Source organism: Coregonus clupeaformis, chromosome 19, assembly GCF_020615455.1.
Source record: "Coregonus clupeaformis isolate EN_2021a chromosome 19, ASM2061545v1, whole genome shotgun sequence".
Taxonomy (NCBI): domain Eukaryota; kingdom Metazoa; phylum Chordata; class Actinopteri; order Salmoniformes; family Salmonidae; genus Coregonus; species Coregonus clupeaformis.
Window position 1 is genome coordinate 58,333,994 of NC_059210.1, and position 72,089 is coordinate 58,406,082.

The window sequence follows — 72,089 nt, forward strand, 5'->3', positions numbered from 1 at the left end:
TGTACCCGCTCCATAAGTAGAACCAAATCAAATGACCTCACTGCCTCCCTGGCTGTCTGATCGATCTTCTGACTTCCCCTCATGCTGTCAGACTCCTGCCTACAGTTGGAAACAATTTGTTATATTGTTGAATAAATGTGTTTCCGTGGAAGATACGAACACTCTCATTTCTAGGTATACTGATGATATAACCTCCTGAGTGGCGCAGTGGTCTAAGGCACTGCATCGCAGTGCTAACTGTGCCACTAGAGATCCTGGTTCGAATCCAGGCTCTGTCGCAGCCGGCCGTGACCGGGAGACTCATGGGCGGCGCACAATTGGCCCAGCGTCGTCCAGGGTAGGGGAGGGAATGGCCGGCAGGGATGTAGCTCAGTTGATAGAGCATGGCATTTGCAACGCCAGGGTTGTGGGTTCGATTCCCACGGGGGGCCAGTATAAAAAAAATATGTATTCACTAACTGTAAGTCGCTCTGGATAAGAGCGTCTGCTAAATTACTAAAATGTAATGTATATATATGAATACATTTTGAATGTCTTCCTGAGTCGATTTAGGGGTTGTGTCTTTCTACTGTAACTCTAACAACCAATGAGTAGACTTTCTATCCCCTCTGGAGTTGTGGACTATGGGGGGTGGTTACGTAATATGTGCTAGCCTGTAGTGCAGAGGACAAACCGGCATCAGAGCACACAGCTGCTATTATCAACACAATCTATGAATGAAGCAAATGACCTGGGAATTTCATGTGAACTTTGAATGAAAACGCATCATAAAAAGGTTTGCTGGGGTGGGGCTGTTCTCTTTCTGAGACTCTCTGTCCTCTTTCTCTTTTAGACGTTGACTATATGTTAAGATTCACATTGCCATGCTTGTGTATGAATCAACACAATTTACAAATGCACACACTATAACTCTAAAGATAGTTTTTAGTACAACTGAATTAATTTCAAAAGCTTAACATTGTCCCCTGTCAGTAGTCTGCAGTTCAGGACCATATTATAACTGTTCTCTTTTTCCATAGTTTACCAAAGTGAAGCGTTTCTTCCATGCCTGTCTTTGAAAATGATTTCCAACAGAGGAGGGGGATTAATATAGCTTAGTGTCTCTGCGGGCTTCGCAAAACTTTTCAGCCAGTCAAGTTTGGTGAATTAATGTAAATGGATGGTGTGAGCTCTGACAGCGAACAGCTTGGAATCTGGGCCATTGGTCTAAATTTGGGGGAGCCTGCTACACAAGCAGCCCCTGTCCAGTTCATTCTATCAGGGCTTCTCTCTCTCTCTCTCTCTCTCTCTCTCTCTCTCTCTCTCTCTCTCTCTCTCTGATGTCATGTCAGATGCAGTATATGAGTCAAAAACTGACATCCTTGGCAAAATCAATCCACTTAGAAATGAGATATTTTCCACACCTTATGCAAACATAGATACCGTAACAAACATAGCTAGATGCTTTGGCTTTCTAACGGCACTGTATAGGCTGGGGCCTGCTGTTGTTAGACGAAGGCTCAAATATGTACACTGCTCAAAAAAATAAAGGGAACACTAAAATAACACATCCTAGATCTGAATGAATGAAATAATTGTATTAAATACTTTTTTCTTTACATAGTTGAATGTGCTGACAACAAAATCACACAAAACTTATCAATGGAAATCAAATGTATCAACCCATGGAGGTCTGGATTTGGAGTCACCCTCAAAATTAAAGTGGAAAACCACACTACAGGCTGATCCAACTTTGATGTAATGTCCTTAAAACAAGTCAAAATGAGGCTCAGTAGTGTGTGTGGCCTCCACGTGCCTGTATGACCTCCCTACAACGCCTGGGTACGCTCCTGATGAGGTGGCGGATGGTCTCCTGAGGGATCTCCTCCCAGACCTGGACTAAAGCATCCGCCAACTCCTGGACAGTCTGTGGTGCAACGTGGCGTTGGTAGATGGAGCGAGACATGATGTCCCAGATGTGCTCAATTGGATTCAGGTCTGGGGAACGGGCGGGCCAGTCCATAGCATCAATGCCTTCCTCTTGCAGGAACTGCTGACACACTCCAGCCACATGAGGTCTAGCATTGTCTTGCATTAGGAGGAACCCAGGGCCAACCGCACCAGCATATGGTCTCACAAGGGGTCTGAGGATCTCATCTCGGTACCTAATGGCATTCAGGCTACCTCTGGCGAGCACATGGAGGGCTGTGCGGCCCCCCAAAGAAATGCCACCCCACACCATGACTGACCCACCGCCAAACCGGTTATGCTGGAGGATGTTGCAGGCAGCAGAACGTTCTCCATGGCGTCTCCCGACTCTGTCACGTCTGTCACATGTGCTTAGTGTGAACCAGCTTTCATCTGTGAAGAGCACAGGGCGCCAGTGGCGAATTTGCCAATCTTGGTGTTCTCTGGCAAATGCCAAACGTCCTGCACGGTGTTGGGCTGTAAGCACAACCCCCACCTGTGGACGTCGGGCCCTCATACCACCCTCATGGATTCTGTTTCTCACCGATTGAGCAGACACATGCACATTTGTGGCCTGCTGGAGGTCATTTTGCAGGGCTCTGGCAGTGCTCCTCCTGCTCCTCCTTGCACAAAGGCGGAGGTAGCAGTCCTGCTGCTGGGTTGTTGCCCTCCTACGGCCTCCTCCACGTCTCCTGATGTACTGGCCTGTCTCCTGGTAGCGCCTCCATGCTCTGGACACTACACTGACAGACACAGCAAACCTTCTTGTCACAGCTCGCATTGATGTGCCATCCTGGATGAGCTGCACTACCTGAGCCACTTGTGTGGGTTGTAGACTCCGTCTCATGCTACCACTAGAGTGAAAGCACCGCCAGCATTCAAATGTGACCAAAACATCAGCCAGGAAGCATAGGAACTGAGAAGTGGTCTGTGGTCACCACCTGCAAAACCAGTCCTTTATTGGGGGTGTCTTGCTAATTGCCTATAATTTCCACCTGTTGTCTATTCCATTTGCACAACAGCATGTGAAATGTATTGTCAATCAGTGTTGCTTCCTAAGTGGACAGTTTGATTTCACAGAAGTGTGATTGACTTGGAGTTACATTGTGTTGTTTAAGTGTTCCCTTTACTTTTTTGAGCAGTGTATATACCTATACTGTAACTTAACCACTTGTAATTGATGTGGTTCACATTCAACAAACACTAATCATTCCGTTTCAATAGTTTTTGAGGATTTCTATTATTTTTTTATTGAAAAAGACTAAACAAAATTGTCACAGACATAATAATAATATTATTATCAATAACTGCAATTTTAATATGTATCTACAATATAATTCACAAAATAAAAACATCTGTACAACTTCTGGTTTGTGCTGGACATTATAGGAAAGACTCTGATAGAAAAATAGACCCAAAAGAAGAAGATTAAAGGTACATAGAAGGGATGAATGAAACGGGGCCGAACCAGTGACTCTCCTGGCATCACCGTATGAGAACCCAATATGAAACGGGGCCATACCAGTGACTATCCTGGCATCACCGTATGAGAACCCAATATGAAACGGGGCCATACCAGTGACTAACCTGGCATCACCGTATGAGAACCTAATATGAAACGGGGCCATACCAGTGACTAACCTGGCATCACCGTATGAGAACCCAATATGAAACGGGGCCATACCAGTGACTAACCTGGCATCACCGTACGAGAACCCAATATGAAACGGGGCCATACCAGTGACTCTCCTGGCATCACCGTATGAGAACCCAATATGAAACGGGGCCGAACCAGTGACTAACCTGGCATCACCGTATGAGAACCTAATATGAAACGGGGCCATACCAGTGACTATCCTGGCATCACCGTATGAGAACCCATTATGAAACTGGGCCATACCAGTGACTAACCTGGCATCACCGTATGAGAACCCAATATGAAACGGGGCCATACCAGTGACTAACCTGGCCATACCAGTGACTATCCTGGCATCACCGTATGAGAACCCAATATGAAACGGGGCCATACCAGTGACTAACCTGGCATCACCGTATGAGAACCCAATATGAAACGGGGCCGAACCAGTGACTCTCCTGGCATCACCGTATGAGAACCCAATATGAAACGGGGCCGAACCAGTGACTATCCTGGCATCACCGTATGAGAACCCAATATGAAACGGGGCCATACCAGTGACTATCCTGGCATCACCGTATGAGAACCCAATATGAAACGGGGCCATACCAGTGACTAACCTGGCATCACCGTATGAGAACCCAATATGAAACGGGGCCATACCAGTGACTAACCTGGCATCACCGTATGAAAACCCAATATGAAACGGGGCCATACCAGTGACTAACCTGGCATCACCGTACGAGAACCCAATATGAAACGGGGCCATACCAGTGACTCTCCTGGCATCACCGTATGAGAACCCAATATGAAACGGGGCCGAACCAGTGACCAACCTGGCATCACCGTATGAGAACCTAATATGAAACGGGGCCATACCAGTGACTATCCTGGCATCACCGTATGAGAACCCATTATGAAACTGGGCCATACCAGTGACTAACCTGGCATCACCGTATGAGAACCCAATATGAAACGGGGCCATACCAGTGACTAACCTGGCCATACCAGTGACTATCCTGGCATCACCGTATGAGAACCCAATATGAAACGGGGCCATACCAGTGACTAACCTGGCATCACCGTATGAGAACCCAATATGAAACGGGGCCATACCAGTGACTATCCTGGCATCACCGTATGAGAACCCAATATGAAACGGGGCCATACCAGTGACTAATCTGGCATCACCGTATGAGAACCCAATATGAAACGGGGCCATACCAGTGACTAACCTGGCATCACCGTATGAGAACCCGATATGAAACGGGGCCATACCAGTGACTATCCTGGCATCACCGTATGAGAACCCAATATGAAACGGGGCCGAACCAGTGACTAACCTGGCATCACCGTATGAGAACCCAATATGAAACGGGGCCATACCAGTGACTAACCTGGCATCACCGTATGAGAACCCAATATGAAACGGGGCCATACCAGTGACTAACCTGGCATCACCGTATGAGAACCCGATATGAAACAGGGCCATACCAGTGACTATCCTGGCATCACCGTATGAGAACCCAATATGAAACGGGGCCATACCAGTGACTAACCTGGCATCACCGTATGAGAACCCAATATGAAACGGGGCCATACCAGTGACTAACCTGGCATCACCGTATGAGAACCCAACATGAAACGGGGCCATACCAGTGACTAACCTGGCATCACCGTATGAGAACCCAATATGAAACGGGGCCATACCAGTGACTAACCTGGCATCACCGTATGAGAACCCAATATGAAACGGGGCTATACCAGTGACTAACCTGGCATCACCGTATGAGAACCCAATATGAAACGGGGCCATACCAGTGACTAACCTGGCATCACCGTATGAGAACCCAATATGAAACGGGGCCATACCAGTGACTAACCTGGTATCACCGTATGAGAACCCAATATGAAACGGGCCATACCAGTGACTAACCTGGCATCACCGTATGAGAACCCAATATGAAACGGGGCCATACCAGTGACTAACCTGGCATCACCGTATGAGAACCCAATATGAAACGGGGCCATACCAGTGACTAACCTGGCATCACCGTATGAGAACCCAATATGAAACGGGGCCATACCAGTGACTAACCTGGCATCACCGTATGAGAACCCAATATGAAACGGGCCATACCAGTGACTAACCTGGCATCACCGTATGAGAACCCAATATGAAACGGGGCCATACCAGTGACTAACCTGGCATCACCGTATGAGAACCCAATATGAAACGGGGCCATACCAGTGACTAACCTGGCATCACCGTATGAGAACCCAATATGAAAGGGGCCATACCAGTGACTAACCTGGCATCACCGTATGAGAACCCAATATGAAACGGGCCATACCAGTGACTAACCTGGCATCACCGTATGAGAACCCAATATGAAACGGGGCCATACCAGTGACTAACCTGGCATCACCGTATGAGAACCCAATATGAAACGGGGCCATACCAGTGACTAACCTGGCATCACCGTATGAGAACCCAATATGAAACGGGGCCATACCAGTGACTAACCTGGCATCACCGTATGAGAACCCAATATGAAACGGGGCCATACCAGTGACTAACCTGGCATCACCGTATGAGAACCCAATATGAAACGGGCCATACCAGTGACTAACCTGGCATCACCGTATGAGAACCCAATACACACAAACTCTGTCATGGGGATACAGTGTATCTGACCTCCATGGACATTTAGCAGACGCTCTTATCCAGAGCGACTTACAGTTAGTGCATACATTATTTTTTTATACTGGCCCCCCGTGGGAATCGAACCCACAACCCTGGCGTTGCAAACGCCATGCTCTACCAACCTAGCTACATCCCTGCCGGCCATTCCCTCCCCTACCCTGGACGACGCTGGGCCAATTATGCGCCGCCCCATGGGTCTCCCGTTCGCGGCCGGCTACGACAGAGCCTGGATTCGAACCAGGATCTCTAGTGGCACAGCTAGCACTGCAATGCAGAGCCAAGTGTTCTTTATTACCTACATTGTCTTATATATAATCTTATACACATTTTCTTATTAAGAATTTGCTACTAATAAAAAACAAAACATTTGTATTTGCATGTGTGTTTGCCTATATTAATGACATAGACAATAGAAAGTGACACTTTTGAGCAAGTTGCAAACAATTTCCACACTAAATGTACATTCGGAGTACAGTTTGTGCATGTCTACGGTAACAAATTGTGAAGAATAAAAAGCCAGAATAAAAAGCTCCATATTTTTGTACGACTATAACTTGTCTAGTGCGTGTGCATTAGTGTGTACGTTTGTGTGCCTGTGTGCGTGAACACATTTCGGTCTGTCTGTTCAGCTTTTATGTGCCGCACTGTCTGTGTCTGAAAGATAAGAGACCTTGTCCGCCTCATACTCTATGCACGATGCCTTAAAGCAATGTGACAACACAAAGTGCTGGTCCTTTCAGAGTTGACAAAACAACAGCTCTGCTCCCTCTTCACAAGACCCATCACACACTAGTCTTCCCAGACCTAGAGTAACAGCACTGAACATAGTTAACATTGTGGGAGGTAACCCGTCTGCCTAAGGAGACTAATCACACACAGCAAAGTAAGGTTTGTAATGTCCCCAGTCAGACAAGGCCAAAACACTGATCTAAATACACAGTAGTAGTCGACATTATATGATAACAGAAGGTTTCAAATCAACAACAACTAAAAAGAACAGATGGTTATGGTTGTCTTTCATTTATGTACATTTGGCTTCACGCAAAAAGGTTTCTACTGTCAGTGTCATGGAATGGGGGATTCTCTTGAAGAGGAAAGTGCACCGTAACTTTGGATAACTGTTAACACACTGATAGAATCAGGTCTTTCTACATGGTTTTGAATTAAATAAGTACCTCTCCATTTTTACTTTTATTCAAAATGGATACTTTTAATAGACAAATAATACATTTAGGCTCCTACGTTTCATTCTAACCATACAATATGGAACTTAGCAGCACGTTATTACCTACATTCATCTGCCCACTCCCTTCCAGCTTTCTAGCTCAGGGTGTCTGGATCCTGAGGGGTCTGGCCTGACACACAAGCCCAGGCTGACGTACAGAAGGAGACCGAGATGATGTCATAAAAGATGGGAGCCAAGTGTTCTAATCTAATTCATTCAGGTCCATAGATGTGGTATAGGAGTCAATGGAATGCAGACGTGTTCGTGAGAGTCTCCTCTTTCCACAGTTGGGTCATATTAGTGTGTAGCCCAAACGGTTCGGACACTACAGACAGAAGTTGGCACATCAGCGTTACTGACTTCAGACGAGTCCCGTGGGGCTTGTAGAGCAGAACAGAGAACACCATCGTTTTTCCATAGAGTGGTTATATTAGTTTGGAGGCCAAACCATTCGGACGCTACAGACGTTTTTGTGAGAAGACCGATTTTCGGTCAAGCAAAAAATATATCTCTAGTTTAAAGTGACAGATTTTGATGGGGATTTTTAAAATTATGTTACTTAGATTGACGCACGGGTGAACTACTTAGATTGATGCAAGGATTAAGTCAGATTTTGATATATTTGGCTGTTGTCACGGATTCAGCCGAGGCTGCTCCTCCTCCTTGCTCGGGCAGGCTTCGGCGTTCGTCGTCCCCGGAGTACTAGCTGCTACCGATCTATGTTTCTGTGTTTGTCTTGTTTGGTCTTTATTGTTTACACCTGTTTCCCATTATGTTACATTGTATTCCCTTTTAAAACCCCTGTCTCTCATTGTTTGTTGTGTGTGATTGTTTTCCGTGAGGTCGGCAGTTGCTGTTGTATGCGAGTATTGTTCCTCCCTGTTAGGAGGTTTTGTTTTGTATGTTCATTACTGTGCAAGTAAAGTACGTCTGCCAGTAGCTCGGTGTCCTGCGCTTGACTTCGTTCACCGCATACACGTCACCTTGACAGAATCACACACCACACATGGAGTCAGCAGGAGCGACGGTGCCAGCTGGATCAATGGAAGAACGCGTCGAACAACAAGCGGCCATGATCCAGGCTCTCAGCACCGCCATGGAACGGGTGGTGAGCACTATGGAGCGATGGGAAAGAGGGGGTCTGCCTACACCTCCTCCGACGATACCACCACCATCGGCTATGCCCATCGCTTTACCTCTGGGGTTCAGTGGGATTCGGCTCTCGCTCCCGAGGGCTTATGATGGCACAGCTGCCGGGTGTCAGGGTTTCCTGCTCCAGGTTGAACTCTACCTGGCAACCATCCACCCTGTGCCCTCGGGATACGAGAGCGTGTCCGCCCTCATCTCCTGTCTGTCCGGCAAGGCGCTGGAGTGGGCCAACGCCGAGTGGGGGGGAATAGACGCCACTACTGTCAACTATGCAGAGTTCACCCGCCGCTTCAGGGCAGTATTCGATCATCCACCAGAGGGTAAAGCGGCGGGTGAGCGTCTATTCCACCTCAGACAGGGGAGGAGGAGAGCACAGGAGTTCGCACTGGACTTCCGGACACTGGCTGCCAACGCGGGATGGAATGAGAGGGCCCTCATCGACCACTACAGATGTAGCCTGAGGGAGGACGTGCGTCGGGAATTGGCCTGCAGGGACACCAACCTCAGCTTCGACCAACTGGTGGACATGTCAATTCGCCTGGATACCCTGTTGGCTACCCGCGGACGTCCGGATTCAGGGCCGTCCATTCCATCCCCCAGCACTTCCGAGCCGACCCCTATGGAGCTCGGAGGTGCTGGTGCTAGGGAGACCAGGAGAGAGACCAGGAGAGAGGCCGTCCCCTGCACCAACTGTGGCCGCAGAGGACACACTGCTGGTCGGTGCTGGGGAGGGTCTCCTAGGAATCGAGGCAGTAGGCAGCGCACTGATGAGTCATTCCAGGTGAGTAGGCACCCAACTCACCCAGAGCTCTCTGTTGCGCATATGTGTATTAAAGTTGTGTTTCCCGAGGTTTCTCCTCATTCCCAGCATAAGGCGCTAGTAGATTCAGGCGCAGCTGGGAATTATATTGATCGCCAGTTCACCTATAAGTTAGGGATTCCTATTGTACCAGTTGATGTGCCCTTCCCCATCCATGCCCTAGATAGCCGCCCTTTGGGTTCAGGATTGATTAGGGAAGTCACAGCGCCTCTCAGGATGAAAACGCAGGAGGGCCATGAGGAGATAATTTGTTTGTTTTTGATTGATTCTCCTGCGTTTCCCGTGGTGTTGGGGCTTCCCTGGTTAACATCTCATGACCCCAACATTTCATGGCAACAGAGGGCTCTCAAGGGATGGTCTGATCAGTGTTTCGGGCGGTGTGTAGGTATTTCTGTAGGGGCAACGACGGTGGAAAGCCCGAATCAAGTTCCCACCATGCACATTCCACCTGAGTATGCCGATTTGGCACTCACCTTCTGTAAAAAGAAGGTGACTCAATTACCACGTCATCGACATGGGGATTGTGCGATAGACCTCCAAGTAGGCGCTGCGCTTTCTCGTAGTCATGTGTATCCTCTGTCTCAGGAGGAGACGGCGGCAATGGAGACATATGTCACCGAATCTCTGAGACAGGGATACATACGGCCGTCCACTTCCCCTGCGTCATCGAGTTTCTTTTTTGTGAAGAAGAAGGATGGGGGTTTACGCCCTGTATTGATTACCGTGGTCTCAATCAGATCACAATCAAATACAGCTATCCTCTCCCTCTGATTGGTAGTATGACGGAGTCATTACACGGGGCGCGATTCTTCACAAAATTGGATCTCAGGAGCGCGTACAACCTGGTGCGCATTAGGGAGGGAGATGAGTGGAAGACAGCATTCAGTACCACCTCGGGTCACTATGAGTACCTCGTCATGCCACACGGTTTAATGAATGCTCCTTTAGTCTTCCAATCGTTTGTGGACGAGATTTTCCGGGACTTGCATGGACAGGGTGTAGTGGTGTATATTGATGACATTCTAATATACTCCGCCACACGAGCCGAGCATGTGTCCCTGGTGCGTCGGGTGCTTGGTAGACTGTTGGAGCATGACCTGTATGCGAAGGCGGAGAAATGTCTGTTCTTCCAGGAGTCCATCTCCTTCCTGGGACATCGGTTGTCCGCGTCAGGGGTGGAGATGGAGATTGACCGCGTTTCTGCCGTGCGTAATTGGCAGACTCCCACCACGGTGAAGGAAGTGCAGCGGTTCTTGGATTTTCCCAATTACTACCAGAGGTTTATCCGGGGCTTTGGACAGGTAGCAGCTCCCATTACCTCCCTGCTAAAGGGAGGTCCGGTACGTCTGCAGTGGTTGGCTGAGGCGGACAGGGCTTTTAGACATCTGAAGGACCTGTTTACCTCGGCTCCGGTGCTGGCACATCCGGATCCCTCTTTGGCGTTCCAAGTTGAAGTTGATGCGTCCGAGGCTGGGATCGGTGCTGTACTGTCTCAGCGCTCGGGTACGCCACCAAAACTCTGCCCCTGTGCTTTCTATTCTAAGAAGCTCAGTCCGGCGGAGCGCAATTATGACGTGGGGGACAGGGAGCTGTTAGCTGTGGTTCAAGCCCTGAAGGTGTAGAGGCATTGGCTTGAGGGGCTAAACACCCTTTTCTCATTTTGACTGACCATCGTAACCTGGAGTCCATCCGGGCAGCGAGGAGACTGAACCCTCGCCAGGCAAGGTGGGCTATGTTTTTTACCCGATTTGTATTTAAGCTCACCTATAGACCAGGGTCACAGAACGCTAAGGCAGACGCCCTGTCCCGACTATATGACACAGAGGAGAGGTCCATTGAGCCCACTTCCATACTTCCGGAGTCTTGTCTGGTGGCACCGGTGGTGTGGGAGGTTGATGCGGACATCGAGCGGGCGTTACAGTCGATCCTACTCCCCACAGTGTCCAGAGGGTCGGAAGTACGTGCCGCTCGAGGTTCGTGATCGATTGATATATTGGGCTCACATTTCACCCTCCTCTGGTCATCCTGGTATTGGTCCTTAGTGGGAAGTACTGGTGGCCCACTTTAGCTAAGGACGTGAGGGTTTATGTTTCCTCCTGCTCGGTGTGCGCCCAGTGTAAGGCGCCTAGACACCTGCCCAGAGAGAAGTTACAACCCCTACCCGTTCCACAACGGCCGTGATCTCACCTATCGGTGGATTTTGTCACGGACCTTCCCCCCTCCCAGGGGAACACGACGATCTTGGTCGTTGTGGATCGGTTTTCGAAGGCCTGCCGTCTCATTCCTATGCCAGGTCTCCCTACAGCCCTACAAACTGCTGACGCCCTGTTTACACACGTCTTCCGGCACTACGGGGTACCTGAGGATATAGTGTCTGATCGAGGTCCCCAGTTCACCTCTAGGGTCTGGAGGGCGTTTATGGAACGTCTGGGGGTCTCGATTAGCCTTACCTCAGGTTTTCACCCGAGAGTAATGGGCAGGTGGAGAGTGTGAACCAGGATGTGGGTAGGTTTCTGAGGTCCTATTGCCAGGACCGGCAGGGGGAGTGGTCGGGAAATATCCCCTGGGCAGAGATAGCCCAAAACTCACTCCGCCACTCCTCCACTAACCGTACGCCTTTTCAGTGTGTGCTAGGTTATCAGCCGGTCCTGGCACCTTGGCATCAGAGCCAGATCGAAGCCCCTGTGGTGGACGAGTGGTTTCGGCGCTCGGAAGAAACCTGGAACGCTGCGCATGTCCATCTGCAACGGGCTATCAGGCGGCAAAAGGCGAGCGCCGACCGCCACCGCAGTGAGGCTCCGGTGTATGCACCGGGAGATCGGGTCTGGCTCTCGACCCGAAACCTGCCCCTTCGACTGCCCTGCCGGAAGCTGGGTCGGCGGTTTGTGGCGCCATTTAAAGTCCTGAGGAGATTGAACGAGGTATGTTATAGGTTACAACTGCTCATTAATTACCACATGAACCCCTCGTTCCATGTGTCTCTCCTCAGGCCGGTAGTAGCTGGTCCACTCCAGGAGAGTGAGGTACGAGAGGCTCCTCCGCCCCCATTGGACATCGAGGGGGCTCCGGCGTACTCAGTCCGTTCCATCTTGAATTCGAGGCGTCGGATGGGGGGCCTGCAGTATCTCGTAGAGTGGGAGAGATACGGGCCGGAGGAACGGTGCTTGGTCCCTAGGAGGGACGTCCTAGATCCCTCCATGTTGAGGGATTTCCACCAGAGTAATCCGACTCGCCCTGCTCCGCGTCCTCCTGGCCGTCCCCGAGGCTGGGGTCGGCGCACGGCTGGAGCCGCGTGTCAAGGGGGGGTACTGTCATGGATTCAGCCGAGGCTGTTCCTCCTCCTTGCTCGGGCAGGCTTCGGCGTTCGTCGTCCCCGGAGTACTAGCTGCTACCGATCTATGTTTCAGTGTCTGTCTTGTTTGGTCTTTATTGTTTACACCTGTTTCCCATTATGTTACATTGTATTCCCTTTTAAAACCCCTGTCTCTCATTGTTTGTTGTGTGTGATTGTTTTCCGTGAGGTCGGCAGTTGCTGTTGTATGCAAGTATTGTTCCTCCCTGTTAGGAGGTTTTGTTTTGTATGTTCATTACTGTGCAAGTAAAGTACGTCTGCCAATAGCTCGGTGTCCTGCGCTTGACTTCGTTCACCGCATACACGTCACCTTGACAGCTGTTTTCGTAGAAGTCATAGAAGTTTAGAAGAAGTGACTGCTAAATGCTAACTCCCGTTCGAATAAGTTGGTAAGCATAGCTAGCATACCGAAATAGGTGGTGGTAGTCAAAATCGTTTTTTAACTGTAATGCAGTTGATTGGTAATGATGACATGAACATGTGTTGGGGTTGACATCCATACAAACATTATATTCTGATTTTTACTTCAACATAGTGTGAAATACAGTGCCTTCAGAAAGTATTCACACACACCCCTTGACCTTTTCCACATTTTGTTGTGTTTACCCTGAATTTTAAATTGATTACATTTTGATTTTGTGTCACTGGCCTACATACAATAACTCATAATGTCAAAGTGGCATTTTTAACAAATTAATAAAACTTGAGTCAATAAGTATTCAACTTCTTTGTTATAGCAAGCCTAAATACAGTGCCCACCATAATTATTGGGACAACTAAGCATTTTTTCGTCTTTTGGCTCTATACTCAAAAAGTTTGGACTTGAAATCAAACAATGAATATGAGGTTAGAGTGCAGACTGTCAGCTTTCATTTGAGGGTATTTTCATCCATATCGGGTGAGCCGTTTAGAAATTACTGCACTTTTTGTACACAGTCCCCCCATTTTAGTGGAACAAAAGTATTGGGACAAATCGAATTACATGTGTATTAAAGTAGTAAAAAGTTAAGTATTTGGTCCCATCAAGCTTGTGACTCTACACATGTATTGGAAGAATTTGCTCATTAATTTGATTGTGTTTCAGATTATTTTGTGCCCAATAGAAATGAATGGTAAATAATGTATTGTGTCATTTTGGAGACACTTTTATTGTAAATAAGAATATAATATGTTTCTAAAAACATCCACATGAATGTGGATGCTAGCATGATTACAGATAATCCTGAATTAACTGTGAATAATGATGAGTGAGAAAGTTAGACGCATAAATATCATACCCTCAAGACATGGCAACCTCTCACCATCAGTGGAGGTTAGTATTTTTTGGGGGGTATGATATTTGTGCATCTGTAACTTTCTCACTCGTCATTATTCACAATTCATTCAGACTCACAGCTGTAATCGCTGCTAAAGGTGATTCTGAAATGTATTGACTCAGGGGTGTGAATACTTATGTAAATGAGATATTTATGTATTTCATTTTCAATAAATTAGCAGACATTTCTAAAAACATGTTTTCACTTTGTCATTATGGGGTATTGTGTGTATATAGGTGAGAGAGAACAAAATATTGAATCAATTTCGAATTCAGGCTGTAACACAACAAAATGTGGAAAAAGTCAAGGGGTATGAATACTTTCTGAAGGCACTGTACACCTATAAAAATTGCCTTGATGTAGGCAGATTTTGCTAGGGGGCAATGAGGAGACTCGGGAGCTTCCCCCCACGGCCCTTTCCCCCACGCGTATCCATGGCAATGCCATTGTTTTGGCCCAGTTCAATTGACCTCTTTAACGCATCTATTCAGTGGGAGTTCCGTTGAATGAAATCACTGTCTTATCCTTCTTCACCTCATCCTAGGTTAGCGTTTCACAAACTAGGGATCGCTACCCCATGTGTGGTTTCCTGATTTGAAAATGGGGTCATGAGAGAAACGGAAATAAAATAAACAACATCGCGCTAGGTTCACAGAACCGGGGTTAAGTCAGTAACCTCCATTTGCTGCTGGATGCGATTGTAATAAACAGAGTGGTTTGTGTTTTCTTCCTACAAATGAGGCTCTATCTTTTAACTGTTTAAGCTACACAATATTATGACCCCATCACTGAAAGATAAGACTCTCAGGAACACATCCTGTATGTGTCTTATGTTTCCCTCTGACCACAATCTGTGCAGGACTCATTATGACAGAGTGGACAAGACCAGGCATTAAATCAGACTGGGGGAAAATAACATAATCAATGATGATCTTTTCTACACAGAAGATCATACATAATTATTGCCTGATGATCTTCTGAACTTCCCAATACCTTTCTGATGCATTTCAGTCACTTGAAACTATACTTCCTTCAAAAGTACTGTCAGACTGATTTGTAATAGACTGTCATAGCCCACATTTAAAAAGTAAACATTGGCCATCGACTACATCACTTTTTTCACATGGTGGGGTCGTGAACAATTTTGGATATCAAAATGGGGTTGCGGGCAAAAACAGTTTGGGATCCCCTGTCCTAGGTACCCCTGGACCGTATTGCACATTAAAAAGTATTTCATTGAGATGTATCTTCATGCCGGTTTGAATGACACCTCTTGCCCTGTGAGCTGTTTTAAAGCCAAATCTCAAGTGATGGCTCACGTTACTGAGACTTGTGTTAAGGCTCACGTTGCAAAATGTGCTATACAGATGTAGGATCTTAACTTTGACCACTCTGTTGTTGCTGAGAATATTTATGCACTGGAGGAATGCAGATGAGCTTGCCGATTTACATACATTCACTGAAAACCTGCACTAACACACAGTTATATTAACAGTATTGCACTTTTCATGTAGCCTAACTTTAGCCAGCTAATAGCCTAACCACCGATCAAGCAACATTACATTGGTGGAAAATACTAAATGTTCAAATCCTGTTGCTGCAGGATTATTTTGCTGCGACAATACTGGTCAAATTAAGATCCTACATCTGTACTAAGACAACAAGAAGATGGACTGAAGCATAACGTACAGTACCACACTCATATGAGCTATGCAGCGCTAGATACACACATGCACAGATGCACGCACCACACACACACACCATAGATGGGGTTGTTTCCATCGAGGAAGACTACCTGTTTGAAAACTGTAGCCAAATTAGTGGTATTACATATAATCTTCAAAGATTATTTTCAAAGGGTGACAAACAAAAATATATACTTTTTGTACAGCGATTAAGCTGTGACATCAAACAGATTAAGCTGTGTATACTTTTAGATTGTCAAACTGTGCAACAGTAAAATGAAGAAAATAACTCCATTCTGTACCTACATCTCTTGGTATCTAACTGACACAATCTTTTACACCAAAATATTCTCTCTTCCCTTTGTTCTGGATAATATACATTACACTATCCCTCTTCAGCCACCATTAATTAGTCCAAGTAAACAAACACTAAGCTAATTCAAAATGGCCGCTGCAGCGGGGCAGCTCATATTTACAAAATATACAAAATGGGAACATCTCTTTGGTTGTAGCAGGTAGCGTTTACAGCGATTAAACTGTAGTATACTGTAGAATACTATACTCCACATTGTAGTATCCCACGATCGTGTAGTGCTTACTATGGAATTTTGTAGTATACTGTAGAAAACTATACTACACATTTTAATATCCCTCGATCATAAACTAGATTCAGCCGTGGGCTGATTTTTTCTTGAGCGGATGGTCGGGGGTCTGGAACATAATTACAAATAATTTGTAGACTGCAAAATATAAAGCCCAAAAATATATAATATTTGACTAAAACATAATAATTTCAAACCTTGCTTACATTTGTATACAATCACGTGTCTATTTTGCGTGGGAATAGTTGGGAACAGATTTCCCAAATAAAAATCACTGGGAACTGATTTCCTGGTGTTTTTACAGACTTTTATGTCCAACAATTAAAATTATAAATAATGAAAAATATATTAATTTCAATTTATTTTGCTCAGAAAACTTGTGGGGGCCAAATAAAGCCACCGGGCCACCAATTGAGGAACCCTGATGTAGTGCTTACTATATCATTTTTGAGTAGACTGTAGAATACTACAGTACACATTGTATTGGTATCCTAATACTGCATTTGCATATGTCCTGCACATTCCCCTCCCCCACGTCACAATGTGTGCCACCCATAGACCACATATAACAAAAGATAATAAAAAAGATAATAAAACCAAAACACTATAGTAAGTACTACAGTACACTACAGTAATATCTGCAATACACTACTACCTAACACGTCTCATTCCTATAGTGCCACGGGCCAGAAGAGCCACCAACTCCTCTCAGTCAAGCTACCATCGCCTCCCACCAGACGAGGGACTTGTTTGAAGAGAATAAATAATATTGCATCATTTTCTCTGGTCTGTTAATTCTGTATTTGCTTGTGTTTGAGTGTCTTGCTCAGAAAATGACACCCACCTCACGGTCAAGCCATCCTGCAGTAGTACAGAAAGCCGTTAGGAGCAAAGGTCAAACCTATCATAGTAGTATTGCATGTAGTATTTCCCCCCTAACTTCTCTGCAGTCATATTTCTGATTCTCGTCTTAGAGGCCTTGCTTCTGAAGGCATCGTCGGACTCCTGGTATCCTGATCGTGTTCAGAATGTACAGAGACTGTGTCTGTGTTTGTCTCCACCAGTGCTGCATTCTCAATAGCACCCTGATCCTCAATTTTTACCTCCTCCTCCTTCACCTCCTTCTCCTCCTCATCCTCCTCTTTCTCCTCGTCAAACGCCTCCTCCATCTCCACTTTTTCAAGGGCCACCTCGTTCTCGTAACAGAAGGAGTTGGAGCTAGAGACCAGGGACTTCTTCTCGGCCAGGTCCCTGGCACTACACTGGGGCGTGCTGGGCACCTCGTAGGTTTTCTCGAAGCGGGAGTAGTCCACTTTGTAGTAGTTATTCTCCTCGAACAGGACTGGCTCGAAGCGGTGGCCCCAGAGAACCTCGCTGGCCACGTAGGAGCTGCGGCACTGGGTGGTCATGGCCGTGGCTTCCACCATACCTTCCAGGATCACCACCATCTCAAACTGGGACGTCTCCAGCTCCTGCTTGCCCATCTCGTACAAGGGGCTGTCCTCGTCGATCTCGTGGACGATGGTGATGGGCGACACCAGGAAGATGCGGTCGACGCCGCTGTCGAAGCCCACGTCGATGTCCATCTGGTCCAGGGGGATGTACTCGCCTTCGGCTGTGGTGCGCGACCTGAGGAGGTGGGCGCGAACGTGGGCCTCCACCAGGTGGCTCTTGCGCAGGTTCCCCACGCGCCACATCAGACACAGCTTGCTGTCCCGCATGGCCACCGTGGCGTAGTGGCTGAAGATCAGCGTCTCGTTCCTCTTCTTGGGCTTGGCCATCTTAGCCATGACGGCGCCAATGATGAAGGCGTCGATGATGCAGCCGAAGATGCTCTGGAATACCACCATGAAGACGGCCACGGGACACTCCTCGGTGACGTAGCGGTAGCCATAGCCAATGGTGGTCTGCGTCTCCACGGAGAAGAGGAAGGCAGCGGTGAAGCTGTTGACGTTGGACACGCACATCTGCGTCTCGTTCTCCAGGTCGCCATAGGAGAGCGCTACCAGCCAGAAGACGAAGCCGAAGAAGAGCCAGGAGAGGAGAAAGGACAGGCAGAAGATGATCAGCATCCAGCGCCAGCGGATGTCCACGCAGGTGGTGAACAGGTCGGCAAGGTAGCGCTGGCCCTTCTCGCTCATGTTGATGAACTGCACGTTGCAGTGGCCGTCCTTCTGGACGAAGCGGCTCACAGTCTGCTGCTGCGCCGTGTCCGCCTTGGCTACCATGCCGTTGCCGTAGCCGTTGGGCACGGCGGCGATGGCGGCCAGCTTCATGCCGTCTTCCTCGGAGGAGACGATGCTGTAGCGGTGGCTTCGCAGGCTCCCCATGGCTTCCCCCTGGGAGGAGGAGCAGCTGGGCCCAACCGCTACTTCTGCTCTGGAAAACAGTCTGAGTTTTTGGTAGAAGCGTTGGAGAAACAGTTTTGAACGCTCGCGGGGACCCACTAAGATAGGAAATGTGGAGGGCAGGACTGTAGAGTCCTAGGGAGTTGGATGATGAAACGCTGCCCCTGCTGCTGTTGCACCTGGGCTTCTCCAGAGGAGAGCTGTGCTGGCAAGGGGCCTGCTCAGTCCTCCTCTCTTATGGGTGTCTTGGACCTCATCAGTGAAGTGGGCTAAAGAAAAGGACAAGCAGAAAGAAAAAGGTTACCTGTTGTCTAAATTATGCATTCAACACTCAAAGGTGCCATCACCACAACTTGAATATTCATACAGAAGTAAATACATTCTACTGTACATTTTAGAATATTTAAGTAAACGTTGGGCTCAGGGATTGTAGACATCACACAGACTTTTTTATTCCAGTTCTGTGGCAGCTGACAAGGTAACAGATCCTGTCTGCTCTGCTTACTGCTATTAATTAGGTTAGGTCAGCCAATTGAAAGCTGAGTCAAATTGATCAAGTTCATGTTAATCAAACAAGTCATTGGAGCACACAGGAGGTTGGCGGCACCCTAATTGTGGAGGACGGGCTCGTGGTAAATACTGGAGCGGAATTATTTACAAGTTAAAAAGTCATATTTAAGTCAATATTTTCTGTGGGATCTTTCAATTATCTACTATGGGATCAACCCAGAGAGCTAAAATAAAACTAGGATAGAATAACACCTGTTCAGTTTCTTCTTCTAATTCAACAACTTCTACAACTTAATCATGTAATCAGGTTTAAAGTGCCTACCTGTAAACAAGTTCTACACAGGATGGTCTCTTTTAAAGCAACAATAACCTTGCAGTGCATACAACAGAGCAACAAGGACAACTGAATTAGAAAGCCAACTAACTATCGACTGCATTTGTGTGGGCCTGAGAGAGCCATTAGAATGCACCACAGGGTATGAATTACTATCTGTCGGCATATTTCCACCCTAATGCCAAAACAACTACCAGTCATTTGAACCACTGTCACAGAGAGAAGGTCAAGATGTTATTTGGATGAAGTCCCGTGTGAGAGGCAGTCGGTTGCACACAAGGGTTATTTTGGTTGGCCCTTGCGGGTTGAAAAGACACTTTCATATCTCGTTATGAGGTATAATCTGTCTTGTCCAATGAAACATACTAGATAGTGAATACGTGTCCGCACTCTCAAAGTCCCTTGGCGTAAACACTTGGTATTTAGAGTAAGCTATTACCAATTGATTTACACTAAGTAGGCCTTTTGACTGTAAAAGATAAAAGCTCTAAAGGAGCAGAGATCAGTGTGTATAATTTAATTAACTTACTTTAATTAACTTTAATTAAAATGTTGCACACTTTACTGAATCCCTTTACACTGAGTGTACAAAACATTAGGAACACCTTTCTAATATTGAGTTGCACCCCCTTTTGCCCTCAGAACAGCCTAAATGTGTCAGGGCATGGACTCTACAAGTTGTCGAAAGCGTTCCATAGGGATGCTGGCTCATGTTGACTCCAATGCTTCACACAGTTGTGTGAAGTTGGCTGGATGTCCTTTGGGTGGTGGACCATTCATGATACACACGGGAAACTGTTGAGCGTGAAAAACCCAGCAGCGTTGCAGTTCTTGACACACTCAAACTGGTGCGCCTGGCACCTACTACCATATCCGTTCAAAGGCACTTAAATCTTTTGTCTTACCCATTCACCCTCTGAATGGCACACATACACAATCCATGTCTCAATTCTCTCAAGGCTTAAAAATCCTTCTTTAACCTTTCGACCCCTTCATCTACACTGATTGAAGTGGATTTAAAAAGTGACATGAATAAGGGATCATAGCTTTCACCTGGATTCACTTGGTCAGTCTATGTCATGGAAAGAGCAGGTGTTCCTAATATTTTGGACACTCAGTGTAGAACCTATAAACAAATAAAATGTGGGGACTTTGAAACGGAAATGAAACATACTAGATAGTGAATACGTGTCCGCACTCTCAAAGTCCCTTGGCGTAAACACTTGGTATTTAGAGTAAGCTATTACCAATTGATTTACACTAAGTAGGCCTTTTGACTGTAAAAGATAAAAGCTCTAAAGGAGCAGAGATCAGTGTGTATAATTTAATGAACTTACTTTTCCCTTGAAAATATTGCACTCTTTACTGAATGTGGGGACTTTGAAATGTGCATAAGGACAAGAGAGTAACCTGTATCCTGGCAAGAGATGCAGCAAAATACATGGCTCTTATGGTGCGTTAAAGACAACTGGAAACTCTGGAAAAAAAAGTTTTGAACGGTCATCTCTCATGGTCATCAGTACGAATAAAAAGTAAGAAAATGTATGCACTAACTACTGCATCATACAGACCAAAACTAGTTGTTATTCCTAGTCGACCTGACAGTGACATGACAGAGATGAGAGAGTTGGATGAGATGGTGCGTTCAAGACAACTGGGAACTCTGAAAAAAAAACAAGCATCCAACTCGGAATTCCAAGTCGGAAACTCGAGCATCTTTTTAGAACTCAGACTTTCCAACCTGCAGGGAGGTAGTTCAGGTGGTAGAGCATGGTGTTTGCAATGCCAGGGTTGTGGGTTCGATTCCCACGGGGGGCCAGTATGAAAATAAAAAAAATGAATAATGTATGCACTAACTGTAAGTCGCTCTGGATAAGAGCGTCTGCTAAATGACGTAAATGTAAATGTAAATGTGAAGATCACTGACGTCATGATTTGACATCATTTTTCCCAGAGTTCCTAGTTGTCTTGAAAGCACCATCTCATCCAACTCCATCATCTCTGTTTTGCTCATCCAGTGATGTCACAGTCAGGTTGACTAGGAATAGAAACTAGTGTTTATCTGCATGGGAGTATGGGGCTTAATGGGGCAAAAACCTCATGAAATTCAGATGTACAAATACAGTGCATTCGGAAAGTATTCAGACCCCTTGACTTTTTTTCACATTTTGTTACGTTACAGCCTTATTCTAAAATGTATTAAATATTTTTCCCCTCATCAATCTATACAGAATACCCATAATGACGAAGCGAAAACAGGTTTTCAGAAATTTTTGCAAATGTATAGAAATGTAAAAACAGAAATACCTTATTTACATAAGTATTCAGACCCTTTGCTATGAGACAAAAAATGTAGCTCAGGTGCATCCTGTTTCCATTGATCATCCTTGAGATGTTTCTACAACTCGATTGTAGTCCACCTGTGGTAAATTCAATTGATTGGACATGATTTGGAAAGGCACACACCTGTCTATATAAGGTCCCAGTTGACAGTACATGTCAGAGCAGAAACCAAGCCATGAGGTCGAAGGAATTGTCGTAGAGCTCCGAGACAGGATTGTGTCAAGGCACAGATCTGGGGAAGGGTACAAAAAAATTTCTGCAGCATTGAAGGTACCCAAGAACACAGTGGCCTCCATCATTCTTAAATGGAAGAAGTTTGGAACCACCAAGACTCTTCCTGGAGATGGTTGCCTGGCCAAACTGAGCAATCGGGGGAGAAGGGCCTTGGTCAGGGCGGTGACCAAGAACCCGATGGTCACTCTGACAGAGCTCCAGAGTTCCTCTGTGGAGATGGGAGAATCTTCCAGAAGGTCAACCATCTCTGAAGCACTCCACCAATCAGGCCTTTATGGTAGAGTGGCCAGACAGAAGCCACTCCTCAGTAAAAGGCACATGACAGCCCACTTGGAGTTCACCAAAAGGCACCTAAAGACTCTCAGACCATGAGAAACAAGATTCTCTGGTTTGATGAAACCAAGATTGAACTCTTTGGCCTGAATGCCAAGCGTCACGTCTGGAGGAAACCTGGCACCATCCCTACGGTGAAGCCTGGTGGTGGCAGCATCATGCTGTGGCGATGTATTTCAGAGGCAGGGACTGGGAGACTAGTCAGGGTTGAGGGAAAGATGAACAGAGCAAGGTACAGAGAGATCCTTGATGAAAATCTGCTCCAGAGTGCTCAGGACCTCAGACTGGGGCGAAGGTTCACCTTCCAACAGGACAATGACCCTAAGCACACAGCCAAGACAACGCAGGAGTGGCTTCGGGACCAGTCTCTGAATGTCCTTGAGTGGCCCAGCCATAGACTGGCCTTGAACCCGATCGAACATCTCTGGAGAGACCTGAAAATAGGTGTGCAGCGAGGCTCCCCATCAAACCTGACAAAGCTTGCGAGGATCTGCAGAGAAGAATGGGAGAAACTACCCAAATACAGGTGTGCCAAGCTTGTAGCGTCATACCCAAGAAGACTCGATGTCACACCCTGGCTATGGGACTCTAGTTGTTGAGCCAGGGTGTGTTTGTTCTATGTGGTGTGTTTCTATGTTGGGGGTTCTAGTTCGTCTATTTCTATGTTTTGCCTGAGTGACTCCCAATCAGAGGCAACGAGTGTCAGCTGTTGGCTGGTTGTCTCTGATTGGGAGCCATATTTAAACTGTCTGTTTTCCCTTTGTGTTTGTGGGTTTTTGTTCGTGTTGGTTTGTGTTTAAACCGTAGACGTCACGTTTTCGTTTGTTGTTTTGATCGTGTGATCATTAAATAAATATAAATATGTTCACCTTCAACGCTGCGCATTGGTCTCTCCCTGACGATCGTGACAGACCCGTCATTCTGAGCCCCACCTGTACAGCAAAAAAGAAATATATATATATATATATATTTCTTTTTTTTGCCTGTTTTGCATGTTATTTTGGCTTTAATTCGTGTCACATATCAGTTTGCAAACAATGTAAAAACACATTTATTGACAGAAGAAACCCACCAAAACTGGACCAAGCAGCGTGAAGAGGAGAGAGGAAGGACTTGGGATCGATGGAGTAGGGGTCTCGACTGGGCTAAGCCGAGTGAAGAGCAGAGAGGGTGGACTTGGGAACAGTGGAGGAAGAGTCTCGACTGGGTCAAGCCTAATGAAGAGCAGAATGGCTGGAGTTGGAGGCAGAAGAGCGAGAGTTGGGCGAAAACTATAGAGGCCTGGCCCACGGGGAGGAGAGACCCCCAGACATTTTTTATGGGGGGGCTCACGACGTCGGGGCAGCAGGAGGCCGCGATAGAGCGGTCCAGCGGGTTGGCAGAGGAGGCCGCCATGTTAAGGGGGCCACTGGTCACTAAGGGGAAGGAAAGTGTGGAGGCACGGCGAGAGGTACTGGGGTGTGTTACCAGTCCGGTCCGGCCCGTTCCTGATCCCCGCGTAGGGCCAGGGGTGTGTGTCCCCAGTGCGGTCCGGTCTGTTCCTGTTCCTCGCATCAAGCCTGTGGTGCGCGTCGCCAGCCCGGTCCGGCCTGTTCCTGCTCCCCGCATCGAGCCTGTGGTACGCTTCGCCAGCCCGGTCCGGTCCGTTCCTGCTCCCCGCACCAAGTCAGTAGTGCGCTTGGTCAGCCCGGTCCGGCCCGTTCCTGCTCCCCGCACCAAGTCAGTGGTGCGCCAGTCAGTCCGGCACGGCCCGTGCCTGCTCCCCGCACCAAGCCTACGGTGTGCGTCGCCAGCCCGGCCCGGCCTGTTCCTGCCCCTCGCACCAAGCCTACGGTGCGCATCGCCAGCCCGGTAAGGCCCGTTGCTGCTCCACGCACCAAGCCTACGGTGCGCGTCGACAGCCCGGCCCGGCCTGTTCCTGCCACTCGCACCAAGTCTACGGTGCGCGTCGCCAGCCCGGCCCGGCCTGTTCCTGCCACTCGCACCAAGTCTACGGTGCGAGTCGTGAGCCTGGTCCAGCCCGTGCCTGCCACTCGCACCAAGCCAGGGGTGCGAGTCGTCAGCCTGGTCCAGCCCGTTCCTGCCACTCGCACCAAGCCAGGGGTGCGAGTCGTCAGCCTGGTCCAGCCCGTTCCGGCCACTCGCACCAAGCCAGGGGTGCGAGTCGTCAGTCCAGTGAGGCCCGTTGCTGCTCCACGCACCAAGCCAGGGGTGCGTATCGCCAGCCAGGTCCGGTCCTTTCCTGCCTCACGCACCAAGACAGGGGTGCGCGTCTGTCTGTCCGGCACAACCCGTGCCTGGGTCACCGGTGCCTAACCAGGTACCGGTCAACGGCTCCACTCACGGAGTTGAAGCTAACCGCTCCTGCTACGTCCAGTCCAGCTCTAGCCAGCGGGGCCAGACCCGGACCAGGGGCGCTATGGGGGGTTTGTTGGAGGGTGGTGGGCAAGCCCGGAGCCAGAACCCCGCCGAGGAGGTATGCCCACCCAGCCCTCCCCTGTTTTGCTCTTTTTGAGGCGCGGTCGCAGTCCGCGCCTTTAGGGGTACTGTCACACCCTGGCTATGGGACTCTAGTTGTTGAGCCAGGGTGTGTTTGTTCTATGTGGTGTGTTTCTATGTTGGGGGTTCTAGTTCGTCTATTTCTATGTTTTGCCTGAGTGACTCCCAATCAGAGGCAACGAGTGTCAGCTGTTGGCTGGTTGTCTCTGATTGGGAGCCATATTTAAACTGTCTGTTTTCCCTTTGTATTTGTGGGTTTTTGTTCGTGTTGGTTTGTGTTTAAACCGTAGACGTCACGTTTTCGTTTGTTGTTTTGATCGTGTGATCATTAAATAAATATAAATATGTTCACCTTCAACGCTGCGCATTGGTCTCTCCCTGACGATCGTGACACTCGAGGCTGTAATCACTGCCAAAGGTGCTTCAACAAAGTACTGAGTAAAAGGTCTAAATACTTATTTAAATGTGATATTTCAGTTTTTTATATATTTTTTATAAATGTGTTAAAATTTCTACAACCCAGTTTTTTCTTTGTCATTATGGGGTATTGTGTGTAGAATGATGAGGAAAAACATATCTTTAATCCATTTTAGAATAAGGCTGTAACGTAACACAATGTGGAAAAAGTCAAGGGGTCTGAATACTTTCCAAATGCACTGTATTTGTACATCTGCATTTCATTAGGTTTTCGGTGAATATTTCATGTAGCGACGTATAACCCATAGGCTTGGCCTACTATCCTGAGAGAGATAGAGGCTGGTTCACTGTGAATGAGCTTCATATGGGACGTGCTAATCTTCTCCAACTGACTAACTACCAATACCTGCGTTACACCACAACACCAACGCCACTAACTGCATTGACTCAAGGCTAAAACAAAAGTAATGATGAAAGAACAAACCAATGGAAAGACAGACTGTACACACTGACAACATATGACAGACCAAGAACATGGACATCAGAGACCAGGAAAGACACTGGCTACAGTATCAAACCGATACAGCCTACTGAGTCCAAAAGGTCAGGGAGAACCAATAAGACTGGGGTGGAAGTCAACAGCACGCCTCAGTCACACCCACTCTGTTTCCTCAAATTAAATCTGTAAACCATGTCATTGTGAAGTCCATTCATTAGATTCCACATCAACCCTTATCTAACCAGGTCATCAGTGTGACTGCATGCACTGGGCTTAGCTGCACCACACAGACTGCAACTGTTTAGTTTGCCTGCGTGCAATTAGGACAGCACCAGCTGAGACAGATGGAAACTGGTTACATAAACCTGCTCGTTTTTTAAATTTGTATTATTGCAAAGAATTGATCAATAATTTCTATCCAATATTCAGCAGCACTGCAGCACCATTCATTATGGCATGACCTGCTACTATGGGATGTCAGGGTTGACAGTTGGCTTTATTTAGTTGTTTTGAATCAGGTTGTTCAGAATGAACATTATAATTCAGATAAATAATTTTCCTAGCCTAACTTTAAATTCGGATCATAATCAAATAAGTGTACCCTAATATATTTAGGTAGGCTAGACCGACTGTCATAATTTGTGCATAGGTCTATAACAGAAAAATCTAATACAGAAACATACCCTAAGAAACAGAGATGAATAAACACTGATTAATTAATAATAATGTATTGACATGGTTGTTTTTCTGAAGCAATGAGTGCAGGCTACTCGGCATAATCATATCAACTTGGGCTAGCCTATAGGCTACTTTTTTCTCTGCGTGACAGGTGCACTAAAGGAAGAAAGTAACGGTTTATGTTTCATTGTCAAGTCAATACACTTTCCAACTGATACCTCGGCTATTCATTGGCTATGCGAAGCTTATTATCTTTGGACTCAAATTAAACATACTTGAATCTCCCTGACGCATCGATACCCACACAATTAGTAGCCTATAACGCACAGGATATTAAATTAATTTCCTAACTCTCTGAAGTATATCGAAAAAAGTGCTTGTGGAACACTATATAAATGTGACATGGCCTCATCAAAGACAGTAAAACTGAAATAAATAACTTTGCATGAACACTGTCTGAGCCTCTTTGGTAAAATTTTAGATGATCACTCTTTGTAGAAATAAAATAGGCTATGTCCGGTTCAATTTGTAGGCTACATTATATAGAAGACTCGTTATCCACGGTTGCACCGTTATTCCCACAGTATAGACTACACCTTTACAATTAAGTAACGGGACATTGTTTACCTGTTGATCTTTCGAGAGCAAATCAGCGGTAATTTATTCTAATACATCCCAGGCCTCCAGGTAGGTTTTTGCGTTAATATCCACATTTGGGTTCCACCACCATATTTGATATCCGGATAGACATCGTAATTACTGCCATCAACCTATTCAGCAATCACTGAAGAAGATCATTTGCTTTGCTTTTCACGGGCGTACTTTAAAAACACATGTGCCTATCTCCGCCCTGTCCTTGCAGTCGACCAATAGAAACCTAAAGCACTTGTTTTGGACTCCAGCATCAAATAGGTCATGATGTTCAAAGCCCATGCGCGCACATGATTATAATAATAGACTGATGAAAGGCCTATTAAAAATAGTACTACAATTTTGTTATAATATTATACATTATTAAAAATATATATATTTATTTTAATCAACCTTACAGTAATACGTTTATTAGGTCATCTCATATACATTTTTGAGAATACTAGTCTACATAGTTGATTAAGAAATGCTGGGCTTTCTGAAGATTATTGACTCTCAATGACAATATGCTCATCCATTCACCCATGATAAGTTGCTAATGGTGTTGCCCAATGTCCATAGCATACGGAAATGGATGTTTCCATATCTCTGTAAAGTTGTTAATATACAGTACCAATCAAAAGTTTGGACACACCAACTCATTCCAGGGTGTTTCTTTATTGTTGCTATTTTCTACATTGTAGAATAATAGTGAAGACATCAAAACTGAAATAACACATATGGAATCATGTAGTAACCAAAAAAGTATTAAACAAATATTTGAGATTCTTCAAAGTAGCCACCCTTTGCCTTGATGACAGCTTTGCACACTCTTGGCATTCTCTCAACCTGCTTCATGATGTAGTCACCTGGAATGCATTTCAGTTAACAGGTGTGTCTTGTTAAAAGTGAATTTGTGGAATTTCTTTCCTTCTTAATGCATTTGAGCCAATCAGTTGTGTTGTGACAAGGTAGGGTTGGTATACAGAAGATAGCCCTATTTGGTAAAAGACCAAGTCCATAATATGGCAAGAACAGCTCAAATGAGAAACGACAGTCCATCATTACTTTAAGATATGAAGGTCAGTCAATACGGAACATTTCAAGAACAACAGGACAATGACCCAACACACCTCCAGGCTGTGTAAGGGCTATTTGACCAAGAAGGAAAGTGATGGAGTGCTGCATCAGATGACCTGGCCTCCACAATCACTCAACCTCAACCCAATTGAGATGGTTTGGGATGAGTTGAACCGCAGAGTGAAAGAAAAGCAGCCAATAAGTGCTCAGCATTTGTGGGAACTCCTTCAAGACTGTTGGAAAAACATTCCAGGTGAAGCTGGTTGAGAGAATGCCAAGAGTGTGCAAAGCTGTCATCAAGGCAAAGGGTGGCTACTTTGAAGAATCTAAAATCTAAAATATATTTTGATTTGTTTAACACTTTTTTGGTTACTACATGATTTCATATGTGTTATTTCATAGTTTTGATGTCTTCACTATTATTCTACAATGTAGAATAGTCAAGATAAAGAAAAACCCTGGAATGAGTAGGTGTGTCCAAACTTTTGACTGGTACTGTATGTATTATAAGAGCACACACACACACACACACACACACACACACACACACACACACACACACACACACACACACACACACACACACACACACACACACACACACACACACACACACACACACACACACACACACACACATATAGTTGAAGTCGGAAGTTTACATACACCTTAGCCAAATACATTTAAACTCAGTTTTTCACAATTCCTGCCATTTAATCCTAGTAAAAATTCCCTGTCTTAGGTCAGTTAGGATCACCACTTTATTTTAAGAATGTGAAATGTCAGAATAATAGTAGAAAATTATTTATTTCAGCTTGTATTTATTTCATCACATTCCCAGTGGGTCAGAAGTTTACATACATTCAATTAGTATTTGGTAGCATTGCCTTTAAATTGTTTAACTTGGGTCAAACGTTTCGGGTAGCCTTCCACAAGCTTCCCACAATAAGTTTGGTGAATTTTGGCCCATTCCTCCTGACAGAGCTGGTGTAACTGAGTCAGGCTTGTAGGCCTTCTTGCTCGCACACGTTTTTTCAGTTCTGCCCACAAATGTTCTATGGGATTGAGGTCAGGGCTTTGTGATGGCCACTCCAATACCTTGACTTTGTTGTCCTTAAGCCATTTTGCCACAACTTTGGAAGTATGCTTGGAGTCATTGTCCATTTGGAAGAACCATTTGCGACCAAGCTTTGACTTCCTGACTGATGTCTTGAGATGATGCTTCAATGTATCCACATCATTTTCCTTCCTCATGATGCCATCTATTTTGTGAAGTGCACCAGTCCCTCCTGCAGCAAAGCACCCCCACAGCATGATGCTGCCACCCACGTGCTTCACGGTTGGGATGGTCTTCTTCGGCTTGCAAGGTACCCCCTTTTTCCTCCAAACATAATGATGGTCATTATGGCCAAAGAGTTCTATTTTTGTTTCATCAGACCAGAGGACATTTCTCCAAAAAGTACGATATTTGTCCCCATGTGCAGTTGCAAACCGTAATCTGGCTTTTTTTATTGTGGTTTTGGAGCAGTGGCTTCTTCCTTGCTGAGCGGCCTTTCAGGTTATGTCAATATAGGACTCGTTTTACTGTGGATATAGATACTTTTGTACCTGTTTCCTCCAGCATCTTCACAAGATCCTTTGCTGTTTTTCTGGGATTGATTTGCACTTTTCACACCAAAGTACGTTCATCTCTAGGAGACAGAACGCGTCTCCTTCCTGAGCGGTATGATGGCTGCATGGTCCCATGGTGTTTATACTTGTGTACTATTGTTTGTACAGATCAACGTGGTACCTTCAGGCGTTTGGAAATTGTTCCCAAGGATGAACCAGACTTGTGGATGTCTACAATTTTATTTCTGAGGTCTTGGCTGATTTCTTTTGATTTTCCCATGATGTCAAGCAAAGAGGCACTGAGTTTGAAGGTATACCTTGAAATACATCCACAGATACACCTCCAATTACATTTAAGTCATTTAGCAGACGCTCTTATCCAGAGTGACTTACAAATTGGTGCATTCAATTTAGGATAGCCTGTGGGACAACCACATCTTGATCACAGTAAGTACACTTCTTCAAACAAGCAGCTGTGAGCAAAGTCAGTGCAATCAGGGACAACTACATCTCGATCACAATAAGTACATTTCTTTAAACAAGTCAGTGCTAGCAGGTGAAATAAGTCAGGTGTTAGTTTAGACAAAAGACAGTGGAAGTAAAGGGGGGGATAGAAGGATTAATATTATACTATTCCAGGTATTCCTTAAAGAGGTAGGGTTTCAAGTGTCTCCAGAAGGTGGTCAGTGACTCCGCTGTCATGGCGTCGTGGGGCAGCTTGTTCCACCATTGGGGTGCCAGAGCAGCGAATAGCTTTGACTGGGTTGAGCGGGAACTGTGCTTCCGTAGAGGTAGGGGGGCTAGCAGGCCAGAGGTGGATGAACGTAGTGCCCTCGTTTGGGTGTAGGGTCTGATCAGAGCCTGAAGGTAAGGAGGTGCCGTTCCCTTCACAGCTCCGTAGGCAAGCACCATGGTTTTGTAGTAGATGCGAGCTTCAACTGGAAGCCAGTGGAGTGTGCGGAGGAGCGGGGTAACGTGAGAGAACTTGGGAAGGTTGAACACCAGACGGGCTGCAGCTTTCTGGTAAGTTACAGTGGTTTAATGGCACAGGCAGGGAGCCCAGCCAACAGCGAGTTGCAGTAATCCAGACGGGAGATGACAAGTGCCTGGATTAGGACCTGTGCCGCTTTCTGTGTAAGGTACGGTCGTACTCTGCAAATGTTGTAGAACATGAACCTGCAGGATTGGGTCACCGCTTTGATGTTAGTAGAGAACGACAGGGTGTTGTCCAGGGTCACGCCAAGGTTCTTTGCACTCTGGGAGGAGGACACAATGGAGTTGTCAACCGTGATGGCGAGATCATGGAGCGGGCAGTCCTTCCCCGGGAGGAAGAGCAGCTCCGTCTTGCCGAGGTTCAGCTTGAGGTGGTGATCTGACATCCACACTGATATGTCTGCCATACATGCAGCGATGCGATTCGCCACATGGTTATCAGAAGGGGGAAAGGAGAAAATGTATTGTGTGTCGTCTGCGTAGCAATGATAGGAGAGACCATGTGAGGATATGACAGAGCCAAGTGACTTGGTGTATAGAGAGAATAGGAGAGGGCCTAGAACTGAGCCCTGGGGGACACCAGTGGTGAGAGCACGTGGTGCGGAGACAGATTCTCGCAACGCCACCTGGTAGGAGTGACCTGTCAGGTAGGACGCAATCCAAGAGTGAGCAGCGCCGGAGATGCCCAACTCGGAGAGGGTGGAGAGGAGGATCTGATGGTTCACAGTATCAAAGGCAGCAGATAGGTCTAGAAGGATAAGAGCAGAGGAGAGAGAGTTAGCTTTGGCAGTGCAGAGAGCCTCCGTGACACAGAGAAGAGCAGTCTCAGTTGAATGACCAGTCTTGAAACCTGACTGGTTAGGATCAAGAAGGTCATTCTGAGTGAGATAGCAAGAGAGTTGGAGAGAAAAGAAAGAAGGGATACTGGTCTGTAGTTGTTGACATCGGAGGGAACGAGTGTAGGTTTTCTGAAGAGGGGTGCAACTCTCGCCCTCTTGAAGACGGAAGGGACATAGCCAGCGGTCAAGGATGAGTTGATGAGCGAGGTGAGGTAAGGGAGAAGGTCTCCGGAAATGATCTGGAGAAGAGAGGAGGGGATAGGGTCAAGCGGGCAGGTTGTTGGGCGGCCGGCCGTCACAAGTCGCAAGATTTCATCTGGAGAGAGAGGGGAGAAAGAAGTCAAAGCATAGGGTAGGGCAGTGTGAGCAGGACCAGCGGTGTCATTTGACTTAATAAATGAGGATCGGATGTCGTCAACCTTCTTTTCAAAATGGTTGACGAAGTCATCCACAGAGAGGGAGGAGGGAGGGGGAGGAGGATTCAGCAGGGAGGAGAAGGTGGCAAAGAGCTTCCTAGGGTTAGAGGCAGAGGCTTGAAATTTAGAGTGGTAGAAAGTGGCTTTAGCAGCAGAAACAGAGGAAGAAAAAGTAGAGAGGAGGGAGTGAAAAGATGACAGGTCCACAGGGAGTCTAGTTTTCCTCCATTTCCGCTCGGCTGCCCGGAGCCCTGTTCTGTGAGTGTCACGATCGTCGTAGTAATGAGTAGACCAAGGCGCAGCGTGAGAAACAAACATGACTTTAATTAGTTAAAGTTTCTAAACAAAACAAAACACGACTCGTGAAGTCCACGGTGACACAGACCGAACACGGAACAAAAACCCACAAACCCAAAGTGAAACACAGACAGTTAAATATGGCTCCCAATCAGAGACAACCAGCAAACAGCTGACACACGTTGCCTCTGATTGGGAGTCACTCAGACCAACCTAGAAATAAACACAACAGAACTACCAACATAGAAATAAACACATAGAATGAACACACCCTGGCTCAACATAATGAGTCCCAGAGCCAGGGTGTGACAGTACCCCCCCCTAAAGGCGCGGACTGCGACCGCGCCTCAACTAAACAAAACAGGGGAGGGCCGGGCGGGCATACCTCCTCGGCGGCGGTTCTGGCTCCGGCCTTGACCACCACCCTCAATACACCCCCATAGTGCCCCTGGTCCAGTCTGTCGACTCGCACCCCTGGCTTGGTGCGTGGAGGAGGAACGGGCCTTACCAGGCTGACTTCTCGCACCCCTGGCTTAGTGCGAGTGGCAGGAACAGGCCGGACCGGGCTGGCGACGCGCACTGTAGGTTTGGTGCGAGTGGCAGGAACAGGCCGGGTCGGGCTGGCGACGCGCACCGTAGGTTTGGTGCGAGTGGCAGGAACAGGCCGGACCGGGCTGGCGACGCGCACCGTAGGTTTAGTGCGTGGAGCAGGGACAGGCCGGGCTGGGCTGTCGACGCACACCGTAGGCTTGGTGCGTGGAGCAGGGACAGGCCGGGCTGGGCTGTCGACGCACACCGTAGGCTTGGTGCGGGTGGCAGGAACAGGCCGGGTCGGGCTGGCGACGCGCACCGTAGACTTGGTGCGGGTGGCAGGAACAGGCCGGACCGGGCTGGCGGCGCGCGCACCGTAGGTTTAGTGCGTGGAGCAGGGACAGGCCGGGCTGGGCTGTCGACGCACACCGTAGGCTTGGTGCGTGGAGCAGGGACAGGCCGGGCTGGGCTGTCGACGCACACCGTAGGCTTGGTGCGTGGAGCAGGGACAGGCCGGGCTGGGCTGTCGACGCACACCGTAGGCTTGGTGCGTGGAGCAGGGACAGGCCGGGCTGGGCTGTCGACGCACACCGTAGGCTTGGTGCGTGGAGCAGGGACAGGCCGAACCGGGCTGTGGAGACGGTTAGGAGGCCTGGAGTGAATAGCGGCCACCACCCGTCCTGGCTGAATGCCTACCCTCACACACTCTGTGTGAGGCATCCGCACAGGACGTACAGGGCGGTGTACCCCTGGCCTGGTGGCCTTCTGGATCCGCCCCCTTTTCTCCTCCGTCAGCCCCGTCGTCCATGCCGTGTGCCCCCTAAACATTTTCTGGGGTTGCCTCACGACCGTCCGACGACGACCCTGATCACGCCGTAACTCCTCTCTACGGCGCGCCTCCACCGTCTCACTCCATGGCCGGCGATCCATCCCGGCCAGGATTTCCTCCCAGGTCCAGGACCCCTGCCCGTCCAAGATCTGCTCCCACGTCCAGGCTGCCTGCTCCTGGACACGCTGCTTGGTCTTGGTATGGTGGGTTTTTCTGTCACGATCGTCGTAGTAATGAGTAGACCAAGGCGCAGCGTGAGAAACAAACATGACTTTAATTAGTTAAAGTTTCTAAACAAAACAAAACACGACTCGTGAAGTCCACGGTGACAATGACCGAACACGGAACAAAAACCCACAAACCCAAAGTGAAACACAGACAGTTAAATGTGACTCCCAATCAGAGGCAACGAGTGTCAGCTGTTTGCTGGTTGTCTCTGATTGGGAGCCATATTTAACTGTCTGTGTTTCACTTTGGGTTTGTGGGTTTTTGTTCCGTGTTCGGTCATTGTCACCGTGGACTTCACGAGTCGTGTTTTGTTTTGTTTAGAAACTTTAACTAATTAAAGTCATGTTTGTTTCTCACGCTGCGCCTTGGTCTACTCATTACTACGACGATCGTGACAGTGAGCTCGCAATGAGTCATCAAGCCACGGAGCAGGAGGGAGGACTGAGCCGGCCGGGAGGATAGGGGACATAGAGATTCAAAATATATAGAAAGGGAGGAGAGGAGGGTCGAGGAGGCAGAATCAGGAGACCGGAGGGAGAAGGATTTAGCAGAGGGAAGAGATGATAGGATGGAAGAGGAGAGAGTAGCGGGAGAGAGAGAGCGAAGGTTGCGACGACGCATTACCATCTGAGTAGGGGAGAGTGAGTAGTGTTGGAGGAGAGCGAGAGAGAAAAGGATACAAAGTAGTGGTCGGAGACTTGGAGGGGAGTTGCAGTGAGTGAGTGAGAGGGTGAGGCGGTGAGAGGGTGAGGTCAAAAGAGGAAAGGAGTAGAAAGAAGGAGGCAGAGAGAAATGAGTCGAAGGCAGACGTCGGCAGGTTAAATTCACCCAGAACTGTGAGAGGTGAGCCATCCTCAGGAAAGGAACTTATCAAGGCGTCAAGCTCATTGATGAACTCTCCAAGGGAACCTGGAGGGCGACAAATGACAAGGATGTTAAGCTTGAATGGGCTAGTGACTGTGACAGCATGGAATTCAAATGAGGAGATAGACAGATGGGTCAGGGGGAAAAGAGAGAATGTCCACTTGGGAGAGATGAGGATTCCTGTGCCATCGCCGCGCTGACCAGATGCTCTCGGGGTATGCGAGAACACATGATCAGACGAGGAAAGAGCAGTAGGAGTAGCAGTGTTTTCTGTGGTAATCCATGTTTCCGTCAGCGCCAAGAAGTCGAGACTGGAGGGTAGCATAGGCTGAGATTAACTCTGCCTTGTTGGCCGCAGAATGGCAGTTCCAGAGGCTGCCGGAGACCTGGAACTCCACGTGGGTCGTGTGCGCAGGGACCACCAAATTAGAGTGGTAGCAGCCACGCGGTGTGAAGCGTTTGTATGGCCTGTGCAGAGAGGAGAGAACAGGGATAGACAGACACATAGTTGACAGGCTACAGAAAAGGCTACACTAATGCAAAGGAGATCGGAATGAAATTAACTAAACATCTGGGGAAGCGAGAGAGCGGGGCCTCCCTCGACTAACTCCCGCAGAACAACTTGGCAGAACTGTCTTTGTTTCAGGGACAGTCTTCGTTTTTTGACTCAAATGATGTCAATTAGCCTATCAGAAGCTTCTAAAGCCATGACATTATTTTCTGGAATTTTCCAAGCTGTTTAAAGGCACAGTCAACTTAGTGTATGTAAACTTCTGACCCACTGGAATTGTGATACAATAAGTGAAATAATCTGTCTGTAAACAATTGTTGGAAAAATTACTTGTGTCATGCACAAAGTAGATGTCCTAACCGACTTGCCAAAACGATAGTTTGTTAACAAGAAATTTGTGGAGTGGTTGAAAAACTAGTTTTAATGACTCCAACCTAAGTGTATGTGAACTTTCGACTTCAACTGTACACACAGACACACACAGACACACACAGACACACATCCTGAACACAAGGTGGTGATATAGAGGTACTGGCGCAGTAGTCAGTGATAACTAACAGCTCTGTGTAGAATGTGTAGCAGGTTGAATTAAACACAGAAATACATTGTAAACATATTGCATATGACTATTCACTACAATGCACAATCATCTTCTTGACTTTCCACTAAAGAAACATGAAGGTATTTTTGTGTTTGAATAAAACTTTACGACCATCAGATCAGAAAAAAAGTATATTTAATTTCATTTGGTGCACAGTCTGTCCATCACAACAAAGACGTTCAAATGAGGCCAGACCTCGGACGTCAGATGTGACTTCAACAACGTACACTTTGTTTATTTAACTGATAGAAAATAACATTTAGTTAAATTATTAAATTCATAAAGGAAATAACAAAGAAGTATAAAATATGATATAAAATAGTTATTTACAATGAAACTACCCTATTACACTTACTCAAGTCCTTTACTAAAGTCCTGTGCGATAATGTACAACATAATGATAATGTTGTACGATAATGTAGTTATCTGTCTCTGCTGTTTTGGGATTATCACAGCGTCATCAGAGCCACGCCTCCTGAACCACCTCCTCACTGACATCAGCCAAGGACCTCCGGAATTTCCTGCTCGATCTCACAAACGGCTGCTGCGATTGGACGATAGACTCCGTGGTTGGCGGTCTCCCCCTGTCACCCTCCTGGGCGCTGACCATGGCCATCTGCACCCAGGTGGTCTGATGGAACAGGGCATAGTCTACCTTGTAGTGCCTCCTCCCCACCTGTACCATGTCCTGGAAGCGCTGGCCCCAGCGGATGTCTGCTGGTGTGTAAGAGGTACGTGTCTGGTGCAGGACGCCTGTGGAGTCACCAGTGTAGGTGAAGGAGACCACCAGGTCAAAGTCCTCCTCCCTCAGGCTGTCTGGTCCCAGGCTGTAGAGGGGACTCCCAGGCTCCAGCTTGTGAACGATGCTGGCCGGGGTGGCCAGGATGAGGTGTCTACTCTGGATGTCTAGGTCCTGGTAGGTCACAGAGATCATCCCAGAGGGGTGCTTCGTGGGGCGGACCAGCTGCGCCCGGGCGGTACCTTCCAGGATGTGGTTCCTGCGGAAGTCGGCGATGCGCCACACAAGGCACAGGGCGCCATCGCGCACGTTGACCACGGCACACCTGCTGAAGCCCACCGTCTGCGCCCTCTTGCTCGCGCACGCCATTTTGGCCACGGTGATGCCGATGACGACTGTGTCGATGAAGCAGCTCATCAGGGCTTGGATTGTCACCACCACGATGGCCACCATGCAGTTCTCCGTCATCACCCGGAAGCCGTAGCCGATAGTCGCCTGGGTCGACATGGAGTAGAGGAAGGCGGAGGTGAAACTGCGGACGTTCGCCACACACGGTGCTGTGTCGTGGTCCTCCAGGTCTTTGTGGACGTAGGCGATCAGGAAGTAGAGGAGGCCGAAGAAGAGCCAGGATAGGATGTAGGAGAGGCAGAAGATGAGGAGCATGACCCTCCAGCGGAGCTCCACTAGCGTGGTGAAGATGTCGGCCAGGAAGAAGCTCCACTGGCCCGGGGACTGGTGGAACACCACGGGGCAGCTACCGTCCTTCAGCATGTAGATGAGCCTCTTCTTCCCCTCCCCCCGGCCGAGATCTCCTCTGCCCATGGTGTGTGTCGTGAGGTGGTGGGTATCGATGATACACTGCTGCTGGTCCATGCCTGGACTTATTTTGACAAGGGCTGCTGTGCCGTTCCTCCCCCTGCAAAATATATATTTGTGAGGTTAGTGTGTCTAGTAAAAAAAAAAGATATATACATAGTCCTATAGGCAGAAGTGCACGTAAAGTAAACAATTTTTATTAGATCTAGTTTAGTCTCTTTTTACAAGGGTTTAGGTTAGGAAAGGATTTTATTGGTGAGCGACCATCACTATTACAAGCCAGCTTAACGTCATCAGGTTCCTCTGTGTTGAAGAGAACCCTCCATGTTTGAGTAAACAGGCTAGGTCACACCTTGCCTGAGGCCATCAGCACCTGAATGACCGTGACAATGTCAGGCCCATGCTGTGAAAACACATTATTATCTTGTTGGCTGATTATTTACGAGAACTGTGATTTGCTAGAGGGAACACAGCTGGAAACCACCACCTATCCTCTGTCTCCCTGTTGCGCCCCTGGTCTGGTCTGGACCTCGGCGTGCTGCTTCCCCTCTCCTTCCTCCCACGACGTACCAAGTCCTGTCTGGACCCTGCTGTGGGAGACCCCAAACCTGGAGAGGGGCTGACGTCTGGGTCTGGACTGGCACCGCTGACTGGAGCTGGACCCGACGACGGTGGATCGAACTGCACAGACTCCGGACTGGAGCCGCTGACCGGAGCTGGACTAGGCACCGGTGGAGCGGACTTCTCTGGCTCCGGAGTGGAGCGGCTGACCGGAGCTGGACAGGACCCCGGTGGAGCGGATTTCTCTGGCTCCGGAGTGGATCCGCTGACTGGAGTTGGACCGGACCCCGGTGGAGCGGATTGCTCTGGCTCCGGAGTGGAGCAGCTGACCGGTGCCGGATCAGGCACCGGTGGAACAGGCACGGGCCGTGCCGGACTGGACACACGCACCACTGGCTTGGTGCGGGGAGCAGGAACGGGCCGGACCGGGCTGACGACGCGCACCACTGGCTTGGTGCGAGGGACAGGAACAGGCCGGATCGGGCTGGCGACGCGCACCACTGGCTTGGTGCGGGGGGCAGGAACAGGCCGGACCGGGCTGGCGACGCGCACCACTGGCTTGGTGCGGGGGGCAGGAACAGGCCGGACCGGGCTGGCGACGCGCACCACTGGCTTGGTGCGAGGTGCAGGAACAGGCCGGACCGGGCTGGCGACGCGCACCACTGGCTTGGTGCGAGGGACAGGAACAGGCCGGACCGGGCTGGCGACGCGCACCACTGGCTTGGCGTGAGGGACAGGAACAGGCCAGACCGGGCTGTGAACACGCACCACTGGCTTGGTGCGGGAGCAGGAACAGGCCGGACCCGGGCTGGCGGCGCGCACCACTGGCTTGGTGCGGGGGGCAGGAACAGGCCGGACCGGGCTGGCGACGCACACCACTGGCTTGGTGCGAGGTGCAGGAACAGGCCGGACTGGGCTGGCGACGCGCACCACTGGCTTGGTGCGAGGGACAGGATCTGGCCGGACCGGGCTGGCGACGCGCACCACTGGCTTGGCGTGAGGGACAGGAACAGGCCAGACCGGGCTGTGAACACGCACCACTGGCTTGGTGCGGGGAGCAGGAACAGGCCGGACCGGGCTGGCGACGCGCACCACTGGCTTGGTGCGGGGGGCAGGAACAGGCCGGACCGGGCTGGCGACGCGCACCACTGGCTTGGTGCGAGGTGCAGGAACAGGCCGGACTGGGCTGGCGACGCGCACCACTGGCTTGGTGCGAGGGACAGGAACAGGCCGGACCGGGCTGGCGACGCGCACCACTGGCTTGGTGCGGGGAGCAGGAACGGGCCGGGCCGGACTGGGAACACGCACCACTGGCTTAGTGCGGGGAGCAGGAACGGGCCGTACCGGACTGTGGAGGTGGACTGGAGGTCTGGAGCGGAGAGCTGACACAACCCGTCCTGGCTAAATGCCTACCTCCACACAATATGTGTGAGGCATTAGCACAGGACGTACGGGGCTGTGCACGCGTACTGGCGATACAGCACGTAGCACCGGCGCAGGATATACGGGACCGAGGAGGCGTACTGGAGACCACGAGCGTTGAGCCGGCACACCCCGTCCTGGCTGAATGCCCATCTTCGCACGACATGTGCGTGGTGCTAGCACAGGACGTACAGGACTGTGCCGGAACACTCGCGGCACAGTACGTGGCTCCGCATAACACGGGGCCTGCCCAGTCACACGCTTCTTTGCATGAGTACGGGGAGTTGGCTCTGCTCTAACACTAGGCTCCGCCAACCACCCTTTTAGCCCCCCCCCCCCCCAACATTTTCTTGGGGCTGTCTCTCGGGCTTCCTCCTCGGCCGGCACCCTCTGTGTTGCCGCTGCTCCTCTCTATAGCGCGCCTCCACAGTCTCCTCCCAAGGACGGCGATCCATTCCGGCCTGAATCTCCTCCCAAGTCCAGGATCCCTTCCCGTCCAGGATCTCCTCCCAGGTCCAGGCTGTCTGTTCCTGGACACGCTGCTTGGTTCTTAGTTGGTGGGATCTTCTGTCACGATCGTTTAAGGATTGGTTGAACCAAGGCGCAGCGTGATAAGCGTACATGTTTATTAAAGTCCTGAACACACGACAAAACAACAAACAAACGATACGTGAAGTCTTAAGGTTAACACAACAAACCTATACGGAACAAGATCCCACAAACTAACTGGTGCCAACAGGCTGCCTAAGTATGGTCCCCAATCAGAGACAACGAGCTACAGCTGCCTCTGATTGGGAACCACCCTGGCCAACATAGATCTAAATGATCTAGAAGCTAAACATAGAAAAACATAACATAGAAACTACACACCTGGCTCAACATTTAAGAGTCCCCAGTGCCAGGGCGTGACACAATGTGATTACTGTAACCGTGACAGCCAAGAGGAGAGAACCTTCTGGGTTTTCCCTTCCTTTGTGTGTGCTTCACTAGTCGTCCATAAAGTTTGATTAATTTGTCCTAACATGCTATACAACCACAACACATGCATTGCCTATTCCCATTGGCAACAAAAGTTGAACGTCCTTTGAAAAGTTGTACTTTCCTTCATTGCAGGTTTCTCTAGACGGCCTTCTTCGAAAAACTGGAGCCTTTTTCATTGTGCCCTCAAACTTGATCTAGCAACTCTCCATGTAAACATTGAAGAGAGTTTTCTAGTAAAAAAAAGCCTTATACAACCTTTCCTAGTAGAGTTCCACCATGCCATCTTACTGACCTAGTGCTGATTATATTATACCTCACATTTCAACAGTAACCAAGGAAATAGGCCATATATTCCTCACCTAGTCCAAGTATTGATCCTTTCACCCTTTGATCTATATCTGGGCAATATCAGAACACATGTATAAATATTAAACTAGGATTTAGGCTGTGAAAGAGATCATTCTTTCTTCTTACCAGGAAAGGACCTCATTTTAATCAGACAGGTAATGGAAAACAGGGGACAATGTGCATGTCTATTTAAAACACTACTCAAATGAAGATTACTTGAGGTGGATGACACACTGAACTGAGAAGTTCACAAAAACCTGTGTTTCTGTGTCAAGTATCATTTGAATATTTACGTTGCAGCTTTTTTTGTTTTTACATAGCACTTTTTTTTCTACTTAATAATATAATAATAATAATATGCAATTTAGCAGACACTTTTTATCCAAAGCGACTTACAGTCATACAGTGTGTTCATCATACTTTCAATGATTGAGCTAACCTGGTGACTATATTACTGATTAGTCAGCTAACAGGTGCCATTATATCACAATAAAGGTGCCAATTCATAAGCGACTGAATTCTTAAACACTGTCAGTCTACAGTACATCCAACTCCTCTGTCCCTGTATTGAGAATAATTGTACTGGGTCATTAACTATAACCCTGAGCTCTGTGAAGTCATTAAGCTCTTTTGCCTTTATGAGGATAAATTATTATCCTGCATCTACCACTAATAGCATTCTCTAAATATTTCCATAAAGTCAATCTTTAAAGGGATACAGGTAGATTCTGGCAATTAGGTTGTTTTTCTACGTACCCAGGGTCAGATGAACTCGTGGATACCATTGTTATGTCTCTGTGTGCAGAGCAGAGACATAACAATGGTATCCACGAGTTCATCTGACTCTGGGTAAGTAGAAATACGGCTTACTTGCCAGAATCTCTCAGTATCCCTTTAACCTCAAAGGCATTACGTTCTCCAAAAACAGTATACCCTTTTATTTATACCTTTTATTGCAGTCTTTTAGTTTTTCTTGATAGCACAAAAAATCTCAAACAAACAAACTCCCATTAATGCATTTAATTAAATATTTTAAGGGATATTTCACCTAAATTACAAAATGATATACTGGTTTCCTTACCCAGTAATCATCCTAATGTATCGAAAACTGATTGTGTAGCTCTATTAAGTTACTTATTAATGATTTGGACATGAAGCGCAGACAATGCTAATATCAGGACTATTGACTTGCATTGGATTTGTGCCACAAAAGCTAAGAAGTTAGCATTTGTAAACAGTGGCCAGGTAAACAAAACCAAAGCATTGATTGCTGTCATCATACCTTGTCCATAGACTGCTTACAGCACGTGTCAAACTCAATCCACGATTGTCTGCGGGTTTTCGCTCTTCCCTAGTACTTGATTGATGAATTAAGGTCACTAATTAGTAAGGAACTCCCCTCACCTGGTTGTCTAGGTCTTAATTGAAAAGAAAAAACTAAAACCAGCAGACACCCTCCATAATAGGGAATGAGTTTGACACCCCTGGCTTACAGGGTAAGGAAACCAATATGTAATTTGGCTGAACTATCCCTTTAAGTAATTTAGTTCTGATTATTGAATAAAAGCATGCAAAAATTTGACCTCTAAATATTTAACAATATTTAACGATATTCTAATTGTAGTTGTTTGATCATGCTTCATGTCCTTTAATTGCATTACAGTTACAATGCAGTCTTTTATAGGTAGACTCATCGATATGACGTAGATGCAGAAAGTAAACAGCTTATTGGGTAAATTTCCGCAACATCTAAGAGCGTTGAAGCGCGAGGCTCAACTTCTACGCTGTTTTGGTCCCATGGCTACCACCCAGTGAACAGCGTGAAGCGAACCCCTGCACATGTGCAGATACTGTGTATGACCGTGCGAGAGCAAAGTCTACCTTTAAACGTATGTAATAAAATACATTTTAAAACGTGTTTCATCTAGCGGATTTATGACTTTATTGAGTCTGAACACTTATGCTTATCTCTGGTTATCTCTGGTATATATAATCATTAATAGCAGTGGTGTAAAGTATTTAAGTATTTTTTGGGGTATCTGTACTTTACTATTTATATTTTTGACTACTTTTACTTTTACTACACTACATTCCTAAAGAAAATAATGTACTTTTTACTCCATACATTTTCCTTGACACCCAAAATTACTTGTTACATTTTGAATGCTTAGCAGGACAGGAAAATGGTACAATTCACACACTTATCAAGAGAACATCCCTGGTCATCCCTACTGCCTCTGATCTGGCAGACTCACTAAATACACATGCTTCGTTTGTGTTGGAGTGTACCCCTGGCTATCCATAAATAAATCAATTGAAAAAATGGTCTGGTTTGCTGAAAGTAAAGGAAAAATATATATTTTGGTATTTGTTTCATTAGCCTTAGGCCTTAGACTGCTGCACCACTCGGGAGGCCAACTGTGTATTCATTTACAAGAAATAACACCTTTGGAAAGATCTTCAGGTTCCAATAGCCTATTTCAAAACAAAAGTTACGGTCACACTTTATTTGGATATTCCGGATTTTCCATCTGTAGATGCTCGACAGATGGTCATACTTTCAACAAACTCTGTTGATAAGCAACCGCTTGCTAAGGTTACGGTTAGGATTAAGTTTAGAATAAGGGTTAGGGTAAGGGTTAAGGTTAGGGTTAGAGCTAGGGTTATGGTTAGTAGATAGTTAGTTGAAATGTTACTGATAGTCTGTACAGTATCTACAGATGGACTATCCAAATAAAGTGTTACGAACTTACTTGCTCCGTTTGGGTCGCACTATCAAAAGTACTGATTCAGAAACTACAACTTAAATTGAAACATACTTTTGCTGTATAATAAGCTGAGTATAAAGAACATATGAACTTTTAATTGAACTAGCGTATGAAGAATGTTTCTGGTATGTCTAGATTAATCTGTAACAAAAGCTCCACTGACACACATTTTTACAGTAATTGGATGTGCGGTTGAAAGACATTAAAATATCCTCTTTACACAAACACAACCGTGCTTGCCACACACACAGCATTCCAAAATATTTCCACATAAAATTCACCACAACAAGCCCAGTAAGAAGAAACCAAAAATCACTTGGACAGAATCCTGCATATATAAAAAAGTCAAACCTTATCTAATTTCTGTTACTAAATGATAAGTCACTTACTTCAGTCGTAGATGTGTGTTTGAAACGTGAGGTTGTTTTCACTGAGACACAACACAGACAAACATGTAAATCCGGGCTGCTAAGCGTTGTTACGGTCAGTCTCTCACTTATAACCTATTTACAGGTGAGTGTGACCCTCTGAGGGCAGGACTGGCCCAGAGGCAAAGTCCCATGTCATTGAGTTTGATGATATGGCACTAATCACACCACCCCTGAGAAAAATCATATTGTGTCGATCCCCATAAGAATTGATGACCGGTGTAATATATTTACAGACAAATAAAAGTTTCCTTGCTAGATGCATTTTGACATTTTAGTCATTTAGCAGACGCTCTTATCCAGAGCGACTTACAGGAGCAATTAGGGTTAAGTGCGTTGCTCAAGGGCAACGCACTTAACCCTAATTAGAACCAGCGACCTTTCGGTTACTGGCACAACGCTCTTAACCACTAAGCTACCTGCCGCCACAGTGGCCTATGCTATTTCTATTTTCGTTATGGAAGAAGGCTTTGTTGAAACACGTTTTATTGCAGTTTGCATAGGGCCAGGAGGTTTTCCTCACCATAAGTGAGCTGAGCAGGAAAAGGTCATTTGGTGAATGAAAACTCCTGCGGGGGGGGGAAGTCCCATGCTCCTGTTCATACGTCTTGGGATGTTTTAGAGAATTTCTCCTATTATGATATGGGGGGTAGTTTAGTGTTAGCACACAGTTAGGCAACACACTTCCAGGATACACTTCCACACTCCATCGCCCTTTGTGGCAGCACCAACTGGGTCAAGGGCTGTGCTCTGCCAGGAAGCCTTGATAGCACAACAGGTGGTGGTGATCAGGATTGATTGGCAATCTACGACTAGAGGCCTCTCGGCCTGCCAGTATTTGGAGTTGTTTTGTGTTAGTTAACCTCTTTAGTTGAGGCATGCCTCTTTGTATTTTATTTTTGGGGGGTATATATTTGTTTTTGGGTTACCACTTTGAACAAATACTAATCTGCTTGGACTGGCCGACCATGGGAGTCATGACTGAGCTGGCCTTGGACCTAAGGTAGTAAGGTGGCTGTCTGCTGGGCACATGCTTTCAACACATGGTCCAATACGCTTACTTCTCACATTTACACACACATCCAATCATGTTATAGACCATGTAACTAGGCCTAAGACCCCTAGTCATAATGAGTCAGGTTATAGACCATGTAACTAGGCCTAAGACCCCTAGTCATAATGAGTCAGGTTATAGACCATGTAACTAGGCCTAAGACCCCTAGACATGAGTGCAGCAAAATCAGTAGGCTAGTTATTGGTTTCGTAACACTCCCCCTTTATATTCTCATTATTCATTAGTCAGCAAGCTGCACTTTGCCTTATTAAACTGAGAGACTGTGTACAGGATACACATGGTATACACCGTTCAACAAAATACTTACTTGCAGCTTCCTTCTCAACAATGCAACAACAATAAGAAATAGAGATAAGAATACGAACAAAGTAAATGGCTCAGTAGAATAGAATAAACATTTTTGCATAAGTATAATACAGGAAGGCCAAATTTATAGTGCGATATTTAGAGATGTTTTGGGGAAGGGGGGATTGGGGAGGCAAGTGTTTAAATTGTGCAGTATTTAGTAATAATAATAGGAGTCTGATAGCAGCAGTTGTGATGTGTGTGTAGTGTGTGTGTGTATGAGTGTGATTATATCTGTGTGGGTGTGAGTGAGTGCATGTGTGCTAAGGTGCCGACAGTCAGTGCAGGTGGTCAGTGTTCAGCAGTCTGATGGCTTGTAGAAAGAAACTTGTGGCTGGGGTGTGTGGGGTACTTGATGATGCTGCGGGCCTTTCACAGGCAGTGTTGAGTAGATGCCCTGGATGGGTGGGAGCACGGTCCCAGCGATGGTACAATTAGCGCAACAATAAGGGTTTCCTTTGTCTTCAGTGTCCCCAATTAGGACCTCATAAATACTTGTTTAGATAAGGAAGAAAGATCACACGAAAGCCACAGAGCAGCATAAACACTTCACATGCTTTTAAAGGGTCCATAACAAAACACCAGGCAATTACTACAGAGACCATAATAACATCACCACTAATACAACCTGGTCGTCCAATTAAGTGTTTCCTAAAATAGATAGCTAGCACGATTATTCTGCTTCCTTGTTAAGTCGACACCTTGCACAACATATTGGTTTTCCTAGCTTAGAGACGAAAGATAACTGTAATGGATATTCTTCCTGATAGTTTTCCAGGTGAGAAGAAAGATAACAGTAATGGATATGCTTACTGATAGTCCGTAGTGATAACCTATTAGAGGTGCATTTACAGCAGGTCATCATAGACTGGTCTTAACAGCAGGTCATCATAGACTGGTCTTAACAGCAGGTCATCACTGACTGGTCTTAACAGCAGGTCATCACTGACTGGTCTTAACAGCAGGTCATCACTGACTGGTCTTAACAGCAGGTCATCACTGACTGGTCTTAACAGCAGGTCATCACTGACTGGTCTTAGCAGCAGGTCATCACTGACTGGTCTTAACAGCAGGTCATCACTGACTGGTCTTAACAGCAGGTCATCACTGACTGGTCTTAGCAGCAGGTCATCACTGACTGGTCTTAACAGGTCATCACTGACTGGTCTTAACAGGTCATCACTGACTGGTCTTAACAGCAGGTCATCACTGACTGGTCTTAACAGCAGGTCATCACTGACTGGTCTTAGCAGCAGGTCATCACTGACTGGTCTTAACAGGTCATCACTGACTGGTCTTAAAAACAGGTCATCACTGACTGGTGTTAGTTAACATGTCATCACTGACTGGTGTTAGTTAACATGTCATCACTGACTGGTGTTAGTTAACATGTCATCACTGACTGGTGTTAGTTAACAGGTCATCACTGACTGGTGTTAGTTAACATGTCATCACAGAGTGGTCTTAACTGACTGATCTTAACAGGTCATCACTGACTGGTGTTAACAGTTCATCACGAAGTGGTCTTACAGTGAGGGAAACAACTATTTGATCCCCTGCTGATTTTGTACATTTGACAAAGACATGATCAGTCTATAATTTTAATGGTAGCTTTATTTGAACAGTGAGAGACAGAACAACCACAAAAAAATCCAGAAAAACGCATGTCAAAAATGTTATAAATTGATTTGCATTTTAATGAGGGAAATAAGTATTTGACCCCTCTGCAAAACATGACTTAGTACTTGGTGGCAAAACCCTTGTTGGCAATCACAGAGGTCAGACGTTTCTTGTAGTTGGCCACCAGGTTTGCACACATCTCAGGAGGGATTTTGTCCCACTCCTCTTTGCAGATCTTCTCCAAGTCATTAAGGTTTCGAGGCTGACGTTTGGCAAACCTAGGTAAAAATGTATGCACACATGACTGTAAGTCGCTTTGGATAAAAGCGTCTGCTAAATGGCATATTATATTATTATTATATTATTATATTATAAACCTTCAGCTCCCTCCACAGATTTTCTATGGGATTAAGGTGTGGAGACTGGCTAGGTCACTCCAGGACCTTAATGTGCTTCTTCTTGAGCCACTCCTTTGTTGCCTTGGCTGTGTGTTTTGGGTCATTGTCATGCTGGAATACCCATCCATGACCCATTTTCAATGCCCTGGCAGAGGGAAGGAGATTCTCACCCAAGATTTGATGGTACATGGCCCTGTCCATCATCCCTTTGATGCGTTGAAGTTGTCCTGTCCCCTTAGCAGAAAAACACCCCCAAAGCATAATGTTTCCACCTCCATGTTTGACGGTGGGGATGGTGTTCTTGGGGTCATAGGCAGCATTCCTCCTCCTCCAAACACGGCGAGTTGAGTTGATGCCAAAGAGCTACATTTTGGTCTCATCTGACCACAACACTTTCACCCAGTTCTCCTCTGAATCATTCAGATGTTCATTGGCAAACTTCAGACGGCCCTGTATATGTGCTTTCTTGAGCAGGGGGACCTTGAGGGCGCTGCTGGATTTCAGTCCTTCACGGCGTAGTGTGTTACCAATTGTTTTCTTGGTGACTATGGTCCCAGCTGCCTTGAGATCATTGACAAGATCCTCCCGTGTAGTTCTGGGCTGATTCCTCCCCGTTCTCATGATCATTGCAACTCCACGAAGTGAGATCTTGTATGGAGCCCCAGGCCGAGGGAGATTGACAGTTCTTTTGTGTTTCTTCCATTTGCGAATAATCGCGCCAACTGTTGTCACCTTCTCACCAAGCTGCTTGGCGATGGTCTTGTAGCCCATTCCAGCCTTATGTAGGTCCACAATCTTGTCCCTGACATCCTTGGAGAGCTCTTTGGTCTTGGCCATGGTGGACAGTTTGGAATCTGATTGATTGATTGCTTCTGTGGACAGGTGTCTTTATACAGGTAACAAACTGAGATTAGGAGCACTCCCTTTAAGAGTGTGCTCCTAATTTCAGCTCGTTACCTGTATAAAAGACACCTGGGAGCCAGAAATCTTTCTGATTGGGAGGGGATCCAAAAAAACCTCATTAAAATGCAAATCAATTTATAACATTTTTGACATGCGTTTTTCTGGATTTTGTTGTTGTTATTCTGTCTCTCACTGTTCAAATAAACCTACCATTACAATTATAGACTTATCATTTCTTTGTCAGTGGGCAAACGTACAAAATCAGCAGGGGATCAAATACTTTTTTCCCTCACTGTAACTGACTGGTCTTAACAGGTCATCACTGATTTGTCTTCAAAGGCATCAACAGCAGTATGACAAAGCAAAAACAAGGTTGTATAAAGTAGGACAGACAGGAAATGTTTTATTACAGTACATACTGAACCTATAAACTGAACTCTCACTCTCAATAATGTTTTACAGGAAGCGCAAGAACGGCGGAAGCCAGATGAAGGACTATATGTCTTGTTCCATAAATATTTAACTGATGAGTTGTTTTTTAGAGTAAAGGGTTTGGTATAGTCCCTTGTCGTTCCTCTCTGGCTGCAATGTAGTATTAAGACATGCCTTATACTGTAGACGGTCACCATGATATCCACTCAGTAAACATATTATACTCAATTTCTATGGGATATGACCTCTTAGGACCTATTTAGTCTATAGCCATTATAAGGATCACCCTCTAGGCTGAGAAAGTAGCCAGTCTGATGGGTGGCATACATGCCATTCCATTCATAATGCAACCCTGACATTAGGCCTATTTTCTTTGATTTCAAGACATGCTCTGATGTATATCTATGTGTTCCTTTAGTGTTGCTATTAATGGATATAAGAGTCTGTTACCGGGACACAACATGTCTGGAGATGGCATCTATGTGTTCCTTTAGTGTTGCTATTAATGGATATAAGAGTGTTACCGGGACACAACATGTCTGGAGATGGCATCTATGTGTTCCTTTAGTGTTGCTATTAATGGATATAAGAGTGTTACCGGGACACAACATGTATGGAGATGGCATCTATGTGTTCCTTTAGTGTTGCTATTAATGGATATAAGAGTCTGTTACCGGGACACAACATGTCTGGAGATGGCATCTATGTGTTCCTTTAGTGTTGCTATTAATGGATATAAGAGTGTTACCGGGACACAACATGTATGGAGATGGCATCTATGTGTTCCTTTAGTGTTGCTATTAATGGATATAAGAGTGTTACCGGGACACAACATGTATGGAGATGGCATCTATGTGTTCCTTTAGTGTTGTTATTAATGGATATAAGAGTGTTACCGGGACACAACATGTCTGGAGATGGCATCTATGTGTTCCTTTAGTGTTGCTATTAATGGATATAAGAGTGTTACCGGGACACAACATGTATGGAGATGGCATCTATGTGTTCCTTTAGTGTTGTTATTAATGGATATAAGAGTGTTACTGGGACACAACATGTATGGAGATGGCATCTATGTGTTCCTTTAGTGTTGCTATTAATGGATATAAGAGTGTTACCGGGACACAACATGTATGGAGATGGCATCTATGTGTTCCTTTAGTGTTGCTATTAATGGATATAAGAGTGTTACCGGGACACAACATGACTGGAGATTGCAAACCTTCATCGGGCACCATAGTATAATTTTTCAGTCTATTTGTAAACATAAAATTAGATTAAAACATTTTAGTTTGTATTGTGAATGGGCTACTGGGTGATTGTAGAGCAGTTTTGTAATTGCTTTTCGCCTGTTAAAATGTTTCCAAAGTCCTTAACCACTACGTACATCACACAGGGCTTTCTCATAGAAAGATACTCAAGGAACAATCATTAATTCAGGCTGCCAAATAAATACTCTCCAAGGGAAAGAAAATCTACCTCAGTCAGAAATAGTTAATCAAGTTGACTTGTCATTATCTGACATTATGCCTTTTCTGTCCTGTGTTTTGACCCCAGCTGAGGGAATCAGTGATCAACATACTGCAGTAGTACATAATATTTACTATATAATAATATCATATCATATATGCCATTTAGCAGATGCTTTTATCCAAATTGACTAACAGTCATGCATGCATACATTTTTTACGTATAGGTGGTCCTGGGAATTTAACCCACTATCCTGGCATCGCAAGAGCCATGCTCTACCAACTGAGCTACAGAGGACCACAAACTGTACAGAACAAACATTGTACTTGTAGTTATCTCAGCACCCAGAACCAAATCAGCTAGTCGATTTAATGTTAAGTCTGTGACTAGAGACTATAGGGTGGTAGTGTAGGGGTGGTGTGTTAAGGCTGTGACTAGAGACTATAGGGTGGTAGTGTAGGGGTGGGGTGTTAAGGCTGTGACTAGAGACTATAGGGTGGTAGTGTAGGGGTGGTGTGTTAAGGCTGTGACTAGAGAGACTATAGGGTGGTAGTGTGGGGTGGTGTGTTAAGGCTGTGACTAGAGACTATAGGGTGGTAGTGTAGGGTGGTGTGTTAAGGCTGTGACTAGAGACTATAGGGTGGTAGTGTGGGGTGGTGTGTTAAGGCTGTGACTAGAGAGACTATAGGGTGGTAGTGTAGGGTGGTGTGTTAAGGCTGTGACTAGAGACTATAGGGTGGTAGTGTAGGGGTGGTGTGTTAAGGCTGTGACTATAGACTATAGGGTGGTAGTGTGGGGTGGTGTGTTAAGGCTGTGACTAGAGACTATAGGGTGGTAGTGTAGGGGTGGTGTGTTAAGGCTGTGACTATAGACTATAGGGTGGTAGTGTAGGGGTGGTGTGTTAAGGCTGTGACTATAGACTATAGGGTGGTAGTGTAGGGGTGGTGTGTTAAGGCTGTGACTAGAGACTATAGGGTGGTAGTGTAGGGGTGGTGTGTTAAGGCTGTGACTAGAGACTATAGGGTGGTAGTGTAGGGGTGGTGTGTTAAGGCTGTGACTATAGAGACTATAGGGTGGTAGTGTAGGGGTGGTGTGTTAAGGCTGTGACTAGAGACTATAGGGTGGTAGTGTAGGGGTGGTGTGTTAAGGCTGTGACTAGAGACTATAGGGTGGTAGTGTAGGGTGGTGTGTTAAGGCTGTGACTAGAGACTATAGGGTGGTAGTGTGGGGTGGTGTGTTAAGGCTGTGACTAGAGACTATAGGGTGGTAGTGTAGGGGTGGTGTGTTAAGGCTGTGACTATAGAGACTATAGGGTGGTAGTGTAGGGGTGGTGTGTTAAGGCTGTGACTAGAGACTATAGGGTGGTAGTGTAGGGTGGTGTGTTAAGGCTGTGACTAGAGACTATAGGGTGGTAGTGTGGGGTGGTGTGTTAAGGCTGTGACTAGAGACTATAGGGTGGTAGTGTAGGGTGGTGTGTTAAGGCTGTGACTATAGAGACTATAGGGTGGTAGTGTGGGGTGGGGTGTTAAGGCTGTGACTATAGAGACTATAGGGTGGTAGTGTAGGGTGGTGTGTTAAGGCTGTGACTAGAGACTATAGGGTGGTAGTGTGGGGTGGTGTGTTAAGGCTGTGACTAGAGACTATAGGGTGGTAGTGTGGGGTGGTGTGGCCTGTACCCAGATCTGTTTATAGTGTAGCCTGGTCCAGATCTGTGTATAATATGCTTTACCCGATCTCTGCGCATATGACCATTTAGATTGGCATGAGGCCGTACTCTACGACATGACAATGATAGTCAGAGGAGCTGGCTAAAACACATACTGTTCTGGGACCAGGCTAGAAGCGGTGGTACTTTACTGTAAGAGAGCCTGCAGTATAGTCATGAAGTAGGACAACAGTGGTAAGGTCAGCTTTACAGTTTACTGTTCTGCAGATTAAGAATAAAGCAGGGATCAATGTAGAGGTCAGAGTTATGTAAACGATCAAATCGGACTCTGAGTTGCGTACGCACACCTGTTACAGTACTGTTTAAAGCTGCAATATGTAACTTTTTGGGCGACCTGACCAAATTGACATAGAAATGTTAGTTATAGATCTGTCATTCTCAATGAAAGCAAGTCTAAGAAGCGGTAGATCTGTTCTATGTGTGTTACTTCTATGCTTCCTGTTCTTAAGTTTAGTTTTTGCGTTTTACTTTTGATTTTGTACACCAGCTTCAAACAGCTGAAAATACGATATTTTTGGTTCTGGAAAATATATTTCACACCGGTTTAGATGGTACAATGATTCTCTACACTATACTTGCTTGTTTTGTCACATAAACTAAAATTAGGCAAACTACTAGAATTTTAGCAACCAGGAAATTGGCAGAGTGATTTTTGCATAGTGCACTTTTAAGGATGAATAGTTGAAAATCAGCCAAGGAGTTACAGTTATACTGGCACAGTGACAAATCCTATTTTATATAATCTTTTCCCATCTGTCTTGAGAATTCTATTTGTAACATAATTCATCATACCCCCTTTTTCTTTGATTATTAGGCTACTCTTTCAAGTAATTCCTTCATCCAATCTACATGCAGTCTAATGGAAATGTTTGTTACTGAACTGTTACATGTGAACTCATGACATAACGTTATTAGTACATTAACTTGTGCTATCTAGTGCTTCAGCTTCATAAACGCTGAGTTTTCAAAGGTGCTGTGTGTGTGCGCTCCACCTTGCAATATTACATTTCACTTCATGGCCCACGGGGGGCCAGTATGAAAAATGTATACACTCACTAACTGTAAGTTGCTCTGGATAAGAGAGTCTGCTAAATTACTCAAATGTAAAATGAGCTTAGCTAGTTTCCTTGCCAGAAAATGACTATTTCCAATATAAGGACTAACAAACAGGTGGACGTCCTGCCTAGAGAAATGCCTGTGCATATATGAGTCTTCAATTAGCACATCTGCAATGTTGAAAGGGGGTCGTTCTTGAATTAGGGTGGCATTTGGGCATGGCATTTAGGAAAAAATGAACTTAATTATTTTAAATTATTTTTTATTTAAATGTATTTGCGTACATCTTCCCATTTTAAATAAACTAATATGATGACTTTCAATAATTGTTTTACCATTATGATAACATTCTGTCACCAGTAGGAGAAGTACACCAGGTCATCAAACCTTTAAAAATAATTTACTATGATTAATAATATTGCTCACAATGTTATTCCCCTTAATTTAAATTGACTAACATCAAGTTAAACTTTGTATTTAGACACCACATTTATAACATACTAAAATGGTGTGATTAGCCAATAATTGTTTTTAATATAGACCCCTCCCCTGATAAGTTTGCCACTGGTGAGAATACTCAAGGTACTTGTACACTGTATCTTTGTATGTAATCAGTGATCTTCAAGGCGGTAACACCAATGACATAAAACTGAAGGATACACATTATACTAGTAAAAACATTTAATCTACTACTGTAAGTGTGACAGTGGTATTTCCGCAGCTTCAGGGGAACTGGACTGGAGAGGGGATGGTTCAGGCCTAACCCATTTGTACAGTATTTGGTAGTGTGCTGGACACCTCTGACTGATTCAGGTCAGGTCATATTCAAAATCAGAGTAATTGTCTGTGTAAATCTGGAATGTGGTTCATGTTGAGGAATAGAGATCAGCGATTCAAGGACAACTTTTTCTGCAACAGTAAATGCCTAGGGGTGATCAATGGTTTCTTATCTATTCTTTAAATTCTTAAAGCGTAGGAAGCATGAGTTTTTACTCACCAAAGTAACACAGTGTGGTCAAAAACTTAGTAACATAGTAGTCACGATCTGGTTACCTATAACTACAAACATAACTATGCTTTAGTGTTTTTACATATTTATGAATTTATTTCTCGATCTTCGGAACTACTCACAATACACTATTTCTCAACATCATAGCTAGCCAGTTCCAGCTGGCTAACCATAGCTACTAGCCATGCTAGCATGTAATTACATTCCAAATCCAAGTGTTGGCGCTGGTGAGCTACTATGTATATCCATAAAGAAGAAACCATATAAATGCATGTGGAAAACTGCATCTCCTCTTCTCCTGTGTGTTTGGTAGTGGTAGTCGAGCAAGCGAGTGAGTGTTGTAGTAGTTTTCCATTGTTTGTAGCTAGTGAAGTAATACCCACAAGGACGGGGTTACGACTCATTTGTGGCCCAAAAACGAGAAGCTAGCTTTGAAGTGGGACCGGTTTGTCCGGTTGAAGCGAGCAGATTGGAGTAAGGGAACCGTGCTCACGTCTACTGTATGCGTCGCTCATTTCACCCCGGAGGACATCGATGGCTTAATATAACCAGTGGAAGGCAGCATACGGAATGATACTCTGACTGAAACCAGGTGCTGTGCCGAGCGTGAATGTGAAGCCTGCAACCCCCATTTTATACCGACCTACCGGTACATTGCGAGTGTCAGCAGTGATGGAGATAAACTGGGTAAATTCAATGTGGATTTACCTCACTATTTCACTATTGGATTAGCTGACTCTTCCTCGGCCGGTGAAACTGCCTCTCCCTTTGAAGGCCTCTCCTTGGCTGTTCTTTGGTAGCTAAATCAGCTGTCAATCTGTAATTGTCCGCTCTCTCTACTTTATACCTGCTGGCTTTTTTGTTGTTTTGTTCTGTGGGTTCCTTCCTGTGCTAGACTAGTTGTTCTCTGGCTTACTAATTAGCTATGTCAACCGTGGTGGTTGGCTAGCTAGGCTAGTTAGCTGGCTAACTAACTTTAGCTGGCTGGCTTGCCGGCTAAGATAACTGCATATACCGGTAACATTATTTGATAACTGGTTAGATGGCGTTATGTATTTCCAAAACGTTGGTTTACTTTAATGTAGCTGTAAGCTAGGTGTTGATTGCAACTGGCTGACTCACACAGTGCTAACATAACATTAGCAAGGATTGTAGGGCTAACGTTAGCAGGCTAGTAGGGCTAACGTTAGCAGGCTAGTTGGCTAGCAACCTTGCAAGCTGATTTGTAACAATAAATTCATAAAGTCTTTGCTTGTAAATTGGCTGAAAATTGAATTGAAACCAGTAGTCATGAGTGCAAATGGTTTGATTTAATTTGAAGTTGTACATTTGAATGTATTTCTGTTGGAGTTTACATTATAGAGAATAGGCTGGTTGCCGGGTCCTCCATATTACATCACATCCCGGAAAAACATTTTCCGACATGACTTCGGCATTCTTCGGAATTCTGATCGCTTTTATGTAATAACTAGAAAAATAGAAAAGTGAGGTGTAACATTGCATTGGGACATTTGATGTGTATACTAATCTAAATCCATATGTTACAAGTGGCGACGTTTATGCTACCTACCCTTTAACATGGACAAATATTGTTGAGTACAGCTGCCAAATCAATCAATATTGTAGTGGTTTATTTTGCTGAAATGATATTAGTAGCTGATAATTAAATGTAAAGTTATGTAAATTAAATGTTCTTCCTAGCTGTGTACACAAAATAGTTAAGTCATTTGCTGATTCTGAATGGATTCTGCTGTAAATATTCACAATAAATGGTTAAGCTACAGGTAACTGCCAAAATAAAGGAAACACCAACATAAAGTGTCTTAATAGGGAGTCAGAACAGCTTCAATGCACCTTGGTATAGATTCTACAAGTGCCTGGGACTCTATTGGAGGGATGCGACACCATTCTTCCACGAGAAATTCCATAATTTTATGTTTTGTTGATGGTGGTGGAAAACACTGTCTCAGGCGCCGCTCCAGAATCTCCCATACAGTGGGGAAAAAAAGTATTTAGTCAGCCACCAATTGTGCAAGTTCTCCCACTTAAAAAGATGAGAGAGGCCTGTAATTTTCATCATAGGTACACGTCAACTATGACAGACATATTGAGAAAAAAATATCCAGAAAATCACATTGTAGGATTTTTTATGAATTTATTTGCAAATTATGGTGGAAAATAAGTATTTGGTCACCTACAAACAAGCAAGATTTCTGGCTCTCACAGACCTGTAACTTCTTCTTTAAGAGGCTCCTCTGTCCTCCACTCGTTACCTGTATTAATGGCACCTGTTTGAACTTGTTATCAGTATAAAAGACACTTGTCCACAACCTCAAACAGTCACACTCCAAACTCCATTATGGCCAAGACCAAAGAGCTGTCAAAGGACACCAGAAACAAAATTGTAGACCTGCACTAGGCTGGGAAGACTGAATCTGCAATAGGTAAGCAGCTTGGTTTGAAGAAATCAACTGTGGGAGCAATTATTAGGAAATGGAAGACATACAAGACCACTGATAATCTCCCTCGATCTGGGGCTCCACGCAAGATCTCACCCCGTGGGGTCAAAATGATCACAAGAATGGTGAGCAAAAATCCCAGAACCACACGGGGGGACCTAGTGAATGACCTGCAGAGAGCTGGGACCAAAGTAACAAAGCCTACCATCAGTAACACACTACGCCGCCAGGGACTCAAATCCTGCAGTGCCAGACGTGTCCCCCTGCTTAAGCCAGTACATGTCCAGGCCCATCTGAAGTTTGCTAGAGTGCATTTGGATGATCCAGAAGAGGATTGGGAGAATGTCATATGGTCAGATGAAACCAAAATATAACTTTTTGGTAAAAACTCAACTCGTCGTGTTTGGAGGACAAAGAATGCTGAGTTGCATCCAAAGAACACCATACCTACTGTGAAGCATGGGGGTGGAAACATCATGCTTTGGGGCTGTTTTTTCTGCAAAGGGACCAGGACGACTGATCCGTGTAAAGGAAAGAATGAATGGGGCCATGTATCGTGAGATTTTGAGTGAAAACCTCCTTCCATCAGCAAGGGCATTGAAGATGAAACGTGGCTGGGTCTTTCAGCATGACAATGATCCCAAACACACCGCCCGGGCAACGAAGGAGTGGCTTCGTAAGAAGCATTTCAAGGTCCTGGAGTGGCCTAGTCAGTCTCCAGATCTCAACCCCATAGAAAATCTTTGGAGGGAGTTGAAAGTCCGTGTTGCCCAGCGACAGCCCCAAAACATCACTGCTCTAGAGGAGATCTGCATGGAGGAATGGGCCAAAATACCAGCAACAGTGTGTGAAAACCTTGTGAAGACTTACAGAAAACGTTTGACCTGTGTCATTGCCAACAAAGGGTATATAACAAAGTATTGAGAAACTTTTGTTATTGACCAAATACTTATTTTCCACCATAATTTGCAAATAAATTCATAAAAAATCCTACAATGTGATTTTCTGGAGAAAAAAAATCTCATTTTGTATGTCATAGTTGACGTGTACCTATGATGAAAATTACAGGCCTCTCTCATCTTTTTAAGTGGGAGAACTTGCACAATTGGTGGCTGACTAAATAATTTATTTCCCCACTGTAGTAGATGAGATATGAAGACTTACAGTACCTTGGAATATTTCCCAAACTCATTTTGGTTATCAGAGCTCTTCCAAGCACGTCTAACCCAATTAGGTCTCAGAGTGTTTCCTGGTCAGGTCACGTGGGGGCCTAATCATATGAATCCCCTCATTACACCTTGACTGGAACCATGCTTGTTTCAGTCATACTTGTTCTGATTATACACCTTGACTGTGTGGAACCATGCTTGTTTCAGTCATACTTGTTCTGATTATACACCTTGACTGTGTGGAACCATGCTTGTTTCAGTCATACTTGTTCTGATTATACACCTTGACTGTGTGGAACCATGCTTGTTTCAGTCATACTTGTTCTGATTATACACCTTGACTGTGTGGAACCATGCTTGTTTCAGTCATACTTGTTCTGATTATACACCTTGACTGTGTGGAACCATGCTTGTTTCAGTCATACTTGTTCTGATTATACACCTTGACTGTGTGGGACCATGCTTGTTTCAGTCATACTTGTTCTGATTATACACCTTGACTGTGTGGGACCATGCGTGTTTCAGTCATACTTGTTCTGATTATACACCTTGACTGTGTGGGACCATGCTTGTTTCAGTCATACTTGTTCTGATTATACACCTTGACTGTGTGGGACCATGCTTGTTTCAGTCATACTTGTTCTGATTATACACCTTGACTGTGTGGGACCATGCTTGTTTCAGTCATACTTGTTCTGAGTGATGAATAATGACTGAATAAACGGCCATGTTCTAGCTCTGGGGTTTTGTTGACGTCACTCCAGTTGGTGTTAAATAAGGAGAGAGCTGCTTATTTTCCACCATAATTTGCAAATAAATTCATTAAAAATCCTACAATGTGATTTTCTGGATTTTTTTTCTCATTTTGTCTGTCATAGTTGACGTGTACCTATGATGAAAATTACAGGCCTCTCTCATCTTTTTAAGTGGGAGAACTTGCACAATTGGTGGCTGACTAAATACTTTTTTTCCCCACTGTAAGTGTTCAGTTGGGTTGAGATCTGGTGACGAGACACACACACACACACACCCTTTAAACCACCTGTGCTCCTTTGAGACCCCTCTTTCAAAGTCACTGAGATCTCTTCTTCTAGCAATGCAGCGAAAATAATGGGCAGTTTTATACATGACACAGATTAAGCTATTTCAATGGAGAACCAGGACTAAACTTAATCTAGAGTACCAGTCAAAAGTTTGGACACACCTACTCATTCCAGGGTTTTTCTTTATTTTTACTATTTTCTACATTGTAGAATAATAGTGAAGACATCCAAACTATGAAATAACACATATGGAATCATGTAGTAACCAAAAAAGTGTTAAACAAATCAAAATATATTTTATATTTGAAATTCTTCAAAGTAGCCACCCTTTGCCTTGATGACAGCTTTGCACACTCTTGGCATTCTCTCAACCAGCTTCATGAGGTAGTCACCTGGAATGCATTTCAATTAACAGGTGAGCCTTGTAAAAAGTTAATTTGTGGAATTTCTTTCCTTCTTAATGCGTTTGAGCCAATAAGTTGTGTTGTGACAAGGTAGGGGTGGTATACAGAAGATAGCCCTATTTGGTAAAAGACCAAGTCCATATTATGGCAAGAACAGATTAAATAAGCAAAGAGAAACGACAGTCCATCATAACCTTAAGACATGAAGGTCAGTATATCTGGAAAATTTCAAGAACTTTTAAAGTTTCTTCAAGTGCAGTCACAAAAACTATCAAGCGCTGTGATGAAACTGGCTCTCATGAGGACCGCCACAGGAAAGGAAGACCCAGAGTTACCTCTGCTGCAGAGGATTAGAGTTAACTGCACCTCAGATTGCAGCCCAAATAAATGCTTCACAGAGTTCAAGTAACAGACATATCTCAACATCAACTGTTCAGAGGTCACTGCGTGAATCAGGCCTTCATGGTCGAATTGCTGCAAAGAAACCACTACTAAAGGACACCAATAATAAGAAGAGACTTGCTTGGGCCAAGAAACACGAGCAATGGACATTAGACTGGTGGAAATCTGTCCTTTGGTCTGATGAGTCAAAATTTGAGATTTTTGGTTTCAACCACTGTGTCTTTGTGAGACGCAGAGTAGGTGAACGGATGATCTCCGCATGTGTGGTTCCCACCGTGAAGCATGGAGGAGGAGGTGTGATGGTGTGGGGGTGCTTTGCTGGTGACACTGTCTGTGATTTATTTAGAATTCAAGGCACACTAAACCAGCATGTCTACCACAGCATTCTGCAGCGATACACCATAACATCTGGTTTGCACTTAGTGGGACTATCATTTGTTTTTCAACAGGACAATGACCCAACACACCTCCAGGCTGTGTAAGGGCTATTTGACCAAGAAGGAGAGTGATGGAGTGCTGCATCAGATGAACTGGCCTCCACAATCACCCGACCTCAACCCAATTGAGATGGTTTGGGATGAGTTGGACCGCAGAGTGAAGGAAAAGCAGCGTGTGGGAACTCCTTCAAGACTGTTGGAAAATAATTCCAGGTGAAGCTGGTTGAGAGAATGCCAATAGTGTGCAAAGCTGTCATCAAAGCAAAGGGTGGCTACATTGAAGAATATCAAATATAACATATATTTTGATTTGTTTAACACTTTTTTTTGGTTACTACATGATTCCATATGTGTTATTTCATAGTTTTGATGTCTTCATTATTATTCTACTATGTAGAAAATAGTAAAAATAAAGAAAAACCCTTAAATGAGTAGGTGTCTCCAAACTTTTGACTGGTACTGTATGTCTGGGAAAACTGCCCCATGAGTTTTTCTGCCATGTTTACAGATTAGAGATGGCATTGTAAATACTATTCTCTTTGGATATCAAACACACAGTAATGGAACATTTCTGCTGAAACGTCAGCATACCATTTCTGCCATGACCCATCTACTGTCGTCATGGTAGATGTGCAGTGTACATGTGGACCTCCCCAGTACATCCAGTTACTCTCAACAGAAAAGTCTGTAAATGATTCAGTTGTTCCTGATGCTTTCATCAGAGGAAGGACCACCATGCTAACCCTTCTGATGCTATACATAAACAGTTTTACATCAGTCAGAGTTACTCTCTAATTTAAACTGTGGGTAGGTTCAGATGTCCAGACAATTAGTCCACAACCAGCTGTCAAAACAAGCTGCTTTATGAACCAACAGTGAGGAGTTGGCAACCTTTCTCCATTACCCAGAGAGGAAGCAGTACCACTGAAACCACAATGCTTTGTCTTTTTTCAAATAAACCAACTCAATCCCTTTTGTATTATTGTATGTATGAAGTCTGTATGCTCAACAATATGATAATAGCCTACGGTCCTATTGAGGTCCAGTGAAACATATAGCCAACTATAGGGTTTAATGGCAGGTGGAGGTACAGTATATCCCCTTCTGACCAGTCACAAATAGTAATTACCAGTCTGTTGTGGTTGTTTACACAAGATGGTGAAATGAATCCTGGAAGGTTAATTTAAAAACTCATTATTTTGGGATTATAGCCAAGCACATCCTGTACAATATCGAGGATCATATTCACATGTAGACAGTTTGTAGGGGTGTGTATGTTCTCGTGGAAGTCTGCTGTGACAAAATGTCCCAGAGCAGCCTTTATAAGGGTCATCCCAGGTGTGTTACTGGCTAGAGAGGACAGGAGAAGGCAAGTGGTGATCACTAAGCAGCTAAAGGTAGGTTTTCAGTCCTTCTTCTAACAGTTTCATTAGAGGAAACTCGTCTTAATTTCTCCTAAGACTGTATACCAATGTCCAACTGACTCTATATGCTTTGGGACAGGAGGACATGCAGGAATGAGACCCATGGACCACAGCAAGCTGAAATGTTGTCTCTTCTCCCTACTCTTGTTAACAGGTAAGATATTGGGCTCCATTTTACTCTTCTTAAAACAGGCGCGAATTGCGCTAGAATAATGTAATCTTTGTTCCTATTAGCAGATATGAAGTAAACAGTGTAAAACATTTTTATTATATGCGATTGCAAGCTGCAAAATTAATAACATTTTTATTTTCATTGTCTGTCACAAACAGATGATATTATTAAAGTCATGAAAAAAATTCTAACAATGAAAAATAAAATAAATATAACCCAGCTAGCACATTTGGTTCCTTGGATGTTGTGGGAACGTATGTTTTTGGTTTCACATTGGTTGTGGGAACACAGCCATACGTTTACTGACTGGTAAAACCGAACGTTTTTTAAATGTTCTAAGAACATAAGTGAAACTTTTATTTTTAGGTTGCAGGAAGGTTCTGATACCGTTTTACTCTGGTTCCTTGAAAGTTTTCCTGGGAGTTCTTTTTAAAAATAATATCTAATATATTTTATTAAATATGCAGACAGGCAGATTAAAAGTAAGTTTACATTGTAATACTTCTGACAGCCAACTTTCTAGCTCCGCCCATAACTTTTGGACTTTATAGCATGGATTATTGAGTCATTTTAGTAATACGTTTTACACTTAAGACATGACTCTGAATTTGTTCATTTTTTCTCTTGTATAACAATTTATATACTTTAGTTTATACTGGATTAAGCATACATTTTCATCAACTGTAATTTTGTTAGTTATGCTCCAACATTCCCTCCATCTTGTGCCAACATCAGTTCTTTTTAAGTCTTGGTTCCAATAGTTTTAAGAGATTGTTAGTTGGATATGCACTCTGCAATGTTTTGTATATCTTTCCTATCATATGAACATCCTTTTCTGACTCAAATAAGATTCCCTCAAGGTTGCTCTGATGTCTAAAAGATTTCAAATCGAAATTTCGTGATATGTAACTTTTAAGTTGCATGTATTTGAAAATATCTACATTGGACAGTCCAAAATTGCATTTTATTCTGTCATGGAAATAAATGTATTTCCTGTTACCAAGTCATTTACGGTTTCCATTCCTTTAGATTTCTATATAGACCAATTTATCGATGAATTCTGAAAAGCTATCCAAGGATTGTTCCATAGGTTTGTGTTTTTAGGGAGTGATATTGGTTCTTGTAGAATACGTTTAATTTTCTTCCATATTGTTATAGTGTTCTTAACTATGAAGTTGTTAATGTTCTTAGCTTTATCCTTTTGAAAATAGACAAAAACAAAAAGAAAATACTCTTGGGATGAGCATGCGCATCTTCAATATGTACCCATTGTTCCTCTTTAGTGCATTTAACTATATGTTGCAAGTAAAAAGCCTTTGGTAGCGAGTTGATACAATTCCAAGTCTGGAAGGTTAAAACCACCCTCCGACTTAGGAAGATGTAAAACGTTCCTTTTTATTCTATGAATTTTATTTGCCCATATAAAGTGGTGTTGTGACGGAGTATACTTTTTTAAAGAATGTCTTTAGTGGGGAAATTGGTATTACCGAAAATAAACACCAAAACTTTAGAATCCATACCATTCTGAAGAGGTTTATTCTACATGTAAGATTTTTGGGAAGATTGTTCCATTTAATTAGATCTGCTTTCATATTGTTGTGGAATAAAGTTATCTTTATATAATTGTTGTTTGTTGTCACTTATTAACCATCCTAAGTTTTTCATATTTTTTTGTGGTTCACTTAAAGGATTGCTGTAGATCGTGAGTTATTCATGACATTTTCCTATTGCCATTATTTAGTTTTTTCCATGTACATTTTATATCCTGAGATTTTAGAGTATTCTGAAATTATGTTTAGCAAAGGGGGCATTGAGTTTTCAAAATTGGTCATGTATATCATGAGATCATCTGCAAATAAGTTGAGTCTATATTCATGTTTACCAATACTGATACTTGTTAAGTTTGGGTCCTGTCTTTCTGCAAGCGGTTCAATTGCCAGTGCTAACAGGAGAGGGGAGAGGGGACATCCCTGATTTGTGCCCCTTTCTAAAGAATTTCATCAGATAATGTATTATTTGTGTATATTTTTGCTTCATGACATTCATATAACATTTTTATTAAATGTATTATTTCAGCTGGAAAGTTGAAAGCTTCGAAGGTTTTGCTGGAATGAAAATTAGATTATTTTGAGGTTTTTGTATAACTTCCTTAAAATTGTTAACTGAAAAAATTCAAAAATACTTTTAATAACACTTCTAGCTTATTTTGGGTTAACTTTTTTGAACACAGATAGGACACATGGGAATTCATTTCCTTAGGCATTAATCATGCAAACACATTTTTTGTGACACTGCATCAGTGAGATTCAAATGTTCTCTATTCATGGAATTAGTCCACTGTGACACCAGGATGGAGCTAGCATGCCATATTTTTTTACTCATATAACAGACCCCATTTCAAAGGTAACAAGCACTGATTAAGATCAGGTGTGGCCAATTAGTGGATGCGGCCAACACACCTGAACACAAGGTAGAGGAAAGAGTTTTGTTGACGCTGAGAAGGAAATGTACAGTGGGGGAAAAAAGTATTTAGTCAGCCACCAATTGTGCAAGTTCTCCCACTTAAAAAGATGAGAGAGGCCTGTCATTTTCATCATAGGTACACATCAACTATGACAGACAAATTGAGAAAAAAAAATCAAGAAAATCACATTGTAGGATTTTTAATGAATTTATTTTCAAATTATGGTGGAAAATAAGTATTTGGTCACCTACAAACAAGCAAGATTTCTGGCTCTCACAGACCTGTAACTTCTTCTTTAAGAGGCTCCTCTGTCCTCCACTCGTTACCTGTATTAATGGCACCTGTTTGAACTTGTTATCAGTATAAACGACACCTGTCCACAACCTCAAACAGTCACACTCCAAACTCCACTATGGCCAAGACCAAAGAGCTGTCAAAGGACACCAGAAACAAAATTGTAGACCTGCACCAGGCTGGGAAGACTGAATCTGCAATAGGTAAGCAGCTTGGTTTGAAGAAATAAACTGCGGGAGCAATTATTAGGAAACGGAAGACATACAAGACCACTGATAATCTCCCTCGATCTGGGGCTCCACGCAAGATCTCACCCCGTGGGGTCAAAATGATCACAAGAACGGTGAGCAAAAATCCCAGAACCACACGGGGGGGACCTAGTGAATGACCTGCAGAGAGCTGGGACCAAAGTAACAAAGCCTACCATCAGTAACACACTACGCCACCAGGGACTCAAATCCTGCAGTGCGAGACGTGTCCCCCTGCTTAAGCCAGTACATGTCCAGGCCCGTCTGAAATTTGCTAGAGTGCATTTGGATGATCCAGAAGAGGATTGGGAGAATGTCATATGGTCAGATGAAACCAAAATATAACTTTTTGGTAAAAACTCAACTCGTCGTGTTTGGAGGACAAAGAATGCTGAGTTGCATCCAAAGAACACCATACCTACTGTGAAGCATGGGGATGGAAACATCATGCTTTGGGGCTGTTTTTCTGCAAAGGGACCAGGACGACTGATCCGTGTAAAGGAAAGATTGAATGGGGCCATGTATCGTGAGATTTTGAGTGAAAACCTCCTTCCATCAGCAAGGGCATTGAAGATGAAACGTGGCTGGGTCTTTCAGCATGACAATGATCCCAAACACATCGCCCGGGCAACGAAGGAGTGGCTTCGTAAGAAGCATTTCAAGGTCCTGGAGTGGCCTAGCCAGGCTCCAGATCTCAACCCCATAGAAAATATTTGGAGGGAGTTGAAAGTCCGTGTTGCCCAGCGACAGCCCCAAAATATCACTGGTCTAGAGGAGATCTGCATGGAGGAATGGGCCAAAATACCAGCAACAGTGTGTGAAAACCTTGTGAATACTTACAGAAAACGTTTGACCTGTGTCATTGCCAACAAAGGGTATATAACAAAGTATTGAGAAACTTTTGTTATTGACCAAATACTTATTTTCCACCATAATTTGCAAATAAATTCATAAAAAATCCTACAATGTGATTTTCTGGAGAAAAAAAATCTCATTTTGTCTGTCATAGTTGACATGTACCTATGATGAAAATTACAGGCCTCTCTCATCTTTTTAAGTGGGAGAACTTGCACAATTGGTGGCTGACTAAATACTTATTTTCCCCACTGTATATGTTTTTAGATAACAATCTTAGAACATTCTCTGAACATTAAAATGTTTTCCTTGTTGTTTTTATAGAACGTTTTCTTAACTTTCTGAGAATGGAATATATTTTTTTAAAGAATATTCTTAGAACATTCCAAAGCCAAGCAACTATCCTGCACCATTCCCAGAACAGTTGTGGGAAGGTTGTATGCAAAATAACCATAGAACAACCGTGCACTTACCAAGCTCTAAGAAACATATTGTTCTCAGAACGTTGCGGATAATGGACTAGTGATAGAGTATCAGGTTTAGATACTGTATATAGAGAGCATGATCACTTTTCACAGTGAGTCACTACTATGAAGACATGCTACAACCTTCTCATTTCATTTTGACTGTGTTAGTAATTTATTGTACTGTGTTGAACTATTGGAAAGGATCTTTGGTTCCTAGAAAAGCGCTATATAAATCCAATGTTATATTCTGAAATTAAATACCCATCTCTGGTTCCACAGTATCTTCATCAGGCACTCTATCCAACGCAGCAATTACTACTATCCAGCCACTATCTAATACAGCCAGTGTAGTCCAACCATCCAACACAGCCAACGCAGGCCAACCATCAAACACAGCCACTTCATCCAGTGCAGCCACACCATCCTGTACGACACGTCGATGTCTGGCCAGCATGCTGATTGCGAAAGAAGCTCTGAGTCAGCCACAGTCTCGACGGTGCATCTCAATTATTCGTGTGCCGTTAATAGTGTACGAAACTCTGTCTGTCGTAAGTCCCTTTCTGTTCCTTTTAATTTAGTTTTGTACAATGTGATGAGTTTCAGAGATAACCTATTGACATTTCTATCATTATGTGATGATGAATTATTCTCTTCCTAATAGGACACAAAAAACCTCCGCTTCGAGAGTCGTCTGGAAGTCCCGCTGGTATGTACACTCTTAGATAAAAATGTGCTATCTAGAACCTAAAAGGGTTATTCGGCTGTCCCCATAGGAGAACCCTTTGAAGAACCCTTTTTGGTTCCAGGTAGAACCATTTTGGGAACAGAGGGTTCTACCTGGAACATTTTTTTTTTTACATTTGAGTCATTTTAGCAGACACTCTTATCCAGAGCGACCTACAGTTAGTGAGTGCATACATTTTCATACTGGCCCCCCGTGGGAAACGAACCCACAACCCTGGCGTTGCAAGTGCCATGCTCTACCAACTGAGCTGCAGGGGACTTAAAGGGTTGTCCTATGGGGACAGCCGAATAACCCTTTTGGAACCCCTTTTTCTAAGAGTGTACGCACAAAACATCCAGGGAGACATTTAAGTAAATGTGACATTTTGTAATACTACTCATGATTATGATTCTAAACTACAGTCTTGGGAAGACCCTGACTTATCATGGGACACATCAGTCTATCATCATGATATGGTGGTCCTGCCTGTCAGCAAAATCTGGACTCCTGATCTCCATGTGACTAATGGGTGAGTCCACTTACAACAGAATACAATAGCCTGTTATGTTTATATATTTTTTTTTCATTTAGATTTTATAATATTAGTCAATTTATGTGTGATCTTCTAAATAGCGAGTGAAACATGGACAGAATTAGAGATACAGTACTAATATGTTTTGATTGGCCAAATGTTTAGGTGTGACAGTTTTAGTATATCAATCCTCAGTTGTCTGTCCTCAACCTCTCGTGTCTAAAGAGTGCAAACAACGATGAAGCATGGCAACAAGGATTTGCTGGTGCACAGCAATGGGACCGTAGAGCACATGGTCATCATGAACACTGTGGTGGGCTGTGAGGTCAATCTATACAACTACCCCTTCGCTTCAGATTTCTGTGCCATCGCCCTTAATGTGTGGGCAATTAGTGGTAAGTGCATAATTTCAAACCGAATTTTGCCTGCTAAACGGCTCTTGCACACAATTACTTACCAAAGATCTTACTAACCAAAAACAACAACAACAAAATGTTTGTCTGTATAGCCTAATGCAATTTAGTATATAATGCATTTCAGTTTATTTGTCGTTGTCACGTTCGTTGACAGACGGGTCAGACCAAGGCGCACCGTGATATACGTACATGTTTATTTAAACTGAATAAACACCACGACAAAACAATAAACGTTTAGAAGGTATTACAGAAAACAAACCTTACACGGAGCAAGATCCCACAACTAGACAGTGCCAATAGGTCCCCAATCAGAGACAACGAGCGACAGCTGCCTCTGATTGGGAACCACACCGGCCAACATAGAAATACACATACTAGATAATAAACATAGAAAACGCACAACAAAGAATATACACACCCTGACTCAACATTTAGCGTCCCCTGAGTCAGGGCGTGACAGTCGTCTTTGGAATTTTCGATGCATCCTGACTGTCTAGTATTTATTTAGGTGCTTGTTAGTGGGCTGGACACAGTGGGGCCATACTTGCGAACATTATAAAACATTTTAGTTAAAGTTTAAGCATCAGACAATTGTTGACGTAGTTGTACGTGATCAAAGGCTGCATGATAGCTGTTCCCATTACATAACCTGGCAGATTTAGCCATATGCTAACCTCACCAGGTGGCAGTGATTATTTCCTGTAACAAATTCCACATCAGCCTATCAAAGATCTTTAACTTTTTTGTTGTTTCCCCTACTACAGATTGTATCTTTAACTAAAGTTAACTTCCAAATTAATTAGGTTAAATTCATAAGTTAAGAACAAATAAGAATTATATTAACAACATAACAGATGCAAGCTATAATTTTTTTGTATAGCCTAGTTCAAGGCAGTAGCGTGAAATAGAAAAATGTGTGGGTAAATGGTAAGCTTTAGCCTAGCCTCAAAGCAGAAGTTCAGGATTTTACAACTTGATGTTAGATGGTTCTTCACCCTAAAAGTAGTATGGGCCAGGAGAAACTGTAATCCATGGTTCGGTTTTCTCTGAACAAACTTCAGCTAACTTTAGCCACCGCTAACAAAAAATCAATGCGAGTGATAGGGGCAATCATGCAATTGTCAAAATGTCCATTGTATAAAAGTTACTTTTTATTTGTGTGGTAGTTTTTCCACCTCCTCCTGAGAACCAAGATAAAAGTGAACCAAGAGCCAAAAATCAAGGAATGAACCAAACCAAACATTTTGTGAATCATTACACCCATAATGCCTATTGATATAAACAAAAACAATTGTGTTATAAGCTGTGGTATGATCTTTGAGTGAGTGAACTAGTATAAAATATCTGCTTTTCCAGGATGTGGCATGTTCCTGACCTTTGGGAATGTGAGCAAAACTAGCGCAAACCGCGGGGACTGGCTAACCGAGGCAGTGGAACTCAATGCTAAAGGAGGCAGAGATGATCGCAACTATCTATGGGTTAGTGAGTGCTCCTGGTGATTTTTTTTTTTTTGGGACATATAAAGATACCTTACTCTTCCTATTTTTAAGGGCATAGATTTTAAAAAAATTACACTCAAAGACAATACATTTACTCAAAAACAAATTATTTCTGCCTGGCTTACCTGTCTGACTTCACAGGTGTCGCTGAAAATGCGGCCCGAAAACCCGTTTCTGTCCCTGGTCCTGCCCAGCATACTGATCATCTTGGCTGATGTGGTGAGCTTCGCCCTGCCGCTGGGAGAGAGCAAGCGCATCCCCTTCAAGGTTAAACTGGTTCTCAGCTTCATCATGTTCCTCAACATCCTCAAGGACCTTCTGCCCGGAGGAGGCCAGTGCAGCCCCATCATCCGTGAGTATCCTGTGTGTAATGCACCAGAATGAAACAGCATTTTGTTATAACGGGTGTGTATGTAACGGAGTTATAGAGCGACTGCACCCTAAAAACCAACACATTCCTTTGTAAACGGCCTATCTGGCATTGATATGAGTCAGAAACATTTATTCTATTGTAGGAGAATTTTTGTCATAAAATCAGCCTATTCCAAAACTGAGTTTGGTACCAGAGTGCGTCAAAACGTAAATGATGGTTGGGTTTGGATTCCAATCATGTCAACAATTCATGCCCCCTTTTGCCCAGGTGGCACCGTGTTGTTTGTGGAAGATTGGGCAAGTTCGTTTTGCCTGGTGGTCCTGCGTAGCTCAGGTAGAGCATGGTGCTTGCAACGCCAGGGTTGTGGGTTTGATTCCCACGGCGGACCAGTATAAAAAAAGAATAATATGAAAATGTATGCATTCACTACTGTAAGTCGCTCTGGATAAGAGCGTCTGCTAAATGACGAAAAATGTCAAATGCAATTGACTGGTAGAAAATGAACCAATGGAATGGTTGTAAATTAGCAATCCCGCCCACCCGGGCTTGGATGTAGCCAGCTTGCTTTCAATAATGTTTCTACTCAAACTGGCTAGCCAAATGATCCCTGCTAGCTAACGTTAGCGGAATGTTATCTAGCTAACTAACTACCCACTGGGCACAGACATCAATTCAATGTCTATTCCATGTTGGTTCAACGTAATTTCATTGAAATGACGTGGAAACAACGTTGATTCAACCAATGTGTGCCCAGTGGGAAGCTAACTAATTTCAAGTCAGATTTGCAAATTAAGCAGCTAGCGAGCTAGAAAACAACATGACAACAACATTGTCTATATTCTAGGGCAAAAATTACAGTTCAAATAAGGAAATCAGTCAATTGAAGTAAATTCATTAGGCCCTAATCTATGGATTTCACATGACTGGGAATACAGATATGCATCTGTTGGTCACAGATACCATTTATTTTTTAAGTAGGGGTGTGGATCAGAAAACCAGTCAGTATCTGGTGTGACCACTATTTGCCTCATGCAGCGCGACACATCTCCTTCACATAGAGTCGGTCAGGCTGTTGATTGTGGCCTGTGGAATGTTGTCCCACTCCTCTTCAATGGCTGTGCAAAGTTGCTGGATATTGGCGGGAACTGGAACGTGCTGTTGGAACACACATTGATCCAGAGCATCCCAAACATGCTCAATGGGTGACATGTCTGGTGAGAATGCAGGTCATGGAAGAACTGGGACATTTTCAGCTTCCAGGAATTGTGTCCTGATCCTTGCGACATGGGGCAGTGCATTATCATACTGAAACATGAGGTGATGGTGGCAGATGAATGGCACGACCATGGGCCTCAGGATCTCGTCACTGTATCTCTGTGCATTCAAATTGCCATCAATAAAATGCAATTGTGTTTATTTTCCGTTGCTTATGCCTGCCCATACCATAACCCCACCGCCACCATGGGGCACTCTGTTCACAACGTTGCAAACCGCTCACCCACACAACGCCAAACACGCTGTCTGCCATCTGCCCGGTACAGCTGAAACCAGGATTCATTCGTGAAGAGCACACTTCTCCAGCATGCCAGTGGCCATCGAAGGTGAGAATTTGCCCACTGAAGTCGGAAAAAACTGCAGTCATGTTAACACCCTGGTGAGGATGACGAGCACGCAGATGAGCTACCCTGAGACTGTTTCTGACAGTTTGTGCAGAAATTCTTCAGTTGTGCAAACCCACAATTTCATCAGCTGTCCGGGTGGCTCATCTCAGACCATTATGGGATCAGCCATCTTGCTTAAGGGGGAGATGTGGCGATATGCTGATATCTACAGTATCTAATGATGATATGTCAAGTTCATAAACTGACATGCACAGTACAACCTGTGATGTTCTATACTGAACAAAAATATAAACGCAACATGTAAAGTGTTGGTCCCATGTTTCATGAGCTGAAATCAAAGATCCCAGAAATGTTCCACCCGCACAAAAAGCTTATTTCTCTAAAATGTTGTACACAAATTTGTTTACATCCCTGTTAGTGAGCATTTCTCCTTTGCCAAGATAATCCATCCACCTGACAGGTGTGGCATATCAAGAAGCTGATGAAACAGCATGATAATTCCACAGGTGCAGCTTGTGCTGGGGACAATAAAAGGCCACTCTAAAATGAGCTGACTGAAGACCGCTGCATTCAACTCGCAGTAGTTGATATCGTTTCCAAGGTAACATGTATTTACATGAAGTGATGTAACGTTGAACTAAGTTGTAGGGTCTTTTCGCAGCAAGGTTTTGTAGAATGAGTGACTCATGAAACATTCCAGACACTGGTTCTTGGCATACTTTTGATTTGACAGAGAAATATATGCCAGCTAAGGTAAGACAGGCTAGCCAGCTCCCCCCAGCTTGGCTAAACATATGTTCAACACAAAATATTATCTATTCGCCTCTTCTCTACTTTAGCCTACACATAGAGCTGAATTAGATGACCATCTTGAGATGGCGAGTCACTCAGGTGGGGTGAAGTTCTCAACTTCAAAACGTCTCG

General features: G+C 44.8%; 4 protein-coding genes across 4 annotated transcripts in view; 1 reads left to right on the plus strand and 3 right to left on the minus strand.

The window, feature by feature from the left end:
* Positions 1-1,453: 1,453 nt before the first annotated feature.
* Positions 1,454-4,822, minus strand: LOC121550997. The gene is made up of 3 exons (XM_041863491.2): positions 4,657-4,822; positions 3,278-4,257; positions 1,454-1,512 (listed from the first exon to the last, which is right to left on the minus strand). Exons 1-3 carry the CDS (start codon positions 4,803-4,805, stop codon positions 1,454-1,456), a joined length of 1,188 nt encoding a protein of 395 aa, XP_041719425.2. The 5' UTR covers positions 4,806-4,822.
* A 12,491-nt stretch (positions 4,823-17,313) lies between these two features.
* Positions 17,314-27,390, minus strand: LOC123481394 (inward rectifier potassium channel 2-like). The gene is made up of 2 exons (XM_045205183.1): positions 27,262-27,390; positions 17,314-19,056 (listed from the first exon to the last, which is right to left on the minus strand). Exon 2 carries the CDS (start codon positions 18,767-18,769, stop codon positions 17,390-17,392), a length of 1,380 nt encoding a protein of 459 aa, XP_045061118.1. The 5' UTR covers positions 18,770-19,056; positions 27,262-27,390; the 3' UTR covers positions 17,314-17,389.
* An 8,947-nt stretch (positions 27,391-36,337) lies between these two features.
* On the minus strand, positions 36,338-44,165 carry LOC123481395 (inward rectifier potassium channel 16-like). Its single transcript, XM_045205184.1, has 2 exons — positions 44,089-44,165; positions 36,338-37,719 (listed from the first exon to the last, which is right to left on the minus strand). The coding sequence occupies exon 2, from the start codon at positions 37,674-37,676 to the stop codon at positions 36,525-36,527; it is 1,152 nt and encodes a 383-aa protein (XP_045061119.1). The 5' UTR covers positions 37,677-37,719; positions 44,089-44,165; the 3' UTR covers positions 36,338-36,524.
* A 24,867-nt stretch (positions 44,166-69,032) lies between these two features.
* Positions 69,033-72,089, plus strand: part of LOC121550439 (5-hydroxytryptamine receptor 3E-like) — a 5,592-nt gene continuing 2,535 nt past the window's right edge. The window contains exons 1-2 of the mRNA XM_045205124.1: positions 69,033-69,149; positions 69,312-69,522. Of these exons, the coding sequence (XP_045061059.1) occupies positions 69,036-69,149; positions 69,312-69,522 (325 nt within the window). The 5' untranslated portion in view covers positions 69,033-69,035. The remainder of the gene's footprint in view (positions 69,150-69,311; positions 69,523-72,089) is intronic.

What these genes read in the sequence shown, in the direction of transcription:
- LOC123481394 (XM_045205183.1), bottom strand. Translation starts at nt 18,769, where the DNA reads ATGGGGAGCCTGCGAAGCCACCGCTACAGCATCGTCTCCTCCGAGGAA.
- LOC123481395 (XM_045205184.1), bottom strand. Translation starts at nt 37,676, where the DNA reads ATGGACCAGCAGCAGTGTATCATCGATACCCACCACCTCACGACACAC.
- LOC121550997 (XM_041863491.2), bottom strand. Translation starts at nt 4,805, where the DNA reads ATGGCCCCGTTTCATATTGGGTTCTCATACGGTGATGCCAGATTAGTC. An exon ending in TTCTCATACGGTGATGCCAG is followed by an intron (nt 4,258 to 4,656) that starts GTTAGTCACTGG and finishes CGGTGATGCCAG; the next exon opens with GTTAGTCACTGGTATGGCCC. An exon ending in TTTATTTTGTGAATTATATT is followed by an intron (nt 1,513 to 3,277) that starts GTAGATACATAT and finishes TTTTTTGAGCAG; the next exon opens with TGTACATATTTGAGCCTTCG.